Source organism: Cannabis sativa, chromosome 1 (genome assembly GCF_029168945.1).
Source record: "Cannabis sativa cultivar Pink pepper isolate KNU-18-1 chromosome 1, ASM2916894v1, whole genome shotgun sequence".
Classification (NCBI taxonomy): Eukaryota; Viridiplantae; Streptophyta; class Magnoliopsida; order Rosales; family Cannabaceae; genus Cannabis; species Cannabis sativa.
In genome coordinates, this window is record NC_083601.1 from 40,508,641 (window position 1) to 40,574,935 (window position 66,295).

Here is a 66,295-nt window from a genome sequence, read left to right on the forward strand (position 1 = left end):
GAAGTACTAAGAGAAGTTGCAGATGAGGAGAAAGCCATGGTGTAGGAAAAGCTTGCTACGATGCTACATGAAGAAGTCACGCCAAACAGTTGTACTTGAAGAAAAGCGTACACCTGAGGATGGAAGATGGCAAGGAGCTTAGAAGACACACAGATGACTTTAACAAGATTGTTCTTGACTTGAACAATATTGGTGTGAAGGCTAGATGAAGAGGATCAAGCCATAATCCTGCGAGTTCTTTGCCAAAATTGTATGAACACTTTGTTGATACAATCCTTTATGGCAAAGATACTGCTACTATGTACGAAGTGAAAATTTGCCTTGAATTCTAAAGAAATTCAAAGCAAATCAGATGACAAGACAGAGCACAATGGAGAAGGTACATTTGTCAAAGGAAGACATGACAAGAAAGGACACGAGAACTACGAAACATGGTGGTGATCGAGGGAACCGGAAAGCAAAGACGAGGTTCGAAAACAAGCTGACGACAAGAAGTGTTTCTATTGCGAAGAAAGAAGGACATTTCGGGGATGAATGCCTTGCTTTGAAGAACAAATTGAAGAAAGAAAAGAACAAAGAAAAGGGACAAGGTGATGTTCTTTGATGGTTATGACTCGAGTGGTGTTACGGTGGTGTCGAGCACGGATTGGACAAGAATGGATACTCGATTACGGTTGTTCTTTTCACATGTGTCCTTGTGAAGAAATGTGCAACGATCTTGAGAAGAAAACGAAGTCTTGTTTTTATTGGGTGACAACAAGGCATGCACGATTCAAAGGAATTTGGATCTATTGTGATCTTTGATGAATGATGGTGCTCGAAAGAATCATCAACGATGTCGGGTATGTTCACCGAACTCGAGAGAAATCTCTTGTCTATTGGTGTTTAGCCTCGAAAGGATGCAAAATCAAAATTGATGAAAACTCACTTAGTGTAATTAAAGGTTCCACTACGTAATGAAAGGAATATATAGAAATGGATTGTATTTTCTTAATGGAAAATCGATTCTTGGCCTAGCTTCAAATGTTACGGTACGGTGATGATGACTTGACAAGAATGTGGCATTTGAGGGCGGGACATGTGAGTGAAAGAGGCTTGATGGAATTGAAGAAGCAGGAATTCTCAAAGGGAAGGTGTCATGCAAAATGGATTTGTGAGGAGTGCATATATGGCAAAAGCTGCGGAGCAAGTTCACACCCGTGCAAAGCACACTGACAAAGAGCAGTTGGCATATGTGCACCTCAGATCTTTGGGGCCCTTCAAAATTCCTACACTTGGTGGTGCTTACTATTTCATGAGTATCATTGATGATTACTCGAAGGTGTGGGTTTATCTCTTGAAAACCAAAGATGAGGCTTTCAACACATTTGTCAATTGGAGAAAACTCCTCGAGAACAGCCGGTAAGAAACTCGAGAAGATTAGAACGGATAATGGATGGGAGTCTTGCTCGAGCCGGTTCAAGGAGTTGCAGCAAAGAAGGGATAGCCGAGGGCACTTGACGAGTTAGAGACAACTCCTCACAAAATGGCACAGCGAGAGGGAGGATGAATAGGACATTGCTTGAAAGAGTTAGATGCATGCTTAAAGGAGAGTGGTTTAGAAAGGAAATTAGGGTGAAGCCTTGAACACGGCATGCTATCTAATAAATAGATGTCCACTCCAACGGTATCAATTTCATGACACCACAAGAAAAAGTGGTGGAGAAGCTCGAAACCTATGACCATGTTAAAGGTTTTTGGGTGCCTTGCCTATGCTCATGTAATGAAGACAAAGCTGAAGCCTAGGCGAGTGAAATGTATGTTCTTGGGATATCACGAAGGGGTTAAGGGATACAAACTTTGGTGTCTTGAATCGGGGTTCAAAAGTGTATCATCAACAGAGATGTCACATTCGAGAGAAGAAGAAATGGCCATGAAACCATTACCAAATCCAACACTGAGACAGAAGAGCCATATTGCGAAGAGTCGATCTTGAGGTGGATCGGTCACCTGTTGCCCACGGACAAAGACTCGAAGCAAATGAGAATCAAGCTCCAAGAGCTTGAAGAACAATCTCATGAAACACGAAGGAGATCTTGATGACTATCTCTTGGCCGGAGACGAGGAAAGAAGAGACATCGGACCTCTTCAAGACTTGGTTATGCGAGATTTCTCTGCATTTGCACTAAGCTGTTGCCGATGAACTCGAAAACTACGAACCCACTACATACAAGGAGACGCTGAAATGCAAAAACGGGGAACAACGGATTTGAGGGCAATCAATGAAGAAAAAGTATCATTGATCGAAACAAAACATGGTACATTTGTGGAACGGACCACGAGCAGATTGATCGATAGCAAGTGGTACATTTAGACGGAAAGAGGGAGTTAATGAAAATTCGGTAAGATACAAGGCAAGGCTTGTGGCAAAGGGATTCACTCGGAGAGAGGGTGTCGATTTCAATGATATATTTGCACTTTTTGTGGTGAAACAAAGCTTCCATTAGAGCCATTATGGCAAAATTTGTACACTCGAATCAAGGAAATAGATCAAATGGATGTGAGGACGACTTTCTTACATGGCTCTTTGGATGAGAAGAATTTACATGAAGCAACTTTGAGGATTTGACAATGGTAATCCTAACCGGGTATGCTTGCTACACAAATCCCTCTATGGCCTAAAACGAAGCACACAGACAATGGAATATCAGATTTGACAAGTTCATGTCAAGGATAAAATTCACCAAGAGCAAATATGATCCATGTGTTTATTTTGACAAAGAAACCTACCTTCTATTGTATGTTGATGACATGCTAATAGTAGGCAAGGATAAACACAAAATCAGAGAGCTAAAGTGCCAACTCAAAGGTGAATTTGAGATGAAGGATATGGGAGAAGCCAAGAAGATTCTAGGAATCGAAATCAAGAGAAAGAGACCTGGTTTCATCATGCGACACGGCGGGGATACTTGAAGAAAGTTCTTTTAAAGTTCAACATGAATGAAGCCAAGCACTGTGATGACACCATTGGCTCGAACATTTTAAGCTCACTAAGGAGCGAGGCACCCCCAATGAGGAAGAGAGAAGAAGCATGGATGGCATACCTTATGCAAAGCTTGTGTAGGATGCTTGATGTATGCCATGGTATGCCTGAAAGGCGACTTGGCCTATGCCATGAGCATAGTAAGTCGTTTTGTTGCGACCACGGAAATGCTGCCTTTGGGATGCAGTAAAATGGGTCATGAGGTATGTTAAAGGATCTCTGAACATGGGTTTGATCTACAAATCTACAGAGAAAAGTGAATGTGAGGTTGAAGGATTTGTCGACTCTGATTATGCTGGATGCATTGACACAAGGAGATCATTGACAGGTTATGTCTTCACAGCTTTAGGTGGATGCATTAGGGCGGAAGTCCAACACAGAAAAGTTGTAGGCCACATGTCATCCACGAAGCCCAGGTACATGTTTGCAAGCGAGGCGAATAAAAGAAACCTTTGTGGCTAAAAGGTCTATCAAAAGAACTCGGGTTTAACTCTGAGGACATGACTGTCCATTGTGACAACCAAAGTGCTTTGCACTTAATGAAAAATCCCATGTTCCATGATAGATCAAAGCATATCGACATCAAACTTCACTTTATCAGAGAAATCATTGCCAATGGAGAGGTTCTAGTGAAGAAAATCTGCACTGACCACAACCCTGCAGACATTTTTACAAAATGTGTCACTTTCAGAGCCAAGTTTAGAACCTTTGTACTTGAACTTGGTCAACATCAAGGAAATTGGATGAGTTTCCAACTTCCCTTAAATGTTCAGCCCTTCCTGCTCTTGTTCTCTAAGTCTAAGTTTCTAAGCCAAGGTGGAATTGTTGTAAAGTGGCCTATAAACTTAGCCTTAGCTGAATACTTTTAGGACTTTCCTAACTACCTTACCGGTTTTATAGTTATGTTAGTTATGTTGGTTTGTCTATAAATAGACTCAACTAACTCCTAGCTATGTGTGGTTCACATTCCAATTTACAGAAACAATAGAGAGAGACAGAGAGAGAGGCTGTGAGGTGATTTAGGACTGGTATTAAGAAACCAGTTTCTGGTGTGCTCAGTTTGAGTTCAATTTCCTCTCACTCATTCTCTAGTTTGAATCACCAATTGATGTACATTGTATTCTTTGCATACATGTTTAATGGAAAGTTCCTTAATGGCTGAATCTTGATTTCATTTTCTCTTGTTTAATTCAGTTTCTTTTACTGTTTTTACTTACAATCTTTTGCACTAAGCTTTTGTTAAATCTGTCATAGACTTTGATCGATTAATTGTTCTTGATATTTGGACACTGTGATTGGTTTGATCACATCATAAATAAACTAAACTTTGCCATGTGGATGGAGTAAATATTTTGAAAAATTCAACAACGTATAGCGACCTTTATAGGATATAAAAAGCATAGCTTGGGCTCATGTTTGTGTGAAGAAGTGGCAATCATCATAGATCTTATATCTGTCCGTACATATAGAGATGTAGAAATATATACATTATATGGAATTCCTTAGATGGAAAATTCTCTATGTTGAAAGTGATAGATCATGCATCCGTCTTTTTTTATCCTCGGCCCGTTCAAACAGTTGAGAAAATGTTCAAAAAACTTCAAAACTAAGTTTGGAATGCATGGGATTTGTTAGTTGGATAAGATTGGATTGGAATTAAAAAATGAGCAAACAAAATTATAACCATTGAAATAAATGGAGATGAGAAATAATTATTGTAAATTTAGGTTATTATGTTAATTATTTTATACTAGGGGATTAATTAGGTTAACATGATAAAAATTATTCAATCATATCTGTCCAATTTAATAATACTTCCCAAAATTGCAACCTAAGCTTTGGCTCATCACATGTATAGAATATAGATATCTAGTTTTTTTTTTTTTTTTGGGGGGGGGGGGGGGGGGGAGGATTAGGTAAGGTTTTGGGGTGTAGTGACATTGGTGTACGAACACGAAATTAGTGGCTTCTGGGCCACTTAAGTCTTGGGTCTTAACTCCAAAGTTGTCAAAATTGGACTCAAAGCTTTAGTGTTGTTTTCTTGTTACTACAGCGGTTGTCCTTTGACATTAATTTTCATAAATTAAGGATATAGTGTAAACTGATGAACCAAAGTTGAGAAGGGTCTTCTCAGTATTACTATTTAGACCAATATGACTACTTGTAAGTTATAATAAGTCAACTACATTGGTCACATTCTTCTCCATTTAACAAAAATTAGAAGACTAAAAATTTGACAAAAAGGTTTCAATGACCAAATCCTATATTAGTTCTGTTCTGAATGAATGACACATTAAGCCATCTCCAATGTGGTTAATAGTTTTTGTTGCTCAATTGGCCCACTTGACTAATGTTAGTGATGTCATTAGTTAGTTACAATTGTATATAGTTTGTCAGTTTTTTTCCCATGTATATATTCTGTTAGTTAGTTATGTTAACTAACTTATCTTTAGTACATATAGTGAGCTAACAGCTCCACAATAATCAATACAAGATTCAATTCATTCATTTCTCATTTTCTCTCTCTGTATCTAAGATGGTATCAGAGCAGCTTTCTTTTTTCGCTTCCGCACTTCGATACTTTCGTTTTCTTGATTGTTTTTCATAATGGCGACTTCCTTTGCTTCAACTCCGGCCATGTCTGGTTCTCCGGCAGCCTCTGGTATTTCGTTTCATCCAGTGGTATTCTCTCATAAGCTTTTTGTCAAGCTCGACAACAACAATTATCTTCTCTAGCTAGCGCACTAACTTTTAAAATTTTAGCCAATCAGAAGTTATTTATTTATTTATTTAATTAAAAAAGACAGGGCACAATGTATAAAGAACACACTATTTATATGTTTCTTTTCTCATCTCATATTGGCCGGTAGCCCACTAAATTCTTTCGGCAACAGTTGAGGGCCATTGAAGTTGGCCTTATAAGCTATAACACTACTTCATTAGTCTTGCTCATATTATATAAAATATATAGAGACAATAGAAAATTGCTAAGAAATACTTTGTATAAACACCACCTATAAAAAAAGAGAGAGAATTGCTAGCTAAAAAGACATCCATAGTGTTCAATTAATAGCCACTTAATTAATGCATCATAATAGTTTAATATCTCGTTGAATATATATATTTTAATATAATAAATATTATTATAAAAAATATTAATCACTCATATGATTCTAGTCAGTGCCCGAAACCTACTACAAATATATATAATGCTACAAAAAGACGATTAATATACTTTGTTTGAATTTTGAAAATATTGCTCATTAGTCGAGACCATGTATAGATTTTTATCAGGGTAAATTAGCCTTCTTTGGTTTCTACACATTCATTCAGTAAAGGATAAATTAATATAATTTAATATTATTCACGATGTTACTAATCCACTTGAAGTATTCGAAATTTCCAAAGGTACATAGATTTGGTGATGATGTATTAATTAGTAGACGTACAACTTATTAGAAGTGTTGTTAGTGTGGCGGCGCCTTGTCTTTTTCATCCCTTGAATATAAAATAATAATAATAATGAAAAAACTAATTAAAACGTTTGATAAAAGGAATATTATCATAATTAATTGATCACTAATTTCCACACCTGGTTGTTATATATTATTACTTGCTCATTATTGGCGGCAAGCCTACCATTTATTGACTCTTGACTTTTGAGCCACATGGATATCCCCATGCATGCATACACCAAAAATTAGGTTTAATATATATACTAGGAATATTATATGAATATATTTACATCGATCGATTATAGGCTGCTTTTTCTTTTAAACGTTGAAATAATTAAATTAACCCCCCAATAATATAACAAACAATAATGTGTATTTTTCATTTGGTGAATACGTTTTTTTCTAAGGCTTTTCATTTTCAATAAGTTTAAAATGGTAGCTTATCATTAATTTAAGTATTTTCAGAACTAAAATATATCACTAAAATGAGTTAAAATGTATAACTTTTACAATATATATAGTATTGAAAAAATAAAGTTAATTAGGCCCTAAACTTTTCTAAAAAAAGTTAATATGTTGGTCTTTTTATTTATTATTTATTTTTGATTTTTTTTTTGGAAACCAAAGTTAGTTCTAAGATAACAAAATGTCACTAAAAATATAATACAATCAATCAGTATATTATATTTAGAAAGAAAAATAATATGTTGAATTTTGGCCGAACCATCTCGCGCGCATTATACTCTTTCATTTATTGCGTATTGGTAATCTGAACAAATATAAAATATACATATATACTAAAGAATTGTGATTAAAATAACCAAAAAAATATGTTGTCTAGAAAATGAAACCATATTCACATATATATTTCATAAGGGTTCGTTTGGAACGTCGTATTAGGTCGTATTGTATTATATTGTATTATATTGAATTGTATTTTATATAATATTTTTATGTAAAACTATATGTGATATTAACTTTTATGGACACTTAAATATATAATGTTTTAGTATAAATAAAAGTTTAACATAGTATTATATAAAAATATGATACGTAATCCAATTAAATATAATACAATATACTACAATACAATACGACCTAATACGACGTTCCAAACGAATTCTAAAAGAATTATAATTCACATATATGTTAATTGCTACCAAATAATATAAACATGCTGCAGATATTAAAATTATCTAAACTAAAGGATGATAGGAATTATTTTAATTGGTTAAGGAAAAAAAAAAACTAAAAATGAAAGATTTTGCATCTCGATATAATATATTACTCCAAAATATTAAATGTGGTTGGCGTAGGGTGAGGTCAACTTAGGGTTGTGTCATTAGCGACGGCTTTGAGCTTAGACTCCACCCACCCCCTTCCCTTCGTATATAATTAATAAAGAAATTAATCTGTGTGTGTAGAAAAGGAGGGACCCCACGAGGATTATCGAAGCAATATACCCAAAGTCATAACACTAAGACAAACCACCCACATGATCAGTATACAAAGAGCAATATGAGTTGCCACTTGTTCTCTAGATTTTTTAAAATTAATTAATTTCTAATTTTCTTTCTAACTTTTCTAATTTCTATAGCCAACAAATTAATGAAATAATTTACCAGACAAAAAAAAAAAAACTAATAAATTAATTAAATTCTCGAGTATGATGATACATTTTTTTTTAACAATGAAGATTTGAAACACTATTCAAATTCATGTAATTTCTACTATCAAAAATACAAAAATGTAGGGTCCGACGGGTCCGATGTATGTGCTGAAATGCGAGAGAGATGAAGTTGAGTTATGAGAGGGGTATTTTTGGGTTTTAGATAAAGTGGCTATATATTTTTAATGGTGATATGGATTAATTTAAGGATAAAATATTAGATATATGTAAGTATAAAAAACCAAATTTCCCTTCAAAAATTACAAAAAATATGTTAACACGGAATTCTTTTTATTTTAATGATTTTGAACTTTTTTATTTACAAAAGAATGTACTTCAATAAAAATAATAAACTATTTTTTGTCATAATTTATTATAGTTGTATTATACTTGTAAGAGATAATTTTTGATTGTTTAATAAATTATTTATAATTGTGGTGAAGTTGATTTACTAATTTTTTATTTTTTTTTTACTTTTTGTTAAAAAAATATATTTTTATAATTTTAGAACTTTAAAAATGCATTTATTATAAAATAAAAATTTTAGATTGTAAAATTTTTAATAAAAACTTTGGGGTGAGTGATGTAGTTCAAAATCAGATTCATAATGATCATTATGCACTCGAACTACATAAATTTCATATCATATATTAAAAATGTATATTACACACCTTTAAAAGTAATCTCTCGCAATATATTGTCAATTTAATATATAGACCCGGCCCACACATATTTTATGTTAATTTCTTAGTAAATTATTTTTGATCAGCGAACTTCACTGACCAAAACCAAATAAGTCTCCATATTATGCATTATATATGGCAGTCCACACCACACTATGTCAAATTGTCAATGTGTGAGACTCTATCTAACACCCATCTCGATCTTATATATAATTCTTCAACACGAGACAAGCTACATTTCCTTTTTCTTCCATCTTTTATAAGAAATCTGCAGTGTGTGAACTTATTTGGCCATTAAGTCTTCCATAAATATTCACTCCGTTTAGACTTAGTTTATTAGGTAAGTTTCAAGTGTATATATATATAGACTCTCTCCGTCCATGGTCAAAATTTTCCATTTGTATAGCTCAGCTAAATATTGGAATTTGGAGCATAATGCCATGATTTTCTTTATATATTTTATTAAAAAACACTGAATAATTAACTATTGATTAATTATTAGTAACATGGAGACATAGTCGTGAGGGAACCCATTATTATAAAAATTATTAAAAGTTTTAACTATTCTAACAAGTAATAAGGGCGCGTACGTTGACTAATTAATTAAGATGCCGGCTTAGCTAACTCTCATTAATCTCTTGGAGAAGAGTCATTAATTAATATACCAATTTATATATATTTGTGAAAGATAACCTATTTTTGAATATTGGATTGATCCACTATAATACTCATCAACTAATATCATGCATGACACATGTATACGTAAAAAAGAAGAAAAATCTCATAAAATAAAATAAAAACACATATATATCATCAATGATCAAACACATCCCGATCAGCCTAGCTTATATATACAATTAAAGCATTTGAAAGGGAAGTATAACTGCAAACTTTATGGTAATAATTGTAAATTGAAGAAAATAATATCGATAATGATCAAATAATAACTGTACGTCAAATATCATATAATATATTACATTAGCTTATTACGAATTGAAGAGAACATTTTTTTTTACAATTAATATACTTTTTCCCTTCAGATTAATAAGGTATTTTTTTTCATTATTAAAAATAAAATTGTAAGCCTATGATTAATATCATTACTTCAAGGAGTGGACGTATCTCTGTATAGAAGAAAATAAGTGGCCCTTTTTAGACATAAAATTCTACCAAGAAGACCAAATGGTCTACAGCATAGAAATTGAGGATTGGTTTTTGTTTTTTTTATATAATCATCCTGTAAATTAATCTCCATCACCTACTTCAAAGGAAAAATGAAAAAGTCTTCGTAAAAGAAAGTCATTCTTGTCTCCTTATTTGTCATTTTTGTTAAATCCCAGCGATGATAACTATACTAGATCACTCCCTTTTCTAAAATTTAATGTATACATGCTGCTGATTAATTATTAATTTATTACTATATATTTCGTTAATATTGCAGATCTTTATTAAAAAGAAAATACTACCTCCAAGTTTTTCAACTCTAATATTCTCTAAAATATATTACTAATTTTTTTTTTTATTTTACTAACACATTTATATTACATTATACATCATTATAATTTCTTTAAAATACATCACTAAAATCTCATTTATTTTTTAATTTCATTATATTTTATTTATTTCAAACATATAATATTAATATATACACATATATATGGGCGATTAAGTCAGAAAAAAAATTTAAGTGTGCTGATTATGTATTTTTATAGTGAAATGCCAATTAGGACATTTTATGGTGCCTACCACCTTCTGTCATAAGTGTTAAATTTAATATAAAATTTCACTTATTTTACTTTTGATAATTATAGAAAATAAATAATTATTTATAAGGCGCTACTCATGATGGTATTAAAACTCATGGTACTTAATAACAATGTTTATTCTAATTCTATATATGATTTCAACATTTAATAAAAAAATATAGAATTGACTATAATAAAATATAAAATAATAAAAGATTATGTTAAAATAAATTTTAGTGTAATAATATTTTAAATTTATTGCTAGGTTCAAATCCCAATAATTATACAAAATGTAAAGGGAAGGTGAAGAGTTTTGAACTCGTAACATTTTTAAACTTTACATATAGATTTAATTACCACTACACTAAACAATATAATTTGATAATATTTGACCAAATTAAAATTTATATGACAATTTTTTTTTAAGTTTAAGCAGCAAATACTTTAGAGCCAAGTCAAATTTCACGTGAGGCGATCGATCGCCCACTTAATTTGCATGTGAGTTCGTCTATGCAAATATTCTCACATAAAAATAATTATTAAAACTTAAAATAATTAATAAAATATCTAGATCAATAAATAATATTATATAATTGTAAAATATATATGAATAATAATTTTTAAAAGAAAGAATTAAACCATATGTTGTAGCATAATTTTAGTACAATATTTCATTAAATTTTTCAAAGCTCCTAGTTGTACAATTTGTGTCCCGATGGATCTCAAAATAGTAAATATATAGCATATATTTATATTATTAGAGATGATTATTCTAAACTTCAATAATAAAATCTAAGGTATTGTAAAATTAATTTAACAATTAGCAACGGATAAACGTCTTAATTAGTTTAATATAAAGAAAACACAAGTTGTTTACTAATTAATCATCAATAATACAAATATATTAGAACGGTACGTAGGCCTAAAAAAATAACCCTAGCTGTCCATTTTTTCAGCGACCATATGCAAATGTTTTTTTTTTTATATATTATGTAACAACCCCAAATATAAAATTTCATTAAATACCTTCTTTGTGCGGGGTTCGGTGACCCGAGAAAATTCATTATTATTATTATTATTATTATTATTATTATTATTATTATTATTATTATTATTATTATTTACTTTGACTGCAATTTATAACCCCGTGCGAAATACTAGTGAGATCAGTTGTAATGATTTTTACTATTATTTTTTTTTGCCAAAAATACTGAGAGACTATTTGGTAGTGTTTTTAATTTTTAGTTTTTAGAACTGTGTTTTTATAAGTAAGAACAGAAAATAATTTTTTATCATTATAAAAATTTAATAGTGTTAGGTTTTTTTAAAACTATTGTTAGATTTTTTTTTTACTAAAAACATCAATATTCTACACCATACCATAACATAAATCCATCCAACCCTGGACCGAACACCGAACCCAAGCCCGGACCCCAGACCTGAACCCAATCCTAGACCCCAAACCCAAGCCCGGATCTGATCCCGAACCTAACCCCTACTCAGACCCGGACTTGGGCCGGGGTCTAGGGTCCAGTGTCGGGGTATGGGTCTTCGTCCGTTTTAGGTTGTTTTTAGTATTATTTTTAGGTTAGTTTTTAGTATGTTTTTAATTTAATTCTACTCTTGTTTGGAGTAATTTTACGCTTTTTATCTTTTATTTTTGTATATTTAAAATAGAATAAGATTAGAAAATATCAAAGGAATAAGATGGAAAAAAGATGAAAAAGATCTCACAAAAAGATAATCTATAAAATAGAGAAAATTGTGCAAAAAAAAATAAAGCTGAAATTTTAAGCCTGAATTCGACTATGTTATATTTAGAATTTGAAAAAATTTGAAACATAAAAGTTCTAGATCTCTCTTTTATCTTTCCGGAACATCTTGAATCGTTCAATTCTGAGCAATAACGAGAGAGTTATGGCCAAAATACGATCAAACAACGCACTAAAAAACTCACAGCCCAAATAAAGAGGGGGAAGGGGGGGTACCGCGCTTAGGCATGGAAATTCCATGCCGCGGCCCGCCCCTCTAATCCTAAGCAAAATAGGTTTTTTTTAGCATTTATTTTTAATCTTTTTTCATCATTTTTTAGGTATAAAAGAAGTGGACTTCAATAGTTTTTAAGAGGCAATCAAGGAGGACAAGATTGGAGATAAAAATCAATCGCAAAGGCTTTTTCAACGAGATTTTCAACATTCTTTTCTTCTATATTCTCTTCTCTTTTCTAAAATTAATATGTGTGAATTTGTTACAATGAATAAGAGTAGCTAAACAATTCTTTAGGGTCTAGATGGAGATTGTTTGATGTTGATTTGTGGTTTTAATATGATTTAATTTTCCCTCAATTTTTATGTATTCTATTTCATTCATACTTAATTACTTTTAATTGCATGATCACCAATTAACTATTTATGATTTTAATGCGAGATCTGAGAAGTGAGTGTCAATTATGCTATAGTGAAATAGAACTGAATTTCAATATAGGACGAGAGTACCTATATAGTTTAGATAGCTTATAAGATTTCTGTGTTTAATGCCTGTTACATGTTTAATTTATGAGTAATTTGCGGCAAAATCCCCTCAACAATCAATTTACTTGCAAAAAACCATCCAATCTCATATTTCGGTGGGAAAACCCTCCAAAGTACTGTTCTGTTTACATTTTTAATGTGTCGTCTATCCAGCCTCGTTAGTCATAATTTTGCCCACGTGGCAATGACATGTCACTAAAAAATTATCCTACGTGGTAATATTTTACAAAATAAAAATTAAAATAAAAATAAAAAATTTAAGAGTAATTTGCGGCAAAACTCCCCCAACTATCAATTTACTTGCAAAAAATCATCCAACGTTAAAGGGTTTTGATGCAAATTACTCTTAAAGTTTTTATTTTATTTTGTAACCTGTCATTGCCACGTGAGTAAAATTAGGACTTAATAATAATAATAATAATAATAATAGTAATAATAATAATAATAATAATTATAATTAAGCTAGGTGGATCTTCTTTAAAGGAAAATTTCATTAATTGACCCTAATAAATTTAACTAATAATACATAATAATAATAATTTTATTAATTTCATTAAATGAATATACATAATAATAATATTTAAAATTTAACTAATTCGAAATATCAATATTTGAAAATAATTTTTAATAAAAAAATAAAAAATATGAATAAATTTATTATTTATTGCATACTCTAGGTAGATTAATTATATTTAGGTTTAACTAACTATATGTATGGTGACTCTGTGCACCATTTAATAATTTATTATTATTTTTTTATATATTTAAAAAAAAAGTCACCTTATAATTTTTTATAAACTAAAAATTTTATTATATAGAATAATATCAATTGCAATATGTAAGTGTTTTGGTGTCAAAGATACGTATTTAATTATACAAAAATCTCCAAGCCGATAGGAATATGTATATGTGGTGTACATGCAATGCAGGTCGACCAATTGGGTGGCGCAACATCGCTATCTCTTCTAATTAGTCTAAGTATTGATCGTACTTATTAATCTCTACTTATTTGGTTTGTTTAATAAATTATCTCATTTTATTTTATTTTTCCTGAAGTGAACTGTGCACACTCTATAATTTACTCACATCACATGGCACTTGGAAGTTGGAAGATGCTTAATCTTAACCAAAAGAAAAGATGCCTATACGGTCCCCACTTTTTTTTCCCGACCATTCATCATTTTAATTGTATGTACAAAAAATCACAATAAAAAGATATATATATTACATTTTGAGGCGAAAAAAACAACTAACTGTACATAAGCTGCCAATAAAACAGTGATAAGCACCAATAGACGAGAGTTGACTGAAGTCAAAGATGGGTTCTTGTTGAACAAACGAATATCACAAATCACAAGTTGCTTCTGTTTTGATGGATTCTAGCTAATTTATCTACCTACTGTGCTCCTTTATTTTATTGTATAAATTTCCTTTTTCTTTTTATTATTATTATTATTATTATATATATTCCTACAGTAATATAGAATTCCCCACTCTCCTCATTACCATGAATTATTCCACATATATATTGTTTCTTTCTTTTTGAGAAAAGATCATATTAGACTATTGCTATTTGTATTCTACGAAGTTTTTTTGATATTATTAATTACAGAAATAAACCCTGTTTTGTATCTTTTTCATTTTTTTATTCTCCACGTGAATTTTGATATTTTTAATTTAATCTAAACTAATAATTTGTGGTATTGAGACAGAAATAAAATTTGTGATAAAAAATTAAATAATTTTGTAGGATTTTTCTTGGTGAAATTCCAAGAATGCCCTACACCAACTTAAGCAATCTGTCAAAACGACAGGGACAAAATCGTCCCAGAAAAATCAATTAAACAATCGATCCACACGACAGAGAAACCTCAGTCGTTTCTTCCCACACGACAATGGAACTTGTCGTTTTCACCTACACGACAAATCGTTTAAACCAAACGATTTGTCGTTCTGCCTTGAACAAAAACTATGTTCAATCAGAGCTAACCCTAGCTCATTTGCACCTTCGAACATTCGAGAGTTTCTCAAACTCTCTCTCTTTCTCTCTGCCTTCTCTCTGGTTCTCAAACCCTAGAGCCAGAGATTCTTCTCAATCTCTTGATCGATCTTACCCAGAAATCACCTCAGAAACACCATAAACATACACACACAAAGATTAGACAACACACAGTAGGTTAGAGTAAGAAATCAAACACCAGGAGTTATAGAGGTTCGCCCTAAATTAGGAGTACGTCCTCTGATGAGCTCGCCTTGAAGATCGACCTCAGATCTTGCACTATATCGAAGAAAAATTACATCAGGTGAGAAATCCAAGTCACAGATCGACTGGTATTTCTGATATGTTCTCTCTTTTGTTTTCTGTGTTTATCTCTCTATATTTTTCTGTTCTCACTCACTGACTCTTTTTTTTTTCTTTTTGCATGAACTTGGAACAACGTTTGGAGCTGAGTACTTCCTGATCTGAAAAACTAGGGCTCTGGTTTTCTGGTATCTCTCAACTGAGAGATTGGTAAGGCTCTAGTCCCTTTATATATGTGTAGATTAGGGTTGATCAAGGTCTGGGAGTTAGTTACAATTTCGGTTGGTTGTAACTAACTACCAGATCTTGATCCACTAGAGGCGAAGCCACATAGGATCTGGTCTGGTATTTATTTGTATTTCTTCTTTTGTTGTAAAACTGTAATAATAAGTATTACAAAGGGATCTAATTTAACAAATTTTAACCTAAATTTTTTTATTATAACTTAAGAGTAAATAACCACATAAATATTCAAAGTTTGGAATTTACAAATGGTATAATACCGATTGAACCCTAGATTTTAAATCATTGTGTGTCAAGTTTTTTATTGTATGAATTTTGAATTTTTATATTGTTTGACTTTTAAGAATATTTTATATTGTTATTTATATATTATAAATCTATTACTTATGATGTTAAATATATATTTTGAAAAATAAAATTAAAAACTTAATAAAAATAGTGCAATTACTTAAAAAAATATAAATAATTATAAATTCCACTTAAATCGTAGTTTCGAACCAAACCAAAACCGTTCTTAATGGTTTGGTTTAAGAAATTTAGTGGTCTGATTTGGTTTCTAATATTCAAGAAACCTTTATACTTGTTTGATCAAATCAATCCGTGAACACCTATAGTCAAATTTATTTATAAATGATGTATATACATATTATTACCATTAAATAAATAGTAAAGTCTTAAATCCTTAGTTTTTTTTTTTTATCAAAAAAGTTTCAACTTAATACTTCCACAATTCTCTTACTTATAGCTCATGTAATAAAAAAATGTATTTCAATAGTATGCCAAAAAAATTATGTAAATTTGAAATTTAATAAATTTTGTGGCAAATTTAAGATAATATTTATTATGATATAAAATTTAAATTATAATAAATACACTATTTTTAATTTATATTTATGTTATTTATACTGTTATATTAATATATTTAACTATAATATTAAATTATAAAGTATTTATATTATTTTTTTTATTTTATTACATATTAAAATAATAATAAAATTATTATTTTATATTTTTTTAATAAAAACACTAATTAGATATTTAATTTTATATCAAAATTTTATAATTGTACAATTTTAAAATTTAATGTAAATGTACCACAAAATTTTATTTGTACATGGGAGATGGTCTTTAACATTTTACTTTGAAGAAAAAGAAAAAGACAAGACATTTTATTCTGCACTTAAACTCAGTATTTCAGTAATGAGAGCGTACCATATATATGGTATGTACTTGGACAATAAATGCGAATGTGAATCAATCACCAAACCCCGGCACGTGATAGTCTCGTGATAAAATATATCTCACCCAACACCACGGGTGACTATACAATTATAAAAATATAATTAGAAAAAGTTGAAGAAGGAGTCATATTTGAATGCTCAAGTAATTATGACCACCTTACACACATATTTTTTTATTCATTGACGTGAAACTTCTTTCGGGATACATTTTCCTATCTCACTCATGTATAAAGCCTCAAAGTTTCCCTCATAACACAATTCCTATCCTACTACTCACCACTTCTCTCTCTTCACCAAACTCAGAAGAGAAAGTGAGAGAGAAAAAAAATACAAGAACTTAAAAATTAAGTTGTTGGAGAAGAAAAAAAACTCACAATTTCATTCTCAACTTAACTACCCTTTTCATCGAAGAAAAAAATCAACTAAGGTATGTGGCTTTTCCATTTCATTAACTCAATCTTGTTTGGTCAATAAGAAAATCTCTCAAGAAACAGAGACCAACCCAAGAAAGACAGAGCATATTATTTCTCTCCCGATTTTACATCTTTCTTTTCAGTTAATTTGATATTGAAATTGATTGGAATTATTTTGTTAAGGGAATTAAAGGTGTTTTAAAAAGATAAAATAGAATGGAGGGTCCAGAGAGAAGAGGGAGTTTGAGTAGAAGCATAAGCCGGAGTATGAGCAGAGCCAATTGGAGCATGGAAGACGTGTTTGCTTCGGGAAACCATTCACGTAGAAATTTCCATATGGATGAAGAAGAAGAGGCACTCAAATGGGCTGCCATTGAAAAGCTTCCCACCTATAATCGCCTGCGGACAAGCATAATGCAATCGTTCGTAGACAATCAAGGTGGCCACGGTAACAACCGTGTTCCCATCCACAGAGAAGTCGATGTTCGAAAGCTTGACTTGAACGACAGGCAGACATTCATTGATAGGATTTTTAAGGTCGCTGAAGAAGATAATGAAAAATTCTTGAGAAAGTTTAGGGACAGAATTGAAAAGTAAGTCCTACTTGCTCTCTCTCTTTCTCCTTTATTTTTATTTTTTAATATTCACGATCATCACACGTTTATTTAAAAAATTAAAGTAAATGATTGAACTTGTCATGAGTATAATTTTCATATATGTAATCAATATATCTATACATAGGGTAGTATAGTTTTGGATGTCTAAATTGGAATCTCAGAACGAAACAAACAAAACCAAGCCATTTTCGTTTTTGTGGTTTGAGTAAACATACATATATAAAAAAAAAATTGGAATTAATTCATTTTGTGGTTTTGTTGATGAAATGCGTGTACAAACTTATGATAAGGGTTTGGTTGAGTTTGTATATTTACAAATATAAAATGATAATAATAATTTAATCTTTGACACTTTCCTTTTCTTATTTGTTTACTTGCAATCATTTCATAATTTTAGACAAACAAAAACATTCAAACAAGGTATTTTATTGCAGTTTAGAGCATAAAAAATTATGCAAATGTAATATTCATTCCTTCAATTACACTTATGTTAATCTTGAAAAGTTGACTAATAAATTAATAATATTTTTTTTAATGATTATTTCAGAGTTGGTGTGAGATTACCAACAGTTGAAGTTAGGTTCGAGCATTTGACAGTTGAAGCGGATTGCTACATAGGCAGCAGAGCTCTTCCGACTCTCCCAAACGCTGCCTTAAATATTGCTGAATCAGCTATTGGTTTACTTGGTATTGGTGTGGCCAAGAGAACAAAGCTTACAATACTTAAAGATGCTTCTGGCATGGTTAAACCATCAAGGTAGGTTTTATCTTTAAAAAAAAGTCAAAACAATAAAGACAAAAAAAAAAAATCAAAATCAAAAGAAGTCACTTTTAGTCTTGCACAAGTAGAGAAAAATTGTTAAATTTACTTAATTGAACTTATTATTACAACAAAATTAGTAATTCACTCACGTAAGTGATTTTGTCAAAGTTTATTAATTTTTCTTCCTCTTCTTTTTATATAGGATGACTCTTCTATTAGGGCCACCTTCATCAGGGAAAACAACCCTGTTGCTGGGTTTAGCTGGAAAGTTGGACCCCACCTTAAAGGTTAGTCATATCATCCATATACTTATATTATAAATCTTAAAATTAAACACATTATTCCAAATAATAATATTAAAATATTGTTCTACAGGTAAAAGGGGAGATCACTTACAATGGCTATAAGCTCAAGGAATTTGTACCACAAAAGACTTCTGCCTACATTAGCCAAAATGATGTTCATGTGGGTGAAATGACTGTCAAAGAAACCTTAGATTTCTCGGCCAGATGCCTTGGAGTTGGGACTCGTTATGGTAATTACTTGGCTTCATTAAGTCGTAATCACATTCTAAGTGGAACACTTCAATTAATTAATTTTTTATTTAACTATTATTATATTGTTGTAGACCTTCTTGCTGAGCTTGCTAGACGTGAAAAGGATCATAAAATTATTCCAGAGGCTGAACTAGACCTTTTCATGAAGGTATAAAACCAAAATTAACTACATTATTAAACTTCTTTTTTAATATTTAACCGAAAACTTAGATTGATTGGTGAAAGCATATTTATATTGATCCCATATTTCTTGTAATTTTCAGGCAACTGCTGTGGAAGGAGTTGAGAACAGTCTCATTACTGATTACACTCTTAGAGTAAGTTCAATTACAAAGGCCTTCTTATTATTTTATTTTTCAAATAAAAACAAAAAACTTTAGTTACCAACTTTTTTAAAACTGGGACAAAGGAGAGGAAGATTACTCCCCAACTTCTATATTTATGACCACAATTTTCTTATCTAGCCTCGCCTACTTTGTTGACTGTTGTATTTTTGCAACGTTTGTTAATTCACGGAGTGGGGCCCAAATCCCATATATATCCACTCTTTATTTCTATCTTTGTTGACTATTGGTGGTCGGTCAACAACCTTGTTGTCGAATTCTATATTATTTACACACTTAAAAAGAAAAAAAAAATATTTATCGAAGCAATTTTTTTTGGGATCATTGATGGCTGATATGATGTTGACACGTGGAACAGATTTTAGGACTTGATGTTTGCAAAGACACTATTGTTGGTGATGATATGCAGCGTGGTATATCTGGTGGCCAAAAGAAACGAGTGACAACAGGTTAATATCCCTAACTTTTTCATTTTCAATACGAAAACATTTGTATGAAATATCTCTTATATATATATGCAGGCCTTATCTACCTAAATTTGACTTATTCTCTTGTGAGGGCTTAAAAAGTTACTCGCTCTTTGTACTTAATTATTACTAGGTCTTTAAGATGTCTTACGTATTTCTCTCCAAAAAAAAACAAAAACAAAACCAAAAAATGTCTTACGTATTCAAACGCGGCTTGGTTACGTTGATAGATCATAATAGATATTAGATAATCACCCACTTTCTGTAAGAAAAGATAAATAAAAAGTTGTCCATTTTTCAAAAATAATAATGATTTATATTTCGCATTCCCAACAACCAACTCAGTTGCTTTAAATTAAGTCTTCCATTCAAATTTAGTACAACACACTACTATGACAATTGTTAAAATAAAGCATATAAAAACAAGGAGAAATGCTAAAATACACCGCTAACCATATTTTTATGTGTCAATATTGTTATTAGTTTAATTTAATATTGAATCTCATATAGTTTAATATAATAACTTTTAGAGAATATTGCTAACCAATCGTAAAGCGACATGTTTTAAGAGTGCTAGGCACTACTGGTACCCAATAACAATGCTCAAAAACAATATCTACAAATAAAAGGAGAATTTTTTTTTCAATTTTAAATACATTGCTTTAAATGGTGAGTTTGACAAATTCAGATTGAACTTAATTTTCACCGGAATGATTCTAAACTCTAGTTGGTGTGTGGGTGCTGCTGAGCTGACTCCAACAAAAATAAATATTTTTAACTATTTGATTTATTAAATGAGGCTTGCATTAACAATGTACAGGAGAAATGATAGTGGGGCCTACAAAAACACTATTCATGGATGAGATATCAACGGGTCTAGACAGCTCCACCACATTCCAAATAGTCAAGTGTCTTCAACAGATCGTACACCTCACCGAAGCTACCGTGTTGATGTCCTTACTCCAGCCCGCCCCAGAGACCTTTGATCTTTTTGATGACATCATTCTTTTGTCAGAGGGCCAGATAGTCTACCAGGGCCCACGAGAACACATTTTGGACTTCTTTGCCAGCTGTGGCTTCCGCTGTCCAGAAAGGAAAGGAACAGCTGATTTCTTACAAGAGGTAAGGCCCAATTCCAACCCAACCAGGCCCAGGCCCGTTTTCTATTGTTGGGCTTAATTTGGGAAAATGGGCTAACTTTCTTCTCTTTTCTTCCGTTGTAGGTGACGTCGAAGAAAGACCAAGAGCAATACTGGTCAGAGCGAAACAAGGCGTACCGGTACATACCGGTTTCTGAGTTCGCCAGCAGGTTCAAACGGTTCCACGTGGGCATGAGGCTGGAGAACGAGCTCTCTGTCCCGTTCGACAAGGAACGAGGTCACAAAGCAGCCTTGGTATTCGAAAAGTACTCAGTCTCCAAAATGGAGCTTCTGAAAGCTTGTTTCGACAAGGAATGGCTGCTCATAAAGAGAAACTCTTTCGTTTATGTCTTCAAATCTGTTCAAATGGTCATTGTTGCGTTCATTGCCGCCACAGTGTTCTTGAAACCCACAATGAAGATCAGAAATGGAAGAGAAGACGATGGAGCTGTATTCATTGGTGCTCTGTTATTTTCCATGATACATAACATGTTTAATGGCTTCTCTGAGCTCTCAATGACCATTGTTAGACTCCCTGTGTTTTACAAGCAAAGAGACCTTCTTTTCCACCCTGCATGGACTTTCACTCTTCCCACAGCCGTCCTTAAAATACCCATTTCAGTATTCGAATCCTTGGTTTGGATAATCATGACTTATTACTCTATTGGGTTCGCTCCTGAAGCTAGCAGGTATTAACCCTCACTCGTTTTTGTATATATATAATAATAATGCATACACAAAGGAGACTATATTTTATGTTCTGGTACATAAAACGCAATTGGGTTTTCGTTTTTGCAGGTTTTTCAAGCAACTATTGCTGATATTTGCCACGCAACAAATGGCTGCTGGGCTATTTAGGCTTATTGCTGGAGTTTGCAGAACTATGATAATAGCCAACACTGGTGGGGCACTTGGTTTGCTTCTTATTTTCATGCTTGGAGGCTTCATTGTTCCTAAAGGTTAGTTTTATTGTCCCATCTAAGCAAATAAAACTCTCTGTTTTTAAAAATTGTTCAGTGGCTTATGAGAACTTATTAATTTAACAGATGAAATTCCAAAATGGTGGGTCTGGGGTTACTGGGTTTCGCCTATAACTTATGGTTACAATGCCATTACCGTGAATGAAATGCTTGCTCCAAGGTGGATGAACAAACTGGTATGTTTCAAACATGGAATTGTTGGTTCTTTTTTTTCCTTGTTTTATTTACTTTTTTCCCTTTCTCTCTTTTACCATTTCTAAAAAGATACAACATATTATTTCCAATGCAGGCTGCAGACAATTCTACTGCACTGGGGTTGAAAGTACTTCAGAATTTTAATGTCTTCCCCGATAAAAACTGGTTTTGGATCGGCACTGGAGCTCTTGCGGGGTTCGCAATTCTGTTCAACATCCTATTCACGTTCTCTCTTATGTATCTAAGTCGTAAGTTTCAACTCTTTGTCAAATGTTTGGTATCAAACTAAGTAATACTTTTTTATGTATTGTGTTTCTTTGTGTTGAGAATAGTTTTTCATGTTTTGTTTTCTAATATCAGCACTTAACAAGCCACAAGCCATAATATCTGAGGAAACCGCTCAAGAAATGGAAGGAGACCAAGAAGAATCGAAGGAAGAGCCAAGACTTCGAAGACCCAAGTCTAACAAGGAGTCAATGAATAGATCACTGTCAACTGCAGATGGAAATAACACAAGTAAGGAAAAAACTTACAAAAAGATTCAATATTTCGTATGCTACATTTATGTAGTATTCTAAAGTGGCTTTACAAAATATTTTAGGAGAAATGGCTATCCGGCGAATGGCCAGTCGATCTAATCCCAATGGACTAAGCAGAAATGGTGATTCTAACCTTGAAGAGGCTAATGGAGTTGCCCCCAAAAGAGGAATGGTGCTGCCATTCACTCCTCTTGCAATGTCATTTGACTGTGTGAACTACTTTGTAGACATGCCCCCAGTAAGAATCCTTTTCCTAATTATCCTTTTTTGTGCTTATCACTCGAGCATTGCAGCTGTCCTAATTAAGCACCTCAATATTAGCTTATCTTGTTTAATCATTTGAATGGTTTTAACAACAGGAAATGAGGGAACAAGGAGTAACAGAGGACAGGTTACAGCTCCTTCGTGAAGTAACAGGTGCATTTAGGCCTGGCGTACTGACTGCACTAATGGGAGTCAGTGGAGCTGGAAAGACAACTTTGATGGATGTTTTAGCAGGAAGAAAGACAGGTGGTTACATTGAAGGTGATATTAGAATTTCCGGGTTCCCCAAGAAACAAGAAACCTTTGCAAGAATTTCTGGTTATTGTGAACAAAATGACATCCACTCACCACAAGTCACAATTAAAGAATCCTTGATTTACTCTGCATTCCTCAGACTCCCTAAGGAAGTCAGCAAGGAAGAAAAGATGGTAAGTATCTGTTTGTTTTCCTTTTCTGCACCAAACAAAGAAAAAAATTGAGATTTGATACTAAAAGTGCCAATTTTTCCTTTTGTAGATTTTTGTGGACGAAGTGATGGAATTAGTAGAGCTAGATAATCTAAAGGATGCCATAGTGGGACTTCCCGGAATCACAGGATTGTCAACTGAACAGAGAAAGAGATTGACTATTGCAGTGGAGCTTGTTGCTAATCCTTCAATCATTTTTATGGATGAACCAACATCAGGTCTCGATGCAAGAGCAGCTGCTATTGTTATGAGGGCTGTTAGAAACACTGTTGACACTGGAAGAACAGTTGTCTGCACAATTCATCAGCCCAGCATTGATATCTTTGAAGCCTTTGATGAGGTAATAACCCCTCTCACTCTCTCCCTCTCCCTCTCGCTCTCCCTCTCCCTCTCCCTCTCCCTCTCTCTCTCTCTCTCTCTCTCTCTCTCTCTCTCTCTCTCTCTCTCTCTCTCTCTCTCTCTCTCTCTCTCATATTACTCGACTTACTGAGTTCTATTGTGCACCTGTACCAGCTACTATTGATGAAGAGAGGAGGACAAGTGATATATTATGGACCCTTGGGTCGCAATTCCCACAAGATCATTGAGTACTTTGAGGTAATTGCTACTTTCATCCAAATATAATTTTCTTCCACCCCTTTCTTTTTTATGTGTTTTCTAATACAAATTTTCTTTTTGCAGGAAATTCCCGGAGTGCAAAAGATCACACCCAAGTACAACCCGGCAACATGGATGTTGGAAGTGAGCTCAATTGCAGCTGAAGTCCGCCTTAAGATGGACTTTGCAGAGTACTACAAAACTTCAGCCTTGCACCAGTAAGTTCCTAAACAAATACTAATTGCATCAAATTTATTTTTAAAGGTTTTGAACTGACATGTAAGCTTATGTGCAGACGTAATAAGTCCTTGGTAAAGGAATTAAGCACGCCACCACCGGGTGCCAAAGATCTCTATTTTGCTACTGAGTACTCTCAATCATCATGGGGACAATTCAAATCCTGCCTTTGGAAGCAGTGGTGGACATATTGGAGAAGTCCTGATTATAACCTTGTTAGATACTTTTTCACCTTGGCTTGTGCTCTCATGCTTGGAACCATTTTCTGGAAGGTTGGAACTAAAAGGTTTGTCCTCTTCCCGAAATTTCTCAATTTCTATATGTGGTGGATACCAAAATAAAAAAAAAAAATTGCTTACATGTTAATTTTATACATTTTTATGATATGATCAGGGAGAGCTCGACTGATCTGATGATGATTATTGGTGCTATGTATGCTTCCGTTCTGTTTGTGGGAATTAACAATTGTTCAACTGTACAACCTATAGTAGCCGTTGAAAGAACTGTATTCTATCGTGAAAGGGCTGCTGGAATGTACTCTGCATTACCTTATGCTCTTGCACAGGTGAGTTTACCATATAATGTTATGTTCTTTCACAAATTGATCAAATCAAAACATATAAATTTATCTATTTGTCTCTAAACAATACAATGGCTTTGATTGATGTTGCAGATGTTAGCTGAAATACCATATGTACTTATTCAAACGACTTACTACACTCTGATAGTGTATGCCATGGTGAGCTTTGAATGGACAGCAGCTAAATTCTTCTGGTTCTTCTTCGTCAATTTCTTCTCCTTCCTATATTTCACCTACTACGGCATGATGACCGTTTCCATCACTCCAAATCACCAAGTAGCCGCCATCTTCGCTGCTGCTTTCTATGCTCTCTTCAACCTCTTCTCTGGTTTCTTCATCCCAAGACCGGTAAGTAATCAAGACAAGACCACCATTTTATTTAGACTGTATATTTATACTGATCTTGTTCTTGGTTATTTATTTATTTTTTATTTGTTTACAGAGAATTCCAAAGTGGTGGATTTGGTATTATTGGATTTGCCCAATGGCATGGACTGTGTACGGATTGATTGTGTCTCAGTATGGTGATGTTGAAGACACGATCATAGTGCCTGGAATGACAACTAAACCCACCATCAAGTGGTACATAGAAGACCATTTTGGGTACAACCCAGATTTTATGGGACCAGTTGCTGCTGTTCTTGTTGGCTTCACAGCCTTCTTCGCTTTCATGTTTGCTTACTGCATCAAGACACTCAATTTCCAAATGAGATAGAAATAGTAACCCAAACATTCTTTATCCATATAATTATTGTAAATATTATATGTAATATATCACATATATACAAGTAGATTGAAAAATCGACATTTCTTGAAAACTTGAATTGTCATTATTCTGGGAAACCAGATGAAGTTTTTCGATCTATGTATATACACATATTTGTTTGTCTTTAGATTATATCATTATAGTGATTGTAGTTAAGAGAGTTTTGAGATTTATATATACTGTACCAAGTGTAGAGTGTAACAATGTAATGCATCTTCTTTTCAATAAAAATATAGTAACAATATTTTTTGCTAAGTCTCTTCAATTGAAACAATTAGTTATGCTGTTTGAGCTTGATATGTTCAGTTCCCCCAAAATGTTCATACCAACTTGTAACGATAAGTTTTCTTGTTAAAAAAGTAAACCAAGATCATTTTTCGTTGGAAATATTGATTGGTGCAATTATTTTAGAACATTAAACCAAATTTATAAGTTTATGCCACTGAACATATATGTCTGTGTTAATTAAAGTATAAATATCTGAATTTATATGTAATTTGCAACTAATAATACTTTTATTAATAATAAAATAAAAAGAATTATCTAGAAAATAAAAATCTGTCTTTTATATTTAATTATTGAGGAATCTACTTGGTTGTTTTATTATTAATAAAAAAAATGCTCTATGTATTTTACATAAAATATTGTCATTTCTTTTTTTTTTTTTTTTTTTGATAAAGAACTTATTACATTGCTTTTTTAATCAACTGATACTTTGCTCATGCATGCAATTAGATCATTTTTTTTGTCTTCTTTTTCTTCTGCCAAGTGGAATTAAGAAATTTCTAGACCATTTGGCAGCTCTCCTAACACAAAAGAGCCAGAGGTCTTAGACAATCTAGACCATTTGGCATGCAATAGAGTCAGCTAGAACTTTACTCCATCTAGCAATAAACTAACAAACAATATTGAAAATCTCTTGACATTTCAGTAATTAAGCTAACAAATTAAACAAGTCTATGATGATTTGGCAATCAGACCATATGCACTCTGTGCTCCAATCTTGAGACTTAGCATATTAAAAGGGCTCGTTCCTTCAGAGCCTTAATCACTCTTTTACATTGTGTTTACATATTGGCTGTCTGATTAAGTGGATCATTTTTTTTTAAGTAAAGGCATACTACGCTATTTGTAGTAGTTTATTTTTTCTAACAAATTGTTAACATTATATTGAAATTATTATTTATTATTTACTTTCGGTAAGATATCATAAATTACGTCACTTAATAATCTTATTCAATAATTATAGATTTGAGTTACATTTTATTTATTTATTTATTTTGTCTTTTTTTTTTAAACCTATAAGACCATATTTATAGTGAAAAAAGTGCGAAAAAAGTGAAGATCTTTAACGAGCTTTTCCTCGTAATGTATGTATACCTATTCTTTGGGATATAATACATTTGAAATCACGATTTCTGTGGAGAAAAATATCGGCACTGATCAGAGGCAGAGCAATACAGCTCGGATAATAGCCATTTTTACCTGTTCGACTAGCTTGCAGATGTTCAACCACTTATACATGCAAAGGCTCTCTCAATTAAAAATAGTTCGACGGTGAAAGTGAATTGATTATTATTGAAGGAAGTAATTAAAATGCATGTCCCGTACGTATTCTTCTCTCATGTACATTAAGTTTATCACTCTACCTCATCATAAACGTCTCAAAATGTTCATAACTAGTTATATCTGTATATGTGTTAAAATTAACCTCAAAATGTATAAAACAAATTAATGTATGTATATTATGTGTAAAATCTTACTTATGGATTGGTGTCGACAATATTTATAAGGCATTAAAGAAACACAGAGTTTCAAAGAAAGCAGAGTAAAATCATTTTTGGAAGGAAGAAGAAGATAGATATGGATATTGAGAACTTGTTTCAAAACTCTTCTTCGGGGTCAAGAAGACAAGATAATGAAGACGAAGAAGCTCTAAGATGGGCAGCCATTGAAAAGCTTCCCACCTATAATCGCTTGAGAACAAGTATATTGGCTTCTGTTGTCCAAAACGATAATAATGATCTTCATCATGCGACCAACAACGTAGTCCAGAAAGAAGTTGATGTCCGGAAGCTTAATCCAAACGACAGACAAAAGTTCATGGACACCACTTTCAAGGTCCTCGATGAAGATAATGAGAGATTCTTGAAAAAATTGAGACAACGCATTGAAAGGTACACCATTTTATTAATTACAGGCATTTTTCTAGTTCCAAATAATTATGTCAATAATTAATTAAGATGGGTCCTATTATTGTAGTTGTTGTAATATTTATCATTGCAGTACTCTGCATGGCGCAGGGTTCAAATTCAAATTCCAAAGGTTGAAGTACGATTCGAACAATTAAGAATAGAAGCAAATTGTTATGTTGGCCATAGAGCCCTTCCCACTCTTCTAAATGCTTCAAGAAATATTGCTGAATCAGCTCTTGGTTTGTGTGGCATCACATTGGCTAAGACAACAAACCTTACAATACTCAGAAATGTTTCTGGGATCATAAAGCCATCCAGGTAAAAAATTAACCTGATCAAAAATTAATTAATATAATCTAAGGGTGTATTACTAATCACCATATGTTGCAGAATGACCCTTTTGTTAGGTCCTCCATCATCAGGGAAGACCACCCTTTTGTTGGCTCTAGCAGGAAAGTTAGACTCAAATCTTCAAGTGAGTTTAATTATTTGAGTACTATCAACTCTTTTAAAATTCAAGAATTAATAATTGAACAAATTCTTGTTAATAATTGTTAGGTTCAAGGACAAGTGAGTTACAATGGTTATAGGGTTGATGAGTTTGTGGCTAGGAAAACTTCGGCATACATTAGCCAAAATGATGTTCATCTAGGAGATCTAACTGTCAAAGAAACTCTTGATTACTCAGCAAGATTCCAAGGAATCGGTCATCGCTTTGGTATGATACTCAATTACTTCAGTCGTACAAGTTATATATGTTTCAGTTGGCTAAAAACGATAAAAAACAAAGTAACAAACTCTTAACGTATCATATTTTAATTGTAGATTTGTTAAGTGAGCTTACTAGGAAAGAGAAAAATACTGGACTCTTGCCAGATGCAGAAGTAGATCTTTTCATGAAGGTAACTATTTTTTTCCAAACCAAGAACAAGACCGTATATATTTATTTGTTACTAAATAAAAATACAATTATGTTGCAGGCAACAGCAGTAGAGGGAGCCAAGAGCAGTCTAAAAACTGATTACATTCTCAAGGTAATAAATGCTAATTAAGTAGAAACTTAAGACATATAGCTAGAAGATTATTATGTCCTGAGGAGTGTTGATTGCAATTTAATTCTTTTTGAATAATTTATCAAGCTAAAAACAAGTTTTTCTTTGGCCATATATTTTATGAGTTGGAATAAAAGGTTGACTGTAACAATCTCACTCCGCTAATTTTTTTGGTATAATATATACACTAATAATATATTTATTGGCATGAACTATAGCTGTTGGGACTCGATATATGCAAGGACACATTGGTTGGGGATGAAATGAAGAGAGGGATTTCGGGTGGACAAAGGAAACGAGTTACAACAGGTTACTTGTCCTAATTTTTTAGTACGTTAAAAATTCTTTCAAATTATTAAGATTGCTAGAATATTTGTTTAATTTTATTCAATTTTGTTAATGTGACGATTGTTCTTGTACCAAATTGTACCTCCGAACTTTGATATGTAACAAATCGTACTTCTTGAATTTTGACGTGTACTAAATCGTACCTCTTGAATTTTGACGTGTACTAAATCGTGTCTCTTGACAACAACCTTCCGTTGGTAAGATTGGACGGAAGTCGTTGAATCTAACAATTTAAATAATTCTGAAGAATTTTTAATGTTTTAAACAGTTCAAGTGGAGCAATTTTGTATATGTCAAATTTCTCGTATAATATTGTAGTTTTAAATAAAGTTTACTCAAAATAAAACCATTGGCATTTGGTATTATGTTGAAAAAAAAACAGGGGAGATGATTGTTGGACCTTCAAGAACTCTGTTCATGGATGAGATCTCAACTGGTTTAGATAGCTCCACAACATTTCAAATTGTCAAGTGTTTGAACCAGATTGTCCACCTCACTGAGGCCACCATTTTAATGTCCCTCTTGCAGCCTGATCCTGAGACGTTTGATCTTTTCGACGACATCATTCTCTTGTCTGAGGGTCAGATCGTCTATCAAGGCCCTAGAGACCACGTTCTCGAGTTCTTTGAGAGTTGTGGATTCAAATGCCCTGAAAGAAAAGGCACTGCCGATTACCTTCAAGAGGTAAACTATAACACGTGAGAATGGTCAAAAATTCAAAAGAATCAAACCCCATTAAGCTGAAACTAACTCTTTCATCATGTATAACAGGTTACATCAAGGAAAGATCAAGAGCAATATTGGTCACAAATGGACAAGCCTTATAGATACATATCAGTGACAGAATTCGCAAACAGATTTAAGGCATTCCATGTTGGTCTTCAGCTTGAGAATGAGTTGTTAGTCCCCTACAATAAGTCACAGAGCCATAAAGCTGCACTAGCATTCTCAAAATATTCAATTTCCAAAATGCAGCTTCTCAAGGTCTCCATGGACAGGGAGTGGCTCTTAATCAAGCGAACTATGCCTGTTTACATCTTCAAAACTGTTCAAATCATCATTGTTGCCATCATTGCCTCGACAGTGTTCTTAAAGTCTACACTACATATTTCATACGAAGACGGCTCCCTATACATCGGGGCAATCATATTCGCCATGATAGTCAACATGTTCAATGGTTTTGCTGAGTTATCCATGGCCATCATGAGACTGCCTGTGTTTTACAAGCAGAGGGATCTCCTTTTCTATCCTGCTTGGGCCTTCACCATACCGAATTTCCTGCTTCGAGTTCCTATCTCAATATTTGAGTCTTTGGCTTGGACAGCAGTGACATATTACACCATAGGCTACGCACCAGAAGCAAGCAGGTAAGCATTGATTATGTTTCATGTGTTATAGGCCTTAAATGAATAATGATAACTATGATTATGTTTTATCAAGATTGTCTTTATTTTTTCAGGTTTGCCAAGCAGCTATTGGTAATTTTTCTGATACAGCAAATGGCTGCTGGGCTATTTAGGCTTATGGCTGGATTGTGCAGAACCATGATTGTTGCTCACACTGGGGGTGCACTTTCTCTGCTAATATTGTTTTTACTTGGGGGTTTCATTCTTCCAAAAGGTTAGTCTTTTGAGGAAATTGATCAGTACCCAGTATGCATATTTGTGCTAATGAGAACCTACTTTAGGCTCTTGTAATAGTAGTTTTTCTTGTAATGGAACAGGACGAATTCCTGTATGGTGGTCATGGGGACACTGGCTTTCACCTCTTTCTTACGGTTTCAAAGCCTTAACTATCAATGAGATGCTTTCTCCAAGATGGATGCATAAACTGGTAAATAATTTTTTCTAAAAATAATAATAGATTTTGAGATAAAGGTAGCTGAAATTTAAGGTTAAAAAATGCAGGCACCAGGGAACATTACAAAGTTGGGTGTAGAAGTACTAGAGAATTTTGATGTCCCTCATGAACAATATTGGTATTGGATTGGTGTTGCTGCTCTTTTGGGGTTCACTATTCTCTTTAATGTTTTGTTTACCTTTTCACTTATGTACCTAAATGGTAAGACTTAAAACCAATTTTTCTTTTTCTTTCTTTTTCTCTCTTACATAAATTTGAGCATGTTTTACTAATTTTCATCTTTTTATGGTAATAGCTTTTGGGAAACCACAGGCAATCATATCCGAAGATGATACCAATAAGGAAGCTAACCAAGTGAAGTCTCAAATGAGTAAGAAAAAAATACTATAAACCTTTAGGGAAAAAATTATGAACTTAAAATGAAGTGAATAAATTATTGTCATATGATAATCTTTCAGAAGAAATGCAACTCCTAGATGGGAAAAGAGGAATGGTTCTTCCATTTAAACCATTATCAATGTCATTTGACAGCATAAACTACTATGTGGATATGCCCCCAGTAAGACTCTAGTCTCATCAATACATTACTATCATTTTCTACTCGTTGTTTGACAACAACTTTAGGAGATGAGAAGTAATATACATGAATTTTCTTTTCATTATAGGAAATGAAGGAACATGGTGTGACAGAGAACAAGCTACAGTTGTTGAGAGAAGTCACTGGAACATTTAGGCCTGGAGTCTTGACTGCTTTTATGGGAGTTAGTGGAGCAGGGAAGACAACACTCATGGATGTTCTAGCTGGAAGAAAAACTGGAGGATATATTGAAGGAGATATAAGAATCTCAGGCTTTCTTAAGAAACAAGAAACTTTTGCAAGAATTTCTGGTTATTGTGAACAAACTGATATTCATTCCCCACAAGTGACAGTCAAGGAGTCCTTAATTTACTCTGCCTTCCTAAGACTTCCTCAAGAAGTCAATGACAAGCAAAAAATGGTAGAAACTTTGACCATATATTAATAGTAGAGCTTCATACAACATTTTCTCTTAACTGGGATATCTTTTTTTTAGGCGTTTGTGGAAGAAGTGATTGAACTTGTGGAACTTAACAATCTCAAGGATGCCATAGTTGGGCTTCCAGGAATCACTGGTTTGTCCACTGAACAGAGGAAGAGACTAACAATAGCAGTGGAGCTTGTAGCTAATCCTTCAATCATATTCATGGATGAGCCAACTTCAGGCTTGGATGCTAGAGCAGCCGCCATTGTAATGAGGACAGTGAGAAATACTGTGGACACAGGAAGAACCGTTGTTTGCACCATTCATCAGCCTAGCATTGATATCTTTGAAGCCTTTGATGAGCTTCTACTTATGAAGAGAGGAGGACAAGTCATCTATTCAGGTCCATTAGGCCAGAACTCTCAAAAAGTTGTTGAATATTTTCAAGTGAGTATACACACATTAACTTTCTTAAATTTCTTCTACCCAATTTCATTTCTTACATATATATTTAATCTATTCCAGGAAATTCCAGGACTGATTAAAATTAGAGACAAACAAAATCCAGCAGCCTGGATGCTTGAAGTAAGCTCAGAAGCATCTGAAGTTAGGCTTGGTATTGATTTTGCTGAGCACTTCAAGTCATCATCTTTGTACCAGTAAGTAGTACATAGAAAAATAAATTATGAATCTTGGCACAAAATGTTATGACTAATCAACCAAACTTGCAGGCAAACCAAGAGTCTAGTCAAAAACTTGAGTTGTCCAGGTGAAGGAGCTACAGATCTCCATTTCCCAACTCAGTACTCCCAATCCACATGGGGACAGTTCAAATCTTGCTTATGGAAGCAATGGTGGACTTACTGGAGGAGCCCTAACTATAATTTGGTTCGATACTTTTTCACCTTTGTTGCTGCTCTAGTGCTTGGTTCAATCTTCTGGCAAGTTGGAACCAAAAGGTTAGAACTCAGATTAATTAGAACCTATTTATACATCAAAAGTTTTGGTTTCATTTCATGACAGCTCAAGCATAGTTTTTTTGCTTTTTCATTTTCTTTGGTGAAATTACATAATCAGGGAGGACACGACAGATTTGACCATGATGATTGGAGCCATGTATGTAGCCGTGTTGTTTGTTGGGATCAATAATTGCTCAACTGTGCAACCTGTTGTGGCTATTGAGAGAACAGTTTTCTACCGAGAAAGAGCTGCTGGGATGTACTCAGCTCTCCCCTATGCCCTGGCCCAGGTCAGTGATTACTAACATTAAAGTTGCTATGCAATGGAACAGGAATCGAATGGAAAATTGTGTTTTTCTTTTTGGGGTAAAATTAAAACTGAAACAACTCATGTTTGGTGTAAAAGTTTGGTTAAGTCTAGAGTACACTCTTTTAAGGAGTGTTTCCGTAAACTTTCTATCTATTTCAATATCAAGATAATTTTTTAGTCTAATTTTTTTCATAATTGCGTATGTTATAGTTATTTAAGATCACGTGTAAATTTTCAAAAAATTCTGAATAATTTACAATAACAAAATTAAGAAATACCTATTTTATTGGACGCGCGACTATAGTAACTATTTAAATCTTATTTTTAACATTGTAAATTATTCGAAATTTTTTAAAAATTTACAAGTGATCTTAAATAGTTACAATTTATTAATCATAAAAAAAATTAAACTAAATTTTTTTTCTAAATATCAAAACAGATAAAGAATCTACTAAAACGATCATTTATACCTCCAAAATAAACTTAAGGTTGGACCCTACACAAACATAAATTATGCACTTAAATTATATCATTGGACTGATTTTACAGATTTTATGGATCTTAAGAGAAAAAAAAAAAGTTAATTCGTAGGCCCTCGTGTATAAGAATATATGATATTTTTAAAATTTATAAAAAAAAATAAAAATTATACATATTTTAATAAGAATTTTTTTGGGAGAAGGGGGCTTGACCCGAGGCATAGGCCTGGCTCGTCTTAGCCGAGTGCCGACCCTCTCCTGCCATGATCCCGAACCCCCATAACAAACACTCTTTCAGTGAGAACATCCCTCCCCAATAAAAAAAATGATGTAGCAGGAAAAGTTTATTAATATAACATGTAACTGTAAGCATTTGTTGAATGCAGGTGATTGTTGAGATACCATACATATTTGTTCAAACTACATATTATTCTGTTATAGTGTATGCAATGGTGAGCTTCCAATGGTCACTACCAAAGTTCCTCTGGTTCTTCTTCATCTCTTTCTTCTCCTTTCTCTACTTCACCTACTATGGAATGATGACCGTATCAATCACACCAAATCACGAAGTCGCCGCCATTTTTGCATCAGCATTTTATGCATTCTTCACTTTATTTTCAGGCTTCTTCATTCCCAAATCAGTAAGTCTTTAATTATCATATATATTCATATAAACACGAATAATATGGTTCAATCAAGTTAAAAATTAGACAATAAATGGATTGTTATGAAAATTCAGATGATTCCCAAGTGGTGGAGATGGTATTACTACATTTGCCCCTTGGCATGGACAGTATATGGATTGATTGTGACACAATATGGGGACATAGAAGAGACTATAAAGGTAGCAGGGACCACACCCGACCCGACTGTCAAATGGTATGTTGAAAATCATTTCGGGTATGACCCGAATTTTATGGGGCCCACAGCGGCTATTTTGGTTGCTTTCGGTGCCTTTTTCGCCCTCATGTTTGCGGTATGCATCACCAAGTTGAACTTCCAAAACAGGTAGATAGAACTAATTTGCCTTGCCCCACCATTACCATAGTTTTTTTTGTTTTTTTAGTATCTCATAGGAAAGAAGTGGTGTAATTGGATTTTGTTTCAATAGTATATAACATTCTTTAAAAAAAAATCCGGATATTACAATAATCGCGGGTGGACGAGTTTTAGATTTAAATTAGCTGTTGGCTCAAAAAAAAAAGAAAAACTATTATAATATTGGATATTTTTGAGCTTTTATTTTTGGTATGTAAATGTATATTTTTATCAGAAATTTGTTAAATAAATATTTTTTATGGATCTTATTAACACCGACACAGTCATATTTTAATGTTTAAGAAACTCAGTTATTATTATTATTGACATCTATTTTATAAGGAGCCGGATCCCCTGTCAAAGAATCCTGTCCATTTTCCTGTCCATCTAATAGAAAAATACCACACCAACTAATAAATTAACAGCATTTCAATTCCCCGTTAATTTTATTTAATCGCACATGCCACATCTTTTTACACATTTTTTTTAAACGGCATCGTTTTATACATTCTTCATTAATATATTATCTTTTTTTTTTTTTTATAGAAAGAATGTTTAAATTACTGGGACCCACTGTACATTCTTTATACTGAACTATTTTTTTTTTTTTTACGAACTGTTTATATCATTCTTTTTTCTTTATCTGTACTTAATAATTGTTTAATTTTTTTTTTGTCAATAACAATATAATTATTTACTTTTTTTGTGATAACCATATAATTGCTTACTTTTTCTTAGATAAAACATATAATAACTTTATCTACTCTATTAGATAATTACTTTTTTTTTTAATTATAATATATCGTCATTTATGAAATTAAATACTAAACTAATAGTTTAATATATAATTATTAATATACTCTCAATTATTATTATAATCATTTAGTTTATTGGTAAATAATTTAGTTTCATATACAACTATTAAATTTTAATTTTTTTTAAAGAAATTACTAAAAAAAAAAAATAATTGATTTAAGAAACATATCAAAAAAATTAATAAATTAGCTAAATATACCACCTGGTAAATATTCATAACTATATAATAATCTTACTTAAATTGTCAAATTATTATTATTGTATGAAAAAATTTCAAAATTAGTTTAATATAGTATTTAAAACCTAGTAGCTTAATTAATTTTAAAATTAAAGTTAACTTTGTTTATTATAAGAATATTTTTTGAATATTATTTTTTTTCTTTGATATATATTTTTTTGAAAATAATTTTGTGAACAAAAATAATTATTGTTTTTCTTTTGATGCTTTTTAATCAAATTTTTTATTAAATCAATTATTTTTTATTTTAGTTTTTTATACACTTTTTGAAAACTAATAATCATATATGAAACTAAATAATTTATAACAAACTATATGATTATATTAATAATGATATATTAAACTAATTAAATTTAATTATTTAGTTTCATATACAATTGTTAATATTTTTTGGCTTTATATATAATTGTTAATATTGTACTATATATAATAATTATAATAATAATAATAATAATAATAATAAAAATAAAAGTGATGGTTGTCTTATAGAGTAAGTAAAAAATATAAAGCGATAAAAAAAAAAAGAAATAAATAGAAGTTTGTTTAGAGAAATGTGATAGGTCGCAGTAATACATATTACATTTTAACGTTATGTAAATTGATGTCATGGATGGAGTTAATGGAGTTAACGTGGCTGTCAATTCATTAATTGATGTGGCATTTTTTGATTGGATGGACAGAAAAATTGACAGGAAATTTAGACAGACGATCTTGATCCATTTTATAATGGGGATTTCTTACATTTTTATTGTTGTCAACAAATTGTTATTAATTCTCTCTCTTGGATAGGGAATTCTCTCTCTTTTAATTGGTCAATTATTATTTTATTTCTGTAAAGTTTAATTGGTCAATTAATTTTTCTCAAAAAAAATGGTCAATTATTAATTATATATTTTATTTAAGATGATTTCATACTTTTTGTATTACACATTTAATAAAATTTTAATTAACTCATTATAAATTAAAACTTTTCTTTTTCAAATATCTCATAGAGCACTTTGTTTAATATTTTTTTCTAATTTTAGTTTTAGGAACATAATTATGTCAATTTACAAAAGTAAAATTGTCTTGAAAATTTGACAAAAATTAAGTTAATTTTGTTTTAGCTAATAAGTAAATAGCTTTTTTTGATAATCTATAGTAAATGGCAACAAACCAAAATGATATATTCTTGTTATTTATCATATGTAATACAACTTCAAAAAATAGATAATTATGGTATCTCAATAGTAACTTTTGTGTGGTTTTTCACTCTAAATCCCATTTAACTAAATATATATAATAATAATAATGTAGAGATATGATTTTGGCTCGTGATGTACTTTCACGGAATATATTTCATGGTACATTAGATGGATCTTAGGGTACATTAAATGAGTGTCAGGGTACGTTTCTACTTTTTAACCCTAATTACCCCTAGATCAATCTCAACCGTCAGATCAAATAATTCTTTCATCTGACGGCAGCCGTACATCACGAATTACAATCCGTGAAAGTACAATAATTATATCCCTAATAATGTATATATATTTTTAAATCAAAGTTATGTTGGAATAATAATTAGAAAGTACGTTTAGAAACTAAATCAGGGTAGTACTAGTGATAATGAAAAGAGCAGAAATGTGTCGCTGTATATATTATATATATAAAATATGACACCGGGCTTCGTAATTGCCATGCATCTATATTGATCGCAGTCGAGTACTGCACATTACAGTTCAATAATATATCCATCTTATTACTTATAATAGAATATCATATCATATAATTATAATATATATATAAATATATGAAGTCGATTTTTGTGTTCAATTGAATGTTTTTGTCTGCTGTATCCCGTGTCATCTCTATTAATTTTTTTTATTCGCACATTTATATATATATATCTTTTAACACATGTTAAAAATACAATATATAAATCGTTTCATTTCGACACATGTATAAACATATATTATATATGTACATATATATACTTTGTCACAAGATCGATCGAGCTGGAAAAACATTTTCATATGAATTCATCAGATTCGAGCAGTGAATCCGTCCATCTATTTTTTTTTTTTTTTTGAGAAAATCCGTCCATCTATTCATTCAATCATTTCGACATTAATATATAGTAATTTGTGTTAATAATTGAATACGATAATTGGACGTGAAATGCTTTTTTTTTTTTTTCTGGCTAGGTCATGATCAATAAAGTGAAGAACTAAACCCTCAAAATAACTTTTGATGTACATTAAAGATAAAATTTAATATATGGTATATTTTATCTAAATATATATAAGTTGTGTACTTTGTGTTTTTAATATATAATGCTTATTAATTTAATACTTTGTATTTTAAAATCATATATTTGATACCTTAAAATTAAATTTATTTCATAAAATTTTATTAATGCAATCAAATTATCTTTAATTTTATAAATTCTAAATTCAAATTTCATTATTTGATTACATATAGCAGAAAACTATATACTAAAAAAATATCTTTAGTGACAACTTTTTAATCATTACAACATAAAATTTTTGTGATTAAATGTGATTTTTTAATCACAACAAAAAATTACTTGTGACTAAAACATAGTATTTAAATACAAGTTGTCACTAATTTAGTTTTATTTACAATATGTATTGTGATTAAAAATATATTTAGTGACAATAAATTGTCATTTTTGTAACTAATATCTATTTAGCTGCAATTTTTTTAGTCACAAATGTAGAAAAATTGATTTATGATTAGTCACAATTTTTTCACTTTTAGTTATAAATTTTATTACGAGTAAAAAAAAAAAAATTGTAGTGTCTTTTGATTAAATTGATAAATTTATATTAATTAAATCTTACTTTAAGATACTAAATATGTATAATTTTTAAAATATAAAATATTAAATACTAAATAAATATTATTAAAAATACAAAATACCAAATGTATATTTCCAAAAAAAAAAAAAAACAAAAGGTATTAAATAAACATATTCCATTTGAATATATAAATATTACATTAATGATTATTTGAACTTGGATAAATTAATGTACTTACATAAATGTATATATTGTAAATTATAATAGACAATTAAAAAGTAATCCTTTTTTATTTGTTTATTATATGTTTTTCTTACTAATATCATATTAGATTTGAAAAAGGTGAATATATTGTCAATTGACTTTCATCAATCCTGTTGTTCCTATTCATTGATCATATTAATTAATGTGGTATATACGTAGCCTAATAGTGAAGTGGATAAAATGAAATGTTTATGATGGGTATGTTTGTGAAAATGAAAGGACCGAATTTAAGAATTAAGAGGAAGAAAGGATAGTGAGAGTTGTGAAAGTTGAAAGAAACAAGTGAACAAGTAGTGTAGTGGATATCCAGCCAAAAACAAAAACAAAGAAATAAACAAGTGGAGATCCAAAGGGTGCACGAAAACGTGTGGTGCACACTCCTCTCACATTTCTCTTCTCAAAGAGAGTGTGCACCATTAATTCAATTTCTTTATTATTATTATCATATCAGAGAGTGTGCCGCATTCAATTATTGACTCATTCTCTCACAATTATCTTTGAGCAAAGAGTAGTTTTAATAACTTTTCTATTCTATCTAAAATAAAATTTGGGTGTGTTTGTCTTATATTATTTATGGGTTAATGTGTGTGTAATTTAAGTGTTCATATTATACTTAGTAGCTATTAAGACATAATCATATAATAAGAGTTTTGGTAATTAGAATAAATGTTATGTTTAGTGATCATTTATATATAAAAAAAATATGTGTGTTTATCTGCTCATGTATTAATAATGTGATTGCATTGCTCACAATAAATAATATTATATACATTTTGTGTAGTTTAAAAAAATATATTATCAAAATAATTAATACGTTGTAAATGAACTGATTTTAGAACCGATGAGACATCATTTTTTTTTAGTATTATTTTCACAATTTATTTCCCTATTTATCCTATGTTTTTTGCTCAAAATTTTACGAAAAACATATCATCATAACGAGGGACCCAGTAAAAATAGGAGATTCAATGATAATCCAAAAAACTGGTCCATGCTGTTCTCTACGATCCTTTATTATCTTTTTGTTTTTTTATTTGAAAGCTATGATCCTCTATATGTAATCGTAAATTATTCCATTATTACCTATATTTATGGAGCACTATAACAATATGCATGTTACTATTTCATTGATATGTTTTTATATGAGATTTGTACACAGCCGATGCTGGGATTGCATTTTGTATTTTTGTTCACCTAGCTAATAATTTCAACTACCTCATCTTATATTACAGTTGGATTTTATATATATATATATAATATATTTAATTATATGTGTGTTTATATCCACACTCTTATATCTTACCCTCGTATATTAACCCACCCCGAAAACCTAATTCAGGTTGTTTGTTACATTCCCCCTTTCTAATTCCTTTTTAAATCAACATATATATTTAATTTGTTAATATATCATTTCATATATGCAATTGTATTGATATTACTATATTTTTTAATTTTAATAATATAAGTTTTTCTAATTGTAATCGTATTTATATGTATGTATTATTATTTTCATTGAAATATATATTTAAATTTAGAATAATTGCCTACAGCACTATTTTTTTTAAAAAAAATACATTTTTATATTTAAAGATTTTTTTTAATATTTTTACGGTGTTCTAACAAAATTACACGAAAACGGAAAAACTACATAAAAATAATAGAAAAATAACATCTAAAGAACACGAAAATAACATGAAAACTACATTACAATATCAGAAAAATAACATCAAAATCACAACAAAAAATAACAAAAACCGTATTTTTTTTTTTGGTAAATGAGATAATTTGTATAACTTCAAAACTTTACACCAACATTCATTAAAAGATTATATTTTTTATATAAATTAAAATCGTAAAAATATTTAAAATTTTGTACAATTGTATTTGTGTAATTTTTTTATTATTATTTTTGTGATTTATGAAATTAATCCTATTATTTAATGGATGTTGGATTTTATGAACTGATCCATCCAATCGAATTAACTCAATTGATCTGATCCAATGAATAAATTGAATCGGTTCTAAATTTAATGTATTAATTGGTTGTCTATTGGATCTCAAATCTTTCCAATACTTTTAGCTATTATTAAGAGTAAATTTTATTTAAAAAATAAAATAAAATATAACTTAGTGAAAAAAATAAAATAAACACAATTTAAAATCTATTTCTCATTATTGATAAAACACAAATCTAACATATATACTAAATAATATAAAGTCAAACTTAATTTGCACCATCGCATAATCAAAATAATCAAAATATGATAATTATAAAACAAATCTAATCCAACTTACATACTAATGCTATCATAATCACTTATTTGACAGCCTCATAATCAACCTACACATTTGGAGCATGTGGAGTTCATAACCAATTTACACGCGTCACTACAAAAAATAGCTACTTTTAGTGACAATTTTTTAGTCACAACATAAATTTTTTGTGACTAAATGTGACTTTTAATCACAACAAAAAGTTACTTGTGATTAAAACATAGTACTTAGACACAAGTTGTCACTAATTTAATTTTAGTCACAACAAGTATTGTGACTAAAAACACATTTAGCCACAACAATTTGTAATTTTTGTAACTAATACTTTTAGCCACGGACTTTTTAGTCACAACATAGAAATACTTTTTAGTCCTCGTGTAATATTTCAAAAATGTATTTATATTTAATTAAACATATTTTATTTTATATAGAATAATTTAAGTATTTAAAGCATAATGATTAAGAGTATAATCTTACTAAGTAAATATATATTAATTATGGATTATTATATGAATGAATAAATTAGCGGAATTTATTAATGATAGAGATTTTATTATAATATAGGAGTATTGTATATGCTATTTATAAATAAAAAAATTTCAAGTTCGGGGTATGTGGAAACTCGATGCCAAGGATGTCATGACAATAAAAGAGTGAGTTTTAGATATGCCGAAATGTTTTAGTAATATTTGTATTATCGAGGTATTTCAGTAATTAGTTAAGACTAATTTACCCCTAACCTTAGAGATAACTTAAGAGCTAAGTTAAGGGTGTAATGGTCTTTCTACATAAGTCTTACTTAGTTTGTTTGTCTTTTAATGATTTTCTAGTGTAACTTGGGTTGGAGTAAACTTGAATAGGAAAAGGATTTTACTATTATCTTCATTATGAAAAAATAGATAAATAAATAAAACCTATTATCACCATCATCAACTTTTCCTTTTTTATCTCTCTCGAAAAAGCCTAGAAAACTAAGAGAAAAACCCTATTTTCAACCAGAGTTCTACCTCTTTTCAGCTAGGAGATTTTGTTCAAAGATAGAGCTAATTGAAGATAAATCAAGATAAGCTTAGCTCAAACTTTCCTTCCTCTATGAAATTTTGAAGGAAATCAAGTTTTAAGTTTGAATTTTCCATGAACTGGTTCTATATGATTAGATTAGTGTTAGAGCATGTTTTTAAGCTCTAATTATCAATTAGTAAGTTGTTTTTATGCTTGTGCTATTGGTTGAAAATTTAAATTTGAGTTCATGGAACTTAAGCTTGAGCTCTAATGATATTTTTTTTTTTTTTTAATTTTCATGTTTTTGGGATAATTGAATGGTGGGTTATGTTCTAATCATGACATTGTACTGTTCTCGAAAGTTTGGCAGGATTTGGAGAAGTATTGGTGGGGTTGGTATTGTTTAAACCACGTTTAGCCATTTCTACATGGAAAAACAGTTACAGTTTACTATAAACCCAGAAACCTGTTGCGATATTTTTGCACACGCAAGTGTACGTATCGTTTCAAGTAGTAGACTCACTAGGAGTGAGGTCGATCCCACAGGGAGTGTAGTTAAGTACGTTAAAATTAAATTTTTACTTCTATTTGATTAAATAAAAGATAGAAAAAAAAAAAAACAATGAAGTATAAGAAAAATAGTTGGAAGCAACAATTCGAGAAAATTGATAGTTAATAAACTAGGGTGTCGATTTCAATTGTTTTTATTGAATATGGCCTAATATGATTATTTTCCTAATATTAATTCCTATGCAATAGCAGGTATACTAAGGTAATTTATAGTCTTCTCAGATATATAAACCTCAATTACATGTAAACTTTCTACTCTCGTGATAAATTTAACATGCAACAGGCATTAAACACAGAAACCCTATAAGCTATCTAAACCATATAGGTACTCTCGTCCTATATCGAAATTCAGTTCTATTCTACTATAGCATATTTGACACTCACTTCTCAGATCTCGCATCAAACTCATAGACAGATAATTGGTGATCAGGCAATTAAAAGTAATTAAGCACAAATAAAATAGAATACATAGAAATTAGGGGGAAAATAAATCATATTAAAACCATAAACAATGTTAAACAATATCCATCTAACCCTAATAAAGTGTTTAGCTACTCATGTTCATTGAAGCACAATTACACATATTAACTTTAAGAAAAAAGATGAAAATAGAGAAGAGAAGAAGAGTAGAATGCTGAAAACCCTGAGAAGTATGCCTCCAATTTTGCAGTTGATCTCTCCACTCTGTATCTGAACTCTCACTTTTTTTCTCTCTGAGATTGCTTGCTGAAATCAACTCCATTCTTCCCTTTATATAGGCATTGAAGGCCTAAAAATATGGAAAAAAACGCAATATTTAAATTCCCATTCGGATTTAAATTTTTGGGAAACCTCAAACGAGATATTTTTTTTCTGCTGCATTGACTGATAGTATTTTGGCCATAAATCTCTCAATATTGCTCGGAATCGGACGATTCAAGATGTTCCGGAAAGATAAAAGAGAGATCTAGAACTTTCATGTTTTGACTTTTTCCAAAATCCAATCAGAAAACTGTCGAATTCAGGCTTGAAGTTTCGACTTCCACAATTTTCTCTATTTTAAATATCATGATATTTTTTATCATTTTCCCATCTTTTTCTCTGATATTTTTCTAATCTTCTTCTATTTTAAATCTGTAAAAATAAAAGATAACAAGCGTAAAAATGCTCCAAACACGATTAAAACTTAATTAAAAATATACTAAAATTAATCTAAAACTAATACTAAAAATAACCTAACAAATTCCCCCAAACTAAACTTTTACTCGTCCTCGAGTAAAACACTAAATAAACATTAAACAAGTCAATCTCCAAAACATGAGTAATTTTCAAGTAGCTTCAATAATATGATTATGAAAAAATTTACTCATGCATATAATCCAGAATTTTAGTTCAATTACACCCTTGACAGATTTCAATTTATTTTCATTTAGCTCATGAAACCATAGAATGCAATTAACTAACAATTAAACCACTTTATGCATGCCAATTAAAATCAACAATCCACTAACCCAAAATTCCATATGCTTGTAATACTTACTATTCTCCACTAATATATCTTAATGCACAACCAAGAATCAGAAAGTCTTTCTAGGCTTGTATTGTTAGGCTTAGGGTAAAGGTAGTTTAAATGGTCATTTTGGCTTGTCTATACCATAAGCTTTTCCAATTATGTCACCCAAAATATTTTTCACACAATCCCAATACCCCTTTTTCTAATTACATGAGAGATATATTCTTCAACAAGGGTGCAACAACTTTATATTTATCTTTTTTTTCTAGATTTGACACTAGTTGTCAGATTTTTCTTTCTTTTCTCATTTTTTTCAAGTTGTTGTCAATTAATTTTTTTTTTATATATATTCTCTCAATTTTCACACTTTTTCCACACATACAACAAACTTTCCATCCAAATTCTCCCAAACTAAAGATCTACTTATGGTATGATTAGAATTGAAATTTTGGGTATTTATGGGTTTATCTTTTTAGGCTCAATATGTGTAGAAAAAAATAAGCTAAGGCTCAAAAAGGGTAACTAGGATAAAATTATAGGGATGGCTTGACAAGCACAATCAATCCAAAAAAAAATTGCCTAAATCACTTTCCTAGTCATGCATAATTTATTATTTCGCCTCAAATAGCAAGCAAGCAAGTTCTAGAATTTATTTCAAACAACTTTCCATATGTCCCAATTAGCATACATAAAATAATTCAATTACTAGCAAATTACCTAATATGATTCCATGTTCTTTCAAGTATAAAATTGAAATTAGTCAAGAATGTAATATCGCCAAGCACACGGATTTTTCGAAAATAAGTGAACTTTTCAAATCATGCTATCTACCTACTTTTAAATTGACTCATATTAAGCAAATTGACTCAAAACAATAAAGACTAAAAACTAAAAATTAAAAGTCATAAAACTCAAAAAAAAAAAAAAAACTCAAAATAAAAATAAAAATTAAGTCACCCCCCCAAACTAAAGTGACACATTGTCCCCAATGTGACATTAAAGAAAAAGGAAAGGAAACTTACCTGAGCGCCACATCAATAAGCGGTTGACGCCCGTAATAAGCGTCATGCAAGACAACTTGAAAATTGTTATTGTACTTGCCTTCAAGCTTGGCAAGCGATGAGTTTGAACAAAAGTCAGCACCAACAACATAAGACTTTGGATGATGAGCTTGGGGAGAAGCCTTTTGTAGCTTGCAGAGGATATAATATGGTGTTGATGAAATATATGGATTCAGTGGTGGTTTATTTGTCAATATCATTGATGAAGTCGAATCAATGATGCCATGTTCTTCCTCATCCTCCAATGTCACAGTATCTACACTTTCATCTAACAACCTTTCTTCTTGTTGCTCACTCTCCACTTGGCTATCCATAGCCTTGCTTGTGATTTCATGTTCAATGAGTTCCTCTTCACAAGGATCTTGATCTTCAATTGTAGGCTCATTGTCTTCCTTGTATTCAACTAATGACCCTTCTTCATTGTAGCAATAACTCTCATAACTTTCATTATTGGAGTTATTACATTCTGAATCATGAGCCACTAAATTATCACATAAGGATCTCACCATGTCTGTTAAGCGATTAATCTCTCCTGGAAGTGATTGCATAAGTGCTAGTAGTTGCTCCTCTTTTTCATTTTGTTGGGATGAATTTGGGCAATAAGGTGGGTATTGGTGACTCCAACCCTGAAGTGATGGATCCCAATGCCAGTCGTAATCAAAATCTGCCATGTTATTCAACAGATTTATTACATCATAGCCTCTCATTAATAGAGGTGCTCCAGTTGCCTCTGCTCCATAATCAACCCAGCTTCTTGTTTCATTATTAAGTCCATTATAAAAGAGCCGCGTAAAACACCCACTTGAGAAAGTGGGATAACATCTCTCTCCATACTCTTTAAATCTCCTCCAAGCAGAATAGAATGGTTCATTGTGTTGTTGGGCAAAATCCTCAAGATATAGCATCTGGATTTGTCTTGCAGGTCAAACTCATAAGTAAAACATTAGTAAAATTAAAAAAAAAAATAAAACTAAATTAGTACTAAAAAGATAAAAATTTGAAACAACAAAATTAATACTAAAACTAAAAAGAAAAACCAAATTAGAACAAAATTTAATTTTTAATAATATTAACTATCACTCCCCGGCAACGGCGCCAAAAACTTGTTGCGATATTTTTGCACACGCAAGTGTACGTATCGTTTCAAGTAGTAGACTCACTAGGAGTGAGGTCGATCCCACAGGGAGTGTAGTTAAGTACGTTAAAATTAAATTTTTACTTCTATTTGATTAAATAAAAGATAGAAAAAAAAAACAATGAAGTATAAGAAAAATAGTTGGAAGCAACAATTCGAGAAAATTGATAGTTAATAAACTAGGGTGTCGATTTCAATTGTTTTTATTGAATATGGCCTAATATGATTATTTTCCTAATATTAATTCCTATGCAATAGCAGGTTTACTAAGGTAATTTATAGTCTTCTCAGATATATAAACCTCAATTACATGTAAACTTTCTACTCTCGTGATAAATTTAACATGCAACAGGCATTAAACACAGAAACCCTATAAGCTATCTAAACCATATAGGTACTCTCGTTCTATATCGAAATTCAGTTCTATTCTACTATAGCATATTTGACACTCACTTCTCAGATCTCGCATCAAACTCATAGACAGATAATTGGTGATCAGGCAATTAAAAGTAATTAAGCACAAATAAAATAGAATACATAGAAATTAGGGGGAAAATAAATCATATTAAAACCATAAACAATGTTAAACAATATCCATCTAACCCTAATAAAGTGTTTAGCTACTCATGTTCATTGAAGCACAATTACACATATTAACTTTAAGAAAAAAAGATGAAAATAGAGAAGAGAAGAAGAGTAGAATGCTGAAAACCCTGAGAAGTATGCCTCCAATTTTGCAGTTGATCTCTCCACTCTGTATCTGAACTCTCACTTTTTTTCTCTCTGAGATTGCTTGCTGAAATCAACTCCATTCTTCCCTTTATATAGGCATTGAAGGCCTAAAAATATGGAAAAAAACGCAATATTTAAATTCCCATTCGGATTTAAATTTTTGGGAAACCTCAAACGAGATATTTTTTTTCTGCTGCATTGACTGATAGTATTTTGGCCATAAATCTCTCAATATTGCTCGGAATCGGACGATTCAAGATGTTCCGGAAAGATAAAAGAGAGATCTAGAACTTTCATGTTTTGACTTTTTCCAAAATCCAATCAGAAAACTGTCGAATTCAGGCTTGAAGTTTCGACTTCCACAATTTTCTCTATTTTAAATATCATGATATTTTTTATCATTTTCCCATCTTTTTCTCTGATATTTTTCTAATCTTCTTCTATTTTAAATCTGTAAAAATAAAAGATAACAAGCGTAAAAATGCTCCAAACACGATTAAAACTTAATTAAAAATATACTAAAATTAATCTAAAACTAATACTAAAAATAACCTAACAAAACCCAGACAACGATGAACTGTTTGGGGTGTTTTTTTCCAGCACTTAAGTTTTTATGTTTTATCGACATTTAGAGTATTACCACGCTATTTATCGAAAGGAAAATTTCTAGTTTTGAGTTTATGTCCTAGAACAGGATTAATTGAGTTATTTATTGTTTTACCGTTGTCGTGACATAGGGCCCAAGATTGTCGAGTGTTGTTCTACTTAAGTTGGCTTACACACCTAAATTTGAATCTGAGGTAAAAAAAAGTTAATTGTACCGCATTGCATGTCAAATTACGATACAGTAATTATTGTTAATACGAAAGAGTTATTACTCTATTTTGAGGCTGGTGTTAGATTTCTTACTTATCGGTTGTCTCATTAGACAACGATAGTGACATTAGTTGTCTCATTTGGAAATGAAGAATAGCCTATACTTATGAGGTATCTGGAGTAGTTTATCTTATTATACAAATAATTGAATTGTTAGTGTAGAGGCTAAAATCTACAATGATCGGAATGAGCGTTTGTGGGCACCGACAACCTGCGGAACAAAGACAAAGGATGACCGTAAAACCTTGGGACACCGGGGTGGTGCCGGCCGAAGGCACTCCGACGGTCAAGTCAGTAAATTTATAGTGCGAAGTAGAAAAGAAAACAAGAAATGTAAATAAATACTTCCTGTGTTTATGGTTATGTGGTGATCCACGGTCAAACCTCGCTCACCGGAATGAGAAAGAGTATGTCAGATCGTAGAGAAATAATAAGTTTGGTAGTAAAACTATAGAGAGAGAGTGAATATTCGTCTATGCTTCCCTTTTTCAGTCCCAGTGTGGGCCTATTTATTATCTTAGGAAAACGGCTACCTCTTGAAACGTGGTCCGTCCCTAGAGAAACGGTCTTCCCCCACTTCTCCAGGGATGAGCGTCATCTTTTTGGTTCGCTCCTCGATCAGCGTCCTCCCCTTAGTGTATCACTTAGAGGGTTGATATTCTTGCTCCGCTATGCTAGGGAAGATCGCTATTTTCGTGGGTTAGTTGGGAAACTTAACGTTCTTCTTCCCCCACGCGTCAACCCTAACATTACACTTTAGAATCAAGCTTTATTGTGGGTTGGACATTCGAATATGGGTATGACCCAAAAGGCATGGATTGGGCGTGGCCCATGTGAGCCATTGGGCTTACGGGTTCCTTGTTTCTGACTTATAAGTGGGCTTCGTAAGTACTTCGATCGTTGGGCCTTTTTCGTTGGGCTTAGAGCAATTTTTGGCCACTACAGTTTGTCCCTTGCTCTTTAAGTTGAGTTTTACTCAAGTTAAAGAGCATTACTCGTAGGTGTGCATGATTGACTCAGAGTGCCTGTAGCGTGATTTTAGATCGAGAATGATTGGGCCGGCATAAGTTGAAGTAGTTAGACTGAATATATCTATAAGTAATTTTGTTTTGATGAGGGCTTGTTACATCAGTGACTTTCAAGGCAAGTGTGTAGTTGTTTATCTTCAATTTGTTGGTGCCTCATCTTGTTCAATGTGAAATTGTAGCTAATTAGAGTTGGAGGCAATTCGAGCAAGGGAATGAATGGAGATAAGTGAATGAGTATTGAATCTAGTTTTCCAATGAGCAAAACATTAAAAAACTCTTGTTCGATGCCTTGCGTATGGCTGAGCGCCAATAGATTGAGTGGTTCATATGAGATTTTGTCCCTGGTGTGGTCATTCACGTCCTTTATAGGCTATGAAGAAGGTTTATAAGGATATGAGATCATTGTGTAGTGGAAGGAGTAAAAAAGCACACAACAAACATGAAATGAGTGTGCATTGTCACTTCATGTCTTAAACTTGATGTGAAATGTGAATAAACAATATATTTTGGTGATTGAAAAACACCACCGTATGAGTGTGTGGTGGTCTAAATAAGTACTACATATATACATATATGTGTATATGTGGGAGTGAATGTTTATTACACTAGTCTTGAGTTGACCATTCCACATATATATATTTATTTTATGTTAATAGTACCAATATTAGGTAATGTAATGCCTTTTCTTTTTGCATTTCACTTGAAGTGACTTTTGTTGATGTAGACAATTTATATTTGTAGTGATTTGCAAGATCACATGATTGTGTGTATATATACATTCATCAAAAAACCAATGCAACCCGTGGATAGGGCTGATTGTGGGTTTAGGAAATGTATTACTTATTTTCCTTCCTTTGTTATTGTACTATATAAGTAGGACCACTAATTTTTATTTGTCATTTGTCATCTTTCATTTTCAAGTGGTGTGGAGGAGAGCTTTGTGTGGTGAAAGGCTAAGAAGTCTCTCTTGTTGGTAAGTATTTCTAGTCTTTCCTTCACTATTTAGAATATTATTTTATTATTGGTGTTCTTGGTATTTTTGGTGTTCATGGAATAATGTATTATTCATAATCTTAGGTGTGTAGTGTTTGTATGCTTTGATTCGAATTTGTAACAAATAATGTGGTTTTTGTGTTTTGAACTTATCCATGACTTTCAAAGTATGACCATAGAAATTTTGTATAAAAGTAACAAGAATTTTTTGATAAGCATAGTGGGTGTGGTATGACCGTAGAATTTTGTATGAGCTTGATGCATAATACGTCCACTAAAATTTTAATAAAAGCATGATGCGTAGCATGGATGTAATGTTTTTATATGACGCGTAGTATGATCGTTGGATATCATAGCATATATATGTTTTGAGTTTTCATAGATCATTAAATTTTGTCTAGTGTTTGTGACCATACTCTTGTTGAGTGGTGAGATGGGATCTTGGGAAAGTGCGACTTCACCATTAATGATTGGGGTTCCTTCTTCTACAGAAGGAGGATCTCATTCAATGTTGGATAGTGATGAAGATATTCCTAATGCTCAACCATTACCTCAAGTCACTTTGGTTGACAGTGATGATGAGGGGGAAGTTTTTGATGAGAATGTATGTAAGATTGATGGAGAGCCTCGAGCTCTTGAGTATGCGATAATGGTACATGATTATGAGGGTGACAAGAATGAGTATGTCGGGCGGTCCCTTCACTTTTTGAGGGACAACCCGAGGTCTAGTATGACTAAGGGTGATATCCTACGCATGCGACATCAATATGAGATTCATTCTTCTATACAAATGCGACTTCCAACTATCGCTGAGCGTCCCGATTGGGATAGTGGCGATTGGGTTTGTATGTATGAATTTCCTTTTAGGATTGGCTTTCGATTCCCTTTCCCTCCATTTGTACAAGAAGTATTGGACTATTATGAGGTAGCTCCTAGCCAACTTATGCCAAATGCTTGGAGGTTATTGTTGGGTATAGAAGTCATAGTTAGAGTGAAGGGTAAGAGGGTTGACCTTGTAGATTTTCAGTCAAGTTATTATCTTAAACAACACGATACAGATAAGGGTCGATTTCTATTCACTCTTAGAGCGAACAAAAAAGCTTGGGTAACGGAGCTGGTTCCGAGCAACAAGAGGGGTTGGAGGAAGAAATATTGTTTTGTCAAAGGTGACCTGTTTGGAACGAGTGATTATGAGGTTCCTACTTCATGGAGAACCTTAAGTGAGTGAGGAGTGTTGGTTTCTTTGTCATTTTTTTTATTTGATACTTGATTTGTCTATGAATACTAATTACTTCTCTTTGTCATTGTAGGTAAGGGGCTCACTCGATGTCCTCGAGGGGGGTATTGGTCCGAAGCTCGAGTTAACGACTTGCTCTCTATTCCTTCCGATCAAAGAGCCCATAACAAGCTTCTTGTTTTGGATAAATCTTGTGTTGGAAATTTGTGGAGAGGTGCGCAACGTCGAAGGTAGTATTTTTTCACTCAACGTTGTCAAGCGCGTCCCCATCCTTTTGTTGACCCGAGCTTTAGAGAAGGTTAGTGGTCCCTTCTCTTTGATTCGTCATTTAACGGAAGAAGAACGTTTCCTTGCAGACCGTTATTATAAGAGGATGACTTTCAAGGTTTGTGGAGCGGATGATGCTGTCGCTAGGGGTAAGACTAATTTACTTGGAAAGAGGTCTAAGAAGACCACAAGTCATGTTGTGAAACCTCGAGTTCCTGCTAAGGAACATGGAACCGGTAGCTCTCAGTTGACAGCTGATGGTGTGGTTGCGGCTTCTCCACTAAGGGGTGACAACGAGTTGTCTATTGAGGAGAGTATGATCAACCTGTCCATCTCTTCCAACATTTCGGCCTACTCTGACCCTGCTTCTATCGAAGGTCATGTTGAGGCTCTTCTTCATCCGAGAGATGAAGAGCGTTTGAGGGGCATCGGAGTTGCTGGGCGAGCGAATTACGGTGTTTCTACGATTTACCAAGTAAGTTTGGAAAGAATTTGTATGTACGCATATGTAGTTATTTTTGTGTGTTACTCGTGGTAATTCAACTTGTTTTTTGTAGGCTATTCAAGCAGTCCTCTACTTAAGGCGTGACACAATTTCGCTTGATCAAAAGAACAGAGCTTTGAACAAGGAGCATTCTAGACTTAGAAAGGAAGTGGAGAACTTGAAACTGGAAGGAGAGACTACCAAATCATCATATGACAAGCTAAAACAGGATTATTCCTCGTTGAATACTGAGTTGGAGCGTGTGCGTGCCAAACTCAAGGAGGAGGAGGCTAAGTATGTCGCATTGTACCAGGAGGTTGATGATATTTCACTCAAGACTGCCATCAAGACAAGGGGGGAGTTGATGATACAGTATAAGAAAGGGCTCCATCGTGGATGGGACGTCGATGGTGCTATTGCACTTCATGAAGAATATTTGGCTCTTGAGCAAGAGAATGAAATGGATGTTGACGCTCATATCTCTGTGTTTGATGAAGGCGCTGATGCTCATACCTCTGTCCCTAGTATGGGTGTCGACGCTCATACTTCTGTTTCTGGTGGGAGTGGCATTGACGATGTGATGTTCTCCATTGCTGAAGATGGTACCATTGCTCCATAGTGGGTCTTTTATTTAAACTTTAGGTCCAATTTGTTTAAAGTATGAACATCGCCATTGTGGCATTAAGTATGTATGCTTAACGATCCTTTTGATGTGCGGACATCCTCTTAATGATGACCCTTTTGAATTTTATGATGCTTTGATGTATGAACGTTGCTTTTGCGGTGGTGTGACTTATTATCTTAATTTGGTATTAATATTCTTCATTTTTCATTTTGCTGATGTTTTATGTTATTCGGTTGATGTAAATTTTGCATTGATCCATGTACTATATCCCCTAGTCTAAGTCTTAGTGAGGGTCACTAAAACTTAGACTTTGGAACAGCTTGACTGAGTACATCGCACTTGGCTGACCGTAACACTGTTGAGTAAATTTTATATTTAGTTACGATTGAACGCAATTCTAAAGGCTTGAGTTTATAGACGAATAGACGGGTTGGTCGCAGCCCTTATCACTTAATTTGTGAGTGAATACTTGGGTTGAGTGTGGGTTGAGCGTAGCTCCTATTACTTACTTTGTAAGTGAATAGTTGGGTTGAGCGTAGCTCATGTTACTTATTTTATAAGTGAAAAGTTGGGTTGAGCGTAGCTCCTATTACTTACTTTGTAAGTGAATAGTTGGGTTGAGCGTAGCTCATGTCACTTATTTTATAAGTGAAAAGTTGGGTTGAGCGTAGCTCTTATCACTTATTTTATAAGTGAAAAGTTGGGTTGAGCGTAGCTCCTATTACTTACTTTGTAAGTGAATAGTTGGGTTGAGCGTAGCTCATGTCACTTATTTTATAAGTGAATATTTGGGATGAGCGTAGCTCATGTCACCTATTTTATAAGTGAAAAGTTGGGTTGAGCGTAGCTCATATTACTTACTTTATAAGTGAATTGTTGGGTTGAGCGTAGCTCATGTCACTTATTTTATAAGTGAATATTTGGGATGAGCGTAGCCCATGTCACCTATTTTATAAGTGAAAAGTGGGATGAGCGTAGCTCCTATTACTTACTTTGTAAGTGAATAGTTGGGTTGAGCGTAGCTCATGTCACTTATTTTATAAGTGAATATTTGGGATGAGCGTAGCTCATGTCACCTATTTTATAAGTAAAAAGTGGGTTGAGCGTAGCTCCTATTACTTACTTTATAAGTGAATTGTTGGGTTGAGCGTAGCTCATGTCACTTATTTTATAAGTGAATATTTGGGATGAGCGTAGCTCATGTCACCTATTTTATAAGTGAAAAGTGGGATGAGCGTAGCTCCTATTACTTACTTTGTAAGTGAATAGTTGGGTTGAGCGTAGCTCATGTCACTTATTTTATAAGTGAAAAGTGGGATGAGCGTAGCTCCTATTACTTACTTTTTAAGTGAATAGTTGGGTTGAGCGTAGCTCATGTCACTTATTTTGTAAGTGAATATTTGGGATGAGCGTAGCTCATGTCACCTATTTTATAAGTGAAAAGTGGGATGAGCGTAGCTCCTATTACTTACTTTGTAAGTGAATAGTTGGGTTGAGCGTAGCTCATGTCACTTATTTTATAAGTGAATATTTGGGATGAGCGTAGCTCATGTCACCTATTTTATAAGTAAAAAGTGGGTTGAGCGTAGCTCCTATTACTTACTTTTTAAGTGAATAGTTGGGTTGAGCGTAGCTCATGTCACTTATTTTATAAGTGAATATTGGGTTGAGCGTAGCTCCTATTACTTACTTTGTAAGTAAATATTCTGGTTGAGCGTGGCTCACTTGTTATTACTTTTATTTTACGTTTTTGAGCTCCAAAATATAACAAACACTAAAAACAATTGACACAGGTATTTACGTGGAAACCCTTTCGGGAAAAAACCACGGGCGGAGCATGCGAAAATCCACTATGTAGAATGACAGTGTACAAGGGGGGCATTGTTTCGCCATACATGTGATTAGAAATGGTATTTCTTAAGGTGTATGGCATTCCAGCTATTTCCTATGTTTCTTCCATCTGCTGCTCGAAGTTTGTATGCTCCTTGGCCAACTTCTTTGTAATTTGGTAAGGCCCCTCCCAATTGGGTCCTAACTTGCCTGCTCCTTCTTCCTTCGTGTTTTGGAACACTCGTCGTAGTACCCATTCTCCGTCCTTGAATTGTCGGACCCTAATGTTCTTATTGAAATGTTGGGCCACCTTTTGCTGGTATGCTGCTATTCTGATAAGTGCTTGTTCTCTCTTTTCGTCTAACAAATCAAGTTCTGTGTTCATGGTCTGTTGATTTAGATCATCCGTGGAGTGTTCATATCTGATGGTTGGTATTTCGATTTCTGCTGGGATGACCGCTTCAGTTCCATATGTCAATGCAAATGGGGTCTCTCCAGTCGAGGTCTTTGCTGTTGTCCGGTAAGACCACAGTACCCCTGGTAATTCATCTGCCCATCTCCCTTTGGCTTTCTCTAGACGTTTTTTGAGTGTGTTGACTATTGTCTTGTTGGTTGATTCTGCTTGTCCGTTTGCTTGAGGGTATCGTGGTGTTGAGAATGATAATTGTATCCCCCATTCTGCACAAAAGCTTTGGAAGTCTTGGCTTATGAACTGTGAACCGTTGTCCGTAACTATCTCCTTTGGAATTCCGAACCTGCATATTATATTTTTCCAGATAAAGTTTTTTACCTCTCGATCTCTAACTTGTGCGAAGGCTTCAGCTTCTACCCATTTGGTGAAGTAGTCGATTAAGACTAGCATGAATACCCTCCGCCTGGAGCAGTTGGCATCTTGCCTACAATGTCCATCCCCCATCTCATAAATGGCCATGGTGTAAGTGAAGAGTGGAGCTTCTCTGGAGGTAAATGAGATATTTGAGCAAACCTTTGGCACTTGTCGCATTGTTGAACAAAATTATAGGAGTCCACTCGCATGGTTGGCCAATAGTAGCCTATTGTTAGGGCTTTGTTGCATAAACTCCGATGGCCTGAGTGGTTTCCGCATTCACCTTGATGTAGCTCTTGGAGAATGTAATTGGATTCAGCTGGTAATAGACATACGAGTAATGGCCCTGAGAATGATCGTCTATAGAGTTTCCCATTGTAGAGTGTAAATCTGGCCACTTTAGCTCTTAGTTTTCTTGACTCGTTCTTGTCATGCGGTAGGGTTCCATCCTCTAGGTACTGCATTATTGGCGTCATCCAGTTGTCTTGTTCATTCATATTTTTTACATCTTCGTTGGGTTTCCATGTCGCTGGCCATTGCATTATCACCACAGGAATGGTGACTCCATCTTTGATTTGAATGGATGAGCCGAGATTAGCAAGAGCGTCGGCGTGGTTGTTCTCTAGTCTCGGCACTTGGTTAATGGTGAATTTTGTGAATCTTGAAATCTTGTCTTGAACAATCTGGAGATAGGATGCCATTTTTGAATCTTTGACCTGGTATGACCCGTTGAGTTGGTTTACGATAAGTTGAGAATCTGACATGACTTCAATGGTTTTGGCATTCAACTCAATGGATAGATCTAGCCCAGCGATCAACGCCTCGTATTCAGCCTCATTATTGGTAAGTTTGAAGTCACATCCGATCGCCGCTGGATAACATCTCCTTGAGGGGAGATAAGGACGATTCCTAGGCCACTCCCCTTACTATTGCTTGATCCATCTACTGATAGCATCCATGTCGAGTTGGTTTGCTCGTTTAAGCATAATAATTCCTTTTCAGCTTGAACCTGTCCAACACAAGAAAAGTCAGCAATAAAATCTGCCAATACCTGTGACTTGATGGCTGTCCTCGGTTGATATGTTATGTCGTATTCACTGAGCTCAACAGCCCATTTGGTCATGCGTCCAGAAAGTTCCGGTTTGTGTAGAATGCTACGGAGTGGGTATTGGGTTAGCACCACTATAGGATGACACTGGAAATAGGGCCTGAGCTTGCGTCCTGCTGTGACAAGTGCTAAGGCCAATTTTTCCAGCTGAGTGTATCTTGTTTCAGCATCTAGCAATGTCTTCGAAACGTAGTAAATCGGTTGTTGCTTTCCTTCATCTTCTCGAACTAGTGCGGCGCTGACCGCTGCTTCTGAAACTGCCAGATACATGTACAGTGTTTCTCCATCCTTAGGCTTTGCTAGGAGTGGAGGGGAGCTAAGATAGCTCTTGAGTTGTCTTAGCGCTTCTTCGCATTCCTCCGTCCACACAAAGTCTTTGGTCTTTCTAAGAGTTGAAAAGAATAAGTGGCAGCGGTCGGATGACTTTGAAATGAAACGGCTGAGCGTTGCTATCCTTCCGTTGAGACGTTGAATATCTTTGATTGACTTTGGAGATTGTATATTTTGGATTGATCTTATCTGGTCTGGATTTGCTTCGATCCCTCTTTTTGTGACGAGGTAACCTAAGAATTTTCCTGAAGAGACACCAAAAGAGCATTTAGTAGGATTAAGTTTCATATTGTATTTTTCTAATACCTGGAATGCTTGCTTGAGGTGATCGAGGTGATTCTCTGCTGCTAAAGATTTGACAAGCATGTCGTCAATGTAAACTTCCATCGTCTTTCCAAGCATGTCGGCAAACATTCGATTGACTAGCCTTTGGTACGTGGCCCCTGCATTCTTTAGTCCGAACGGCATGACTTTGTAGCAAAAAGTCCCTCGCTCAGTTATGAATGATGTTTTTTCTTGATCATTGGGATGCATTAAGATTTGGTTATAACCAGAGAAGGCATCCATGAAACTCAACAATTCATGTCCAGCTGTTGCGTCTACCATCATGTCAATGTGAGGAAGTGGAAACGAATCCTTCGGACATGCCTTGTTGAGATCAGTAAAGTCGATACATACCCTCCATTTTCCATTCTTCTTCTTCACAACTACTACGTTTGCTAACCAGTCAGGATAATCAACCTCTCTGACTGATCCCACGTCGATTAGTTTTTGTATCTCTTCATTTATCACCTTGTTGCGATCGGGTGCAAATTTACGTCTTTTTTGTCGGACCGGTGGGTAATCAGGGTCAACCTGCAACTTGTGAACAATAATGTTAGAATCAATACCTGTCATGTCCTCATGGGACCATGCAAAGCAGTGATGGCGTTTGATTAAGAATTCGATCAGCCTGGCTCGAAACTCAGGTGTAAGCTTTGTTCCAATCTGGACTTTATGGTCTGGGAACTCCTTGCTAATGCACACGTCATCTAGGTCTTCCATACTAGGTTCATCCGGTGCAAAGGTTGGACTAGACTGCTGTAGTTGCTATAATGTTGCCGATTTCTCTTTTAGCGAGTTTTGATAACAATCTCGAGCAGTTTTTTGGGCTCCCCATATTTCTTTCACTCCCCACTTGGTTGGGAACCTGATCACTTGGTGGTATGTGGATGGCACAGCTTTCATGGAATGGATCCACGGTCGGCCCAAGATTGCATTATAAGCTGATGGAGAGTCAACTACAATGAACTTCGTCTGTAGGTTGACTCCTTCTGCATAAACGTGGAGTGTGACCTCGCCGACTGAGTGTTTTTGCTCTCCACTGAACCCAACCAATACTGTGGATTTGCGGATGATGGTGGCCTCGTCGATCCCCATCTCCCTAAGAGCATTCAAAAATAAGATGTTAGCAGAGCTACCGTTATCGATCAGTATACGTTTAGTAAAACAATTCGAAATGAATAAAGAAATGACTAAAGCATCATGGTGAGGATTGAGCAAATCTGAAGCTTCGTCGTCCACGAAGCTGATGATCTGTCCGTTATAGGCTGCTGGTTGTTTCTTTGGTCTACCCTCTGTCCCGATTATTTCACGTGCATGCCTCTTAGCAGCTGAGTATGTTACGCCGCTGACCTCTGACCCTCCGGAGATGACATTACATGTCCGGGTGTGCTGAGGTGGTTCGGGTGGTGTTGTTGGCCTCTTGTCTGCTTCCGTCACGGTCATCTTCCCCTTGTCGATAAAAATCTCGCAATTGACCTTTGCGCAAGAGTCCAGCCACTTCATATCTTAATGCTATGCATTCTGGAGTGGTATGTCCGTGGTCATTATGAAATTCACACCACTTTGTCGTGTCGCGCATTGCTGCTGGTTTTTTAATCTTTTCAGGCCACTTAACTTGGTTTCCCATTCCTTTCATTACTGCAACTATTTCGACAGGGCTAATGTTCAGGTTGTATTCAGGAATCGGTCCCTTGTCTGATTCCCTCATCCGCCGAGGTAGTGTTGTCTTTGCAATGTAATCTCTTGGTCTGTGTGATTGGGTGGAGTTCTCGCTATCTCTGTATGACCGTGATCTGTTGGTTGGATAAGGTTCTGAATAATGGTAGGACTGTCGTCGCTCTACCCTCTTCGGTACTCTATTGTCGCGAGAGTAAGAGTAGGATGTTGTCGATTGTCTATTGGATTCGTCTTCCTCCCACTTGATCTGCGCCCAAGCTTTGGCAAGCACGTCCTCCATTGTCCTGCATGGATATTTTGTGAGTTCTTTGTAAAGGTCAGATTCTACTGAGGCCTTTACGGAAGGCGGTAATGGCTGTGTCCACGTTGCATGCTGTGATGGAAACTTTTTCAGCATTGAATCTTGCCACATAGTCTCGTAAGGATTCACCTCTCCTCTGTTTGATGCGGTATAGGTCATCTGAGAGTTTCTCCAATTTCCTGCTGCTCGCAAATTGTTCTACAAAAACATCCGTTAACAAAGCAAAAGAAGAGATCGAATTATTGGGTAAATTCGTGTACCATTGGAGGGCTGGGCCAGCCAAGCTAGACCCAAACCCCTTACACATGCATGCCTCGCGCAACTCGCGAGGGATGGCGGCAGTGAACATCCTTTGTTTATAACTGGCTATATGATCGTTTGGATCGCTTGTTCCGTCGTACATCCTCATTAATGGGAACACAAACTTCTTTGGCATCTCGACCAATGCAATGGCGTCAACAAAAGGTGAGTCAGCAAAACTGCTAGGCAAACTTTTCTTTATTGGTGTTGGAACCCCTGGGATACGTTGGATCATTGCTTCCATCCCTTCGAACCTCCGAGCGATTGCTCGTTCAATCAAATCCTCCTGAGTTAGAGTATGAATGGTGGTATGACCTGCATCAACAGAAGATGGATTCAGGTTAGAGTTTAGCATAGCCTGTGTGGCAGTTACCTGTGATGGTGGGAATCCTTCAAGGGGAGACGTTTTTGGAGGATCAGATGTTGTAGTGCCAACCCCCAAATTGCTAGTCGATGGGGGGCTGACTATAGGCAGGCCAGTTGTAGGAGGGCTGACCGTAGGCAGACCAGTTGTTGGAAAAGGCGGCCGTAGGCGGGCCCGATTCTGAAAGGCGGCCGTGGCGGAGCCCGGTTGCGAAAGGGCGGCGAAGTAGGCAGGCCAGTTGTAGGAAGACTGACCGTAGGCAGGTCAGAGGCAACATTGTTGGTCGTTAGACCTCCAGAGTTTGTCCCATCTGTTTGCATATCAGCATGTCCAGATTGTTGAGGTTGAGAACCTCCTACGACAGAATGACTTCCTAACGTTGGAGTCGACGTTCCTCCGAGTGTTTGTTGATCAGAGACTTGGGTCTCTGTTCGTATAGGAGTTGAGTCTAGTGATGCCATTGGTGCAATTGGAACTCGGAACCGACTTTGAGCAACACTGGGAGTCGTCATGGTAGCCTTCAGTGACTCCATTTGTGATTTTATTGTGGCATTTTCACTCCTAAATGCTGCGTTCTCCTTCTTGAAGGTTGCATTTTCTCGCTCCAGAACTCCAGTTCGCTCAGCCATCTCGCGCATCTGGGCCATTATCGTGGCAAGCTGTTCATTGACATTGGGTTGTTCCTGGGCAACAAACTCTCCTTCTTCTGCCATTTGAAGTGTGGTGATGATAGATCGCCTTGCTCACAGTCAGTTTGTCAGGGCCCCACGGTGGGCGCCAAATTGTAGAGGCTAAAATCTACAATGATCGGAATGAGCGTTTGTGGGCACCGACAACCTGCGGAACAAAGACAAAGGATGACCGTAAAACCTTGGGACACCGGGGTGGTGCCGGCCGAAGGCACTCCGACGGTCAAGTCAGTAAATTTATAGTGCGAAGTAGAAAAGAAAACAAGAAATGTAAATAAATACTTCCTGTGTTTATGGTTATGTGGTGATCCACGGTCAAACCTCGCTCACCGGAATGAGAAAGAGTATGTCAGATCGTAGAGAAATAATAAGTTTGGTAGTAAAACTATAGAGAGAGAGTGAATATTCGTCTATGCTTCCCTTTTTCAGTCCCAGTGTGGGCCTATTTATTATCTTAGGAAAACGGCTACCTCTTGAAACGTGGTCCGTCCCTAGAGAAACGGTCTTCCCCCACTTCTCCAGGGATGAGCGTCATCTTTTTGGTTCGCTCCTCGATCAGCGTCCTCCCCTTAGTGTATCACTTAGAGGGTTGATATTCTTGCTCCGCTATGCTAGGGAAGATCGCTATTTTCGTGGGTTAGTTGGGAAACTTAACGTTCTTCTTCCCCCACGCGTCAACCCTAACATTACACTTTAGAATCAAGCTTTATTGTGGGTTGGACATTCGAATATGGGTATGACCCAAAAGGCATGGATTGGGCGTGGCCCATGTGAGCCATTGGGCTTACGGGTTCCTTGTTTCTGACTTATAAGTGGGCTTCGTAAGTACTTCGATCGTTGGGCCTTTTTCGTTGGGCTTAGAGCAATTTTTGGCCACTACAGTTAGTATTGTATTATGCTGAAATAATATGTTTGAATATATGTCCGGTGACATGACTATTATTTTATTGCCATGCATTGTTTATAAATATGTATTTTCTGCTTTTCTTGTTGAGTCTTTATGATTCACAGTGCTTTGTGATGCAGGTAAAAGAAAAGAGAAAATAGATTAGCCACGAGTTAGGGGTTTTCGAGAGAATAGACACATCAGCCTCCTCGTCTGTCGTGCTCAGTTGTCGGGATCATGTTTTGCATTATTTTGAATATGTATGAATATTTAAAATAAAACAATATTCTAGTACTTTAGTAAAAGATTATAACAATGGATCCCTAAACCCAATAACTTTTGAAGGAATGTAAATTATATTTCAAAAGTAATTAGTCAAGTTTTAAATAAACCATGATTTTTTTTTTCAAATTATTAGTTTATAATAATTTATAAAAGAACACACGTGGTGTCCTTACGGGTTAAGTTACAACATGGTATCAGAGTGATCAAGGTTTGAAGGTCCTGAAGACTGACTGGATATATACATTAGCTGCAAAGACTAGTTTGACTCATGTTATAGTAAGTGATACTTGCTTATCTGTTATTTGATTACCTGCTTATATGATTTTGTGGAAAACGTGTTGTTAGAAAAGCATGATAGGAATTATGAATAGCAATATAATATCTGTGTGAGGGTACAAGTTCTTATTAGCATTGGTGATTGTTCAAAAATACTTGGAAAATTTATGGTCGCATGTGTATTAGATTATGCACCCGAGGCGACCTAGTAGGCTTAATCGTGAGCTTTCTAGGTTTGGGGCTGGCGATGAGGATTTGAATCCTCTACCACCACAAAACTAAGAGCAAATATATGCTACAATGTGAGAGACAATATGATAGCAAGGAGATCAGATCAGAGAGTTGGGAGAGCAGCAAGTTCGGCCTGCTTTTGTCCCTATTCCTTCAGCACCTCTGGTTGTGCCACATGATGTGGGAAATCGTTTAGATTCGTTGTATGAACAGTTCAAAAAAACATAATCCACCAATGTTTGAGGGTGGATCTAATCCACCAAAGACTAAGAAGTGGATGAGCATGATAACGCCTATCTTCGACTTTATGCGAGTCGAGAGTAATGATCGTGTTGGTTGTGCTATATTCATGTTGTAGGAGGATGCTCACATTTGGTGGGAGATTGTGTCCCAAGGTCATGACTTGAATACTATGACTTGGATTACGTTCCAGATTTTGTTCTATGAGAAGTATTATAAGGAATCTATCCGTGCTACTAAGTCAGAAGAATTCATACAATTAGAGCTAGTTCATGGTGGTATGATGGTGACTGAGTATGCCACCAAATTTGACTGATTGGCTAAGTTTGCCTCTTACGAAGTGACCACTGTAATTGCTAGAAAGGCCAAGTTTATTTGAAGCTTGGAAGAACATATTGCTCAGGATATAATTGTAAATAATCAAGGGTTGTTCGATCTTATGCTCAAGTGGTTGAGTTAGCCCTTGATTCATATAGAACTACAATTGTTACTATTTATCAATATGATTTATTAATTTGTAGTGAAAATATATTGTAAAAATAATGTTTATTTATCATTATAATTATTATTTTTTTCCTTACTAATGTATATTTTGTTTATTAGTAGTTAAAACATTTTTTTTCTTGGAGGGGATGTCAATCTTCACAAGCACAAGCTTCTCACCTTCATGCTGCTAAGATATTCCCCTCAAGCCCAAAGTTGTTTGTTGCTGGGTTTTCTTGTTTCTTTTGTAGAGAGTGATTATGAAGTTGTCGTGAATTCTTTCCATTCTTTTTCTTATAGTATCTCCAAGTGGGACTTTTTTTTATATATATCTTTTAAGATATTATCTGTTTTTCTAAATGTATGTCTTCAACATGTAATGCGAAATTATAATAACGGAGCACATGGTGAGTATAATATGCACTACAGATGGAAAACGAGGTTTCTTGATTGGAAGAAATTTCTCCTTGTTTAATAACCAATGTATTGTTTGACTTTCAGCAATAAAATTGGTTACTATATTGAAAAAAATTAAAAAATTACTCTTAATATTTTTTTAAGAATTTTTCTCACATATTTCAATATTTATTTTAATTTCATTTTCATATTTTTTTTTTAAAAAAAAACTATTAATACAATTTTTTTTCAAATTAAAATTTCATATAATTTTTATTTAATTTTTGTTGCTATAATATTTAAAATATAATTTATTTTTGTTTGATAGGTATATTTTTTAAGAATATGTATTAGAAGAAAAAAAAATTATAAAAAAACTAATATAATTAAAGATAAGGATTATTTCACGAATACACAAAAATAACAAAAAAAAAATTATAAAAATACGGTTATACAGAATTTTAAATATTTTTACGATTTTATTTACAGAAAATACGATTTTTTTTATGTTGTACTCTTGTTAATTTGTTATTGATTTTTGTTATTTATATATTATATTTTTGTGTTATTTTGATATTATTTGGATGTTATTTTCCTATTATTTTCATGTAGTGTTCTTATTATTTTCATGTTGTTACTATAAAAAACCGTAAATATATATATAAAAAAATTAAATATAAAAATGTAAATATTTTATAAAAAATAATACTTTCTGAACTTATCTCTTAAAAAAGAATTATTTTACAAATAAAATTATTAAAATAAAGTTACTTTAAATTTTTAGATTTTTATTTTTAGAGTACAAATAAAAGTTTTCATTATAATTATAATTTTCTATATGCGGAAAACAAAAATGTCCATATTCTTGTCCATGGTATGTTGTGCTCAGCTTAGAATACAATTATAAAATTGAAAGTATCAGAAATTCTTAAAGGCGAAAAACTTCCTTCACCAATTAGAATTAGGTACACATATTACAAGTTATAAGTAAGGTGAGCGCATGTGTACTGATTGTGATATATCAATATTTATTTGATTATCAACAATAAGATAAAGTGGACACGTGAACAAATTTTATATAGTGCTAAAGATCCAAATGGATTGTTTGTTGTTAGGAGAGATGGTCTTCTACTATCTCTCTAGTGTGAGTATACCCGTTCATTTCGCGTGTGTGTGTGCCCTGTTTTTGGTTTCTCCTTTATAATATTTTCATCACCTTTTCCCTCTGTGTGCTTTAGTTGACTTTTAGTGGGGTGTTTTGTTGGTTTTTTGTGTGCCTTTCTATTGTCTTTCAGTGTTTTATTCTGTCTGTTGGCTCGTGGACTTCGTTTTTTTTCTTCCATTGATTCTGAGGTGGTTTTGTCAGGTGTTTAGGTGGGGTTGGTAGATTCAGTTGGTTAGTTTGGTTTTGATTCTTAAAAGCTTTCTTTAGTCTTCTTTGTCGGGTATTTATGGAGTCAATCATTGAATCCAACCCCCCTCTTAAAGGCAAATGCTTCTCGTGCATTGAAACCTCTGTCAAACTAACTCCTTATGATACCTCTCTTAAGGCCCTGACCACTAGCTGCTTGTTTGGGAAAGTTTTAGCGCCTATGGTGGTGGATGAATCAAACGTGAATGAATTTGTGGCCAAAAACTGGAAGATTCCAGTCTCTGTTGTGGCTTTGGTGGATGTGGACAAGCTGTATAATGTGTTCCAGTTTGGTTTCGAGTGTTCTGATCATAGGAACTGGGCTCTTAACAACGGGCCTTGGTGTGTTCGTGGGTACTCCCTGGTTCTGCAAGCATGGTCTCCTACATTTGATGGTCCGACTGCATTTAAACTCCTGCGTGTATGGATTCAAATCCATCACCTTCCCCAAGAGTATTTTTCCAAAGCGAATGGCAACCTGCTGGGGGGATTGGCTGGAACAGTGGTGCAAGTAGAGTTAGATGAAGAAAAGCCAGCTTCTTGGAGTAAATTTCTCAAAGTGCAGGTGGATATTGAGGTTGATAAACCTCTTTTCTCAGGTTGTTTCTTTGACTTAGCTTCAGGTGTAAAGAAATGGGTTCAAATGAAGTATGAAAAAATTGGGATTTTCTGTTATTTTTGTGGGTGCCTGGGGCATCAACGTAAAGGCTGCTCCTTTACAACTCCGGTGACGGTTTCGAACCTCGATGGTATCCCGTTCCCTATGTTTGGCCCGTGGATCTCTACTCTGTCAGCTTACCAGAGTGTGTTCTCTGGCATGTTACCTGGTGCTTCTCGTAGCATCTCAGTCTCGGCTGGTAGGAAAAATGGTGACTCTGTATTATTGTTGCCGGCGACTTCGGGTGACGGAGATGGTGGTTCGAAGGGGCTACCTCCATCCTTGTCTCGACGTCCGAGATACCAGGTGAAAGGGACTTCTCAGGCGACTGATGGGATTGGGAAGTCCAACCGAGCGATGTGGTTTCCCAAGAGTAGCCCTCATACTGTGAAGAGAACAGTTGCCAATTCTGGCTTTGGTGGAGAGAAAAGTGGTCTGGCTGGGAGAAAGGCTCCTGAAAATTTTCCCAATTTATGTGATGCCAGCCAGGATATTAATTTAAATGCTGATAAGGGTTTGAATTTGTTGACCGTTAAAGAAAGTATTATGAAAGCTGGGCCGAGTGTTATTGGGCCGTGGGGAATGAACTTATTGAAGGAAGGGTTAAATGGGTTGAGTGGAGATGGGCCCAATAATAATGTTATGAGTAAAGGCAAGGATGTTAGTGGGCTTCAACTAATTCCTAGTAAACATCAAGGGGGTGGGCCCGTCATGGAGAAGACCCATT

The 66,295-nt window shown here is 33.7% G+C and overlaps 4 protein-coding genes across 4 annotated transcripts; all 4 read left to right on the plus strand.

Moving 5' to 3' along the window:
- The first annotated feature begins 17,055 nt into the window (after nucleotides 1-17,055).
- On the plus strand, nucleotides 17,056-26,071 carry LOC115707524 (ABC transporter G family member 29). Its single transcript, XM_030635527.2, has 23 exons — nucleotides 17,056-17,318; nucleotides 17,488-17,897; nucleotides 18,469-18,678; nucleotides 18,887-18,971; nucleotides 19,060-19,219; nucleotides 19,313-19,389; nucleotides 19,505-19,558; nucleotides 19,944-20,034; nucleotides 20,873-21,174; nucleotides 21,276-21,880; nucleotides 21,990-22,150; nucleotides 22,238-22,347; nucleotides 22,461-22,614; nucleotides 22,727-22,882; nucleotides 22,968-23,143; nucleotides 23,265-23,597; nucleotides 23,686-23,976; nucleotides 24,150-24,233; nucleotides 24,318-24,451; nucleotides 24,529-24,756; nucleotides 24,864-25,035; nucleotides 25,144-25,398; nucleotides 25,493-26,071. The coding sequence occupies exons 2-23, from the start codon at nucleotides 17,521-17,523 to the stop codon at nucleotides 25,763-25,765; spliced, it is 4,488 nt and encodes a 1,495-aa protein (XP_030491387.2). The 5' UTR covers nucleotides 17,056-17,318; nucleotides 17,488-17,520; the 3' UTR covers nucleotides 25,766-26,071.
- Nucleotides 26,072-27,136: 1,065 nt separating this feature from the next.
- Nucleotides 27,137-35,331, plus strand: LOC115707525 (ABC transporter G family member 36-like). Its single transcript, XM_061115383.1, has 21 exons — nucleotides 27,137-27,993; nucleotides 28,120-28,329; nucleotides 28,402-28,486; nucleotides 28,570-28,729; nucleotides 28,837-28,913; nucleotides 28,992-29,045; nucleotides 29,282-29,372; nucleotides 29,794-30,095; nucleotides 30,183-30,778; nucleotides 30,871-31,031; nucleotides 31,135-31,244; nucleotides 31,319-31,472; nucleotides 31,567-31,641; nucleotides 31,730-31,830; nucleotides 31,937-32,269; nucleotides 32,345-32,719; nucleotides 32,798-32,931; nucleotides 33,004-33,231; nucleotides 33,350-33,521; nucleotides 34,407-34,661; nucleotides 34,760-35,331. The coding sequence occupies exons 1-21, from the start codon at nucleotides 27,680-27,682 to the stop codon at nucleotides 35,030-35,032; spliced, it is 4,260 nt and encodes a 1,419-aa protein (XP_060971366.1). The 5' UTR covers nucleotides 27,137-27,679; the 3' UTR covers nucleotides 35,033-35,331.
- Nucleotides 35,332-50,411: 15,080 nt separating this feature from the next.
- On the plus strand, nucleotides 50,412-51,826 carry LOC115723816 (uncharacterized). The gene is made up of 2 exons (XM_061108360.1): nucleotides 50,412-51,560; nucleotides 51,651-51,826. Exons 1-2 carry the CDS (start codon nucleotides 50,774-50,776, stop codon nucleotides 51,809-51,811), a joined length of 948 nt encoding a protein of 315 aa, XP_060964343.1. The 5' UTR covers nucleotides 50,412-50,773; the 3' UTR covers nucleotides 51,812-51,826.
- On the plus strand, nucleotides 51,657-53,146 carry LOC133028999 (uncharacterized). The gene is made up of 3 exons (XM_061108361.1): nucleotides 51,657-51,807; nucleotides 51,934-52,319; nucleotides 52,402-53,146. The coding sequence occupies exons 2-3, from the start codon at nucleotides 51,951-51,953 to the stop codon at nucleotides 52,945-52,947; spliced, it is 915 nt and encodes a 304-aa protein (XP_060964344.1). The 5' UTR covers nucleotides 51,657-51,807; nucleotides 51,934-51,950; the 3' UTR covers nucleotides 52,948-53,146.
- The last annotated feature ends 13,149 nt before the right edge of the window (nucleotides 53,147-66,295 follow it).

Coding starts and splice junctions, on each gene's coding strand:
- LOC115707524 (XM_030635527.2), top strand. CDS start 17,521: ATGGAGGGTCCAGAGAGAAGAGGGAGTTTGAGTAGAAGCATAAGCCGG. Junction 19,390..19,504: donor AACTAGACCTTTTCATGAAG/GTATAAAACCAA, acceptor TGTAATTTTCAG/GCAACTGCTGTGGAAGGAGT. Junction 22,615..22,726: donor CTCTCTTATGTATCTAAGTC/GTAAGTTTCAAC, acceptor TTCTAATATCAG/CACTTAACAAGCCACAAGCC.
- LOC133028999 (XM_061108361.1), top strand. CDS start 51,951: ATGACTTTCAAGGTTTGTGGAGCGGATGATGCTGTCGCTAGGGGTAAG. Junction 52,320..52,401: donor GTGTTTCTACGATTTACCAA/GTAAGTTTGGAA, acceptor TGTTTTTTGTAG/GCTATTCAAGCAGTCCTCTA.
- LOC115723816 (XM_061108360.1), top strand. CDS start 50,774: ATGGGATCTTGGGAAAGTGCGACTTCACCATTAATGATTGGGGTTCCT. Junction 51,561..51,650: donor TACTTCATGGAGAACCTTAA/GTGAGTGAGGAG, acceptor TTGTCATTGTAG/GTAAGGGGCTCACTCGATGT.
- LOC115707525 (XM_061115383.1), top strand. CDS start 27,680: ATGGATATTGAGAACTTGTTTCAAAACTCTTCTTCGGGGTCAAGAAGA. Junction 28,487..28,569: donor AGTTAGACTCAAATCTTCAA/GTGAGTTTAATT, acceptor AATAATTGTTAG/GTTCAAGGACAAGTGAGTTA. Junction 28,730..28,836: donor AGGAATCGGTCATCGCTTTG/GTATGATACTCA, acceptor TTTTAATTGTAG/ATTTGTTAAGTGAGCTTACT.